General features: G+C 37.3%; 2 protein-coding genes across 2 annotated transcripts; both read left to right on the plus strand.

Annotated features, from left to right (window-relative positions):
* Window positions 1–18,468: 18,468 nt before the first annotated feature.
* Window positions 18,469–23,939, plus strand: LOC130416999 (uncharacterized). The gene is made up of 6 exons (XM_056742345.1): window positions 18,469–18,779; window positions 21,274–21,416; window positions 22,371–23,114; window positions 23,190–23,369; window positions 23,453–23,537; window positions 23,891–23,939. Exons 1-5 carry the CDS (start codon window positions 18,524–18,526, stop codon window positions 23,522–23,524), a joined length of 1,395 nt encoding a protein of 464 aa, XP_056598323.1. The 5' UTR covers window positions 18,469–18,523; the 3' UTR covers window positions 23,525–23,537; window positions 23,891–23,939.
* Window positions 23,940–26,471: 2,532 nt separating this feature from the next.
* Window positions 26,472–38,857, plus strand: LOC130416992 (uncharacterized). The gene is made up of 4 exons (XM_056742340.1): window positions 26,472–26,612; window positions 28,456–28,537; window positions 28,814–36,177; window positions 38,830–38,857. Exons 1-4 carry the CDS (start codon window positions 26,581–26,583, stop codon window positions 38,855–38,857), a joined length of 7,506 nt encoding a protein of 2,501 aa, XP_056598318.1. The 5' UTR covers window positions 26,472–26,580.
* Window positions 38,858–72,089: the final 33,232 nt, after the last annotated feature.

Genomic DNA, 72,089 nt, shown 5'->3' on the forward strand with positions numbered 1-72,089 from the left:
CACAGAATTTATCAGCGTTGGTTTGGTTCCGATCGGGCAAAAATCCAGGGACTAGTTCATTTTTTATTTTTTTCCTAAAATGCAAATTAGCGGGAAAATTTGCATACCGGAAATGAAATCGGGGATATACGTTTTTTAGGTTTTGAGCCAATGATTACAATGATATAAAACACTTGGGTGTGCGACAAACGGTTTAGGAGTAACGAGCGTTAACGTGCGCAAACACGCTTTTCATCGCTGTAGCGCCACCTATGGGCCGATTTGGCTGGGTCACTGTATCTGAGTAGCCTGCACAGATACAACCAAATGACCAAGTGTCGAGTTTCTACGACTTACGGTTTGGGCTGGGCGACCGGTTTTATGGCGGAAAAATAATAATAATTAAAGCTGCAAGCAGCATTTAGCGGGTTCGAGCAGTCTAAGGCCTCTATTGGCCTTGCCATTGTCAACTAGGCTCAGGAATGGCACCGTAACAAATCCACAACGAATGACACTCTTCCACACCAAGAAATATGACAGAAACGGTTGGTAACTTTTAATACAGACCATGCATGCGAACACTCGTATGCAAAAACGGGCGTAAACCGATAATACCTAAGGGACGAGTGCAATAAACCAATTCTCATGTCTCTACGATGATTTATTGCAGAGATAGAGATCTTGCTAAACGGTTGCTAAGCTAACCTGTTCGGTTGCCATGGGTGTGGAATAGCACCTGTCAATTAATAACACATCAAACCACAAGTCAAACGAACCAAGCCCCTTGTCTCTATAATATTCTACTGCAGAGATGTAGGTCTGGCTAGACGGTTGCAAAAAATAATCTGTTTGGTTGCTAAGGGTGTGGCTTGGCAGCTGTCAATTGATAAAGAACGAAGCCATAAGCAAAACAAAGCAACTCCTGTGTCTCTAAAACATTCCATGCACATATATAGGTCTTTTTTGTTAATACAATGCACATTCTTCAAAATAGCTCATTTTGTGTTCTGAAAAATTGATTAAAAAAAATAAGACCAATTTAAATAGATAATTGATTCACATTCATGGTCTGCAACAATATTCCAGAAGACCTTGCCATTTAACTGATGCTTATTTGGTTGAGTCTGGTGACTCTGAAGGCCATTGGAGTACAGTGAGCTCATTGTCATGTTCAAGAAACCAGTTTGAGATCATTTGAGCTTTCTGACATGGTCCATTTTTTACTGCTGGAAGTAGCCATCAAAAGATGGACTTGGTTGGCAACAATCCTCAGGTGGTATGTGTTATCTAATATATCCCATACCATATATCCAACTGTTTCTCCATTTTGATGCTCGGTTTGAACTTCAGCAAGTGTGTTTACCACGTCTAGAAGCCAAAATGGATTGAGTTTATGCTATGTGACTGGCTGATTAGCAATTTGATTAGCAAATGATGTATTTATTAAAGACAAGTTTAAAATAGTAATTTTAAATGTATGATATTTCACCTTTTTGACTGTTGTGAAGGCATGCCTCTTCCGATAAGAATCACATGTTGCATGCTTGTTTTTTTGTCATAATATGTATAATAGTACTTAATGGCAAGTCAGTTGGATTAATTATTAAGGAGTAGCGACCTTCACCGTACTCGTTTCACGCTAATATAATAAAGGACCCTGTTATGGTCACAAAACAAAAAAAACTCAACATGATTTTGATGATTATTGACCTAGAGAGTCCAGAGAAATGTACTGTGGTGGAAATTTTGAAATTGCTTGAAAATCCTTGAACAAGTTTGCAAAAGTAGTTTTTTTACATCATCACCAATAACTCACAAACCATTTGATAGACATCAATGGTTCAAGAGGCAAAGTTGTTATGAATGAGGAGATCTATCGTTTGATATCAATAGTTTGTTTATTAGTCAAATGTCACGTGACACACCGTTGTCTAGGCCACCAAAAGACATGTACATTTAGCCATTTTTAATATTATAGCGCCACCTAGTGTCCAAACGCCACGTTATTTTGTATGTGACCTCGGAGTGATGGTCTACATATATTTCCCGAGGCATATGATGATATGTTTAGCTGTTCTGGATTTAAGGCCATTTAAATGTGATAGGCTCCACCCATTCTTTTATTTTGGCGCCCCTAAGCAACCGTGAAAGGAAATTTCTACTTTTTTTCAATAAGTATTTACAAACACTTCCCACAGAAGTCATCTGCATTGTTGTGGTTCCGATCGGTCGAAAATCCAACGACTAGTTTGCGAAGGTAGGTTTTTGACCTCATCAGCGATTATTCACAAACTGTTCGATTGACAGAAGTTGTTCCAGAGGCAAAGTTGCTCAGAATGAAGAGTACTATCATATGATACCAATAGTTTCTGTATATGTCAAATGTCACGTGATTCACAATTGTTAAAGCACTCCTAAAGCGTTATTTCGCCCCCCGGTGGCCGAATGAGTTCACATTTCTTACAGACCTTAAAGACCATGAGACGAATAAGCCCAGCGAGCGTCGTTTTGTTCGGCCTCCGTTAACCCGGTCTAATAAGTGCTCAAACTTCATTGGCCAATGGCGGCCATGTTTTTTAGGATACGCCAATGTCCTTTTAGATATTCATGTAGAATGAGACAAAGACACACCATACCAAATAATAAGTCATTCGGGCAAACTGTTGCGTAGTTATAGCCATTTTCTAGCTCATTCAAATTATAGCGCCACCTAGTGGCCAAACGCCGCATTTTTTTTACCTTGACCCCGGATTGAGGGTGTACACATTAGTTAAAAGCCCCATGAAGATATCTCAAACAGTTAAGGAGTTATGGCCATTTTAGTTCAATATGTTACTTCCGTTTTGGACATTTTTGCGCCCTCTAGCGATGGGGGATGAAAATTTCAACTTTTTTTTAATAATTATTCATATTCACACTCCACAGAACTCATCAGCGTTGGTTTGGTTCCAATAGGGCAAAAATCCAGGGACTAGTTCATTTTTAATTTTTTTCATAAAATGCTAATTAGCGAAAAAATTTGCATACCGGAAATGAAATCAGAGATATACGTTTTTTAAGTTTTGAGCCAGTGATTACACTGATATAAGACACATGGGTGTGCGAAAAACGGTTTAGGAGTAACAAGCGTTAACGCGTTCGCCATCGCTGTAGCGCCACCTATGGGCCGATTTGGCTGGTTCCGTGTATCTGAGTAGCGACAAGGACTACAACCATCTGACCAAGTCTCAGCCCTGTCGGCCTTACGGTTTGGGCTGCAGTATCAGTTCTAGGGAAGAAGTATAATAATAATAATAAAACCAACAAATACAATAGGTTTCTAGCCCTTCGGGCTCGAACCCTAATAATAAAAATCCTTACAAAAACAATAGGTTTTCAGCACTTCGTGCTCGAAACCCTAAAAATCCTTACAAAAACAATAGGTTTTCAGCACTTCGTGCTCGAAACCCTAATAATAAAAATCCTTACAAAAACAATAGGTTTTCAGCACTTCGTGCTCGAAACCCTAATAATAAGAATTAAAGCTGCAAGCAGCCTTTAAGCGGGTTTCGAGAATTTGCGCCATTCAATGCAGCCACGGATCCACCAACAGGCTAAGGGGTCAAACCCCAACGAACCCACTACGGATCAAAGTCCCACACACACTAAAAAATGATAGAAATGATCAGTATCAGCTCAAGGAAGCGTTGCATGCTTACACACTCATGACTAGCTGTTTTCTCTCAATAAAACAACAAAATAAACGAATTCAAAGTTGGTTGGTGTCAGGTAATGGTGTCATAAAATACTGCCTGCAGGCATAGCCTTTGTCCCCTAGCAGGATTCCATCATAGTCACCTGTATAATAGAAAAATGCAGTTCTGTTAGGCCCAAAATTAGTAATCCAGTTAGTTTGTAAAGTCTATTTGACTTGTCACGTTCAAATAATGTGCATAACTCTCTGAAGATACTTGAGTCGTGCACAGAGCCTGGCCATTTCGCCACCACATTTATAATATGGTACATAGTCACACATTATCTAAGAGATTTGTTTTATAATTGAATACATTACCTTGAATAATTATCAAACTAAATGTTATGAATGTTTACTGGCATGGTCATTTCATAATCTTTATGATTAATTATACCTGCAATAGAGAATTTTGATATTGCTTGAAAATCAAAGAACTAGTTAGCAATAGTCAGTTTTTAACATCATCACCGATAACTCGTGAACCGTTTGATTGACATCAATGGATCAAGAGGCAAAGTTGTTTAGAATGAAGAGGAGGACTATCGTATGATATCATCAGTTTGTGTAAATGTCAACTGTCACGTGATACACAATTGTTTAAGAAATGAAATATTGCCATTTTTACTGTTTTAGCGGTTGAAAAACCAGGAACTAGTTTGCAAAAGTAGGTTTTTGACATCATCAGCAATAACTCACGAACCGTTTGATCGACAGAAGCGTGTCCAGAGCCAAAGTTGTTCAGAATGAGAAGAGCAATCTTATGATACCAATAGTTTATGTATATATCAAATGTCACGTGATACTGAATTGATTATGTACTCCAAAAGCGTTATTTCGCCCCCGGTGGCCAAATGAGTTCACATTTCTTACAGACCTTAAGGACCGTGAGACGAATAAGCCCAGCAAGTGTCGTTTTGATCGGCCTCCGTTTACCCGGTCTAATGAGTGCTCAAAATTCATTGGCCAATGGCAGACATGTTTTTAGAGAAACGCCAAAGTCCTTTTATACAGTCAAGGTTCATGACACAAAGACACACCATACCAAATAATATGTCGATCGGGCAAACGGTTGCGTAGTTATAGCCCTTTTCGAGTTCTTTGCTATTATAGCGCCATCTAGTGGCCAAACACCGAGTTTTTTTTATGGTGACCCCGGACTGAGGGTCTACACATATGGTCTAAGCCCCGTGAAGATATCTCAAACCGTTCTCTAGGTATAGCCATTTTAATGAAATAGGCTACTTCCGGGTTTGATGTTTTGATACCCCCTAGCGACCCTGAATCGAAATTTCAACTTTTTTTCAATGAATATTTACATTCAGACTCAACTGAATACATCGGCGTTGGTTTGGTTCAGATCGGGCAAAAATCCAGGGACTAGTTCATTTTTTCTTTTTTTCATAAAATGCAAATTAGCGAAAAAATTTGCATACCGGAAATGAAATCGGAGATATACGTTTTTTAAGTTTTGAGCCAATGATTACAATGATATAAAACACTTGGGTGTGCGACAAACGGTTTAGGAGTAACGAGCGCTAACAAGCGCAAACACGCTTTTCATCGCTGTAGCGCCACCTATGGGCCGATATGGCTGGGTCACTGTATCTGAGTAGCCTGCACAGATACAACCAACTGACCAAGTGTCAAGTTTCTACGACTTACGGTTTGGGCTGGGCGACCGGTTTTAGGGCGGAAAAATAATAATAATAATTAAAGCTGCAAGCAGCATTTAGCGGGTTCGAGCAGTCTAAGGCCTCTATTGGCCTTGCCATTGTCAACTAGGCTCAGGAATGGCACCGTAACAAATCCACAACGAATGACACTCTTCCACACCAAGAAATATGACAGAAACGGTTGGTAACTTTTAATACAGACCATGCATGCGTACACTCGTATGCAAAAACGGGCGTAAACCGATAATACCTAAGGGACGAGTGCAATAAACCATTTCTCATGTCTCTATGATGATTTGTTGCAGAGATAGAGATCTTGCTAAACGGTTGCTAAGCTAACCTGTTCGGTTGCCATGGGTGTCAATTAATACCTGTCAATTAATAACACATCAAACCACAAGTCAAACGAACCAAGCCCCGTGTCTTTATAATATTCTACTGCAGAGATGTAGGTCTGGCTAGACGATTGCAAAAAATAATCTGTTTGGTTGCTAAGGGTGTGTCTTGGCAGCTGTCAATTGATAAAGAACGAAGCCATTAGCAAAACAAAGCAACTCCTGTGTCTCTAAAACATTCTATTGCACAGATATAGGTCTTTTTTTTAATACAATGCACATTCTTCAAAATAGCTTATTTTTTGTTCTGAAGAATTGATAAAAAAAATATGACCAATTTAAATAGATAATTGATTCACATTCATGGTCTGCAACAATATTCCAGAAGACCTTGCCATTTAAGTGATGCTTATTTGGTTGAGTCTGGTGACTCTGAAGGCCATTGGAGTACAGTGAGCTCATTGTCATGTTCAAGAAACCAGTTTGAGATCATTTGAGCTTTCTGACATGGTCGATTTTTTTTACTGCTGGAAGTAGCCATCAAAACATGGACATGGTTGGCAACAATCCTCAGGTGGTATGTGTTATCTAATATATCCCATACCATATATCCAATTGTTTCTCCATTTTGATGCTCGGTTTGAACTTCAGCAAGTGTGTTTACCACGTCTAGATGCCAAAATGGATTGAGTTTATGCTATGTGACTGGCTGATTAGCAATTTGACTAGCAAATGATGTATTTATTAAAGACAAGTTTAAAATAGTAATTTTAAATGTATGATATTTCACCTTTTTGACTGTTGTGAAGGCATGCCTCTTCCGATAAGAATCACATGTTGCATGCTTGTTTTGTGTCATAATATGTATAATAGTACTTAATGGCAAGTCAGTTGGATTAATTATTAAGGAGTGGTGACCTTCACCACACTTGTTTCACGCTAATATAATAAAGGACCCTGTTATGGTCACAAAACAAAAAAAAACTCAACATGTTTTTGATGATTATTGACCTAGAGAGTCCAGAGAAATGTACTGTGGTGGAAATTTTGTAATTGCTTGAAAATCTTTGAACAAGTTTGCAAAAGTAGGTTTTATACATCATCACCAATAACTCACAAACCATTTGATAGACATCAATGGTTCAAGAGGCAAAGTTGTTATGAATGAGGAGATCTATCGTTTGATATCAATAGTTTGTGTATTAGTCAAATGTCACATGACACAAAGTTGTCCAGGCCACCAAAATACATGTACATTTTGCCTTTTTTAATGTTTTAGCGCCACCTAGTATCCAAACGCCACCTTCCTTTGTATGTGACCTTGGAGTGATGGTCTACACATATCATCTGAGCCCCATGATGATATGTTAAGCCGTTCTGGATTTATGGCCATTTTAATGTGATAGGCTCAGACCATTTTAAGTTTTGGCGTCCCTAAGCAGCGGTGAAAGAAAAATTTCAACTTTTTTTCAATGATTATTTACATTCACACTCCACAGAAGTCATCTGCATTGGTTTGGTTCCGATCGGTTGAAAAACCAGGATCTAGTTCGCGAAAGTAGGTTTTTGACATCATCAGCGATAACTCACGAACCGTTTGATCAATAGAAGTTGTTCCAGAGGCAAAGTTGCTCAGAATGAAGAGTACTATCATATTATAACCATAGTTTGGGTAAATGTCAAATATCACGTGATACACAGTTGTGCATGCACTCCAAAAGCGCTATTACGCCCCCAGGTGGCCGAATAAGTTCATGTTTCTTACACACCGTCAGGACCATGAGACAAATAAGCCCAGTGAGTGGCGTTTTGATCGGCCTCCGTTAACCCGGCGTAATGAGTGCTCAAACTTCATCGACCAATGGCGGCCATGTTTTTTGATATACGCCAATGTCCATTTAGATATTTATGTAGAATGAGACAAAGACACACCATACCAAATAATAAGTCAATCGGGCAAACTGTTGCGTAGTTATAGACATTTTCTAGCTCATTCAAATTATAGCGCCATCTAGTGGCCAAACGCCACTGTCTTTTTATTGTGACCCCGGACTGAGGGTCTACACATGTGTTCCAAGCCCCATGAAGATATCTCAAACAGTTCAGGAGTTATGGCCATTTTAGCTAAATATGTTACTTCCGGTTTGGATGTTTTAGCGCCACCTAGCGACCGTGAATTGAAAATTGAACTTTTTTTTAATAATTATTCATATTCACACTCCACAGAACTCATCAGCGTTGGTTTGGTTCCAATAGGGCAAAAATCCAGGGACTAGTTCATTTTTTTTTTTTTTCATAAAATGCTAATTACCGAAAAATCTATAATGGCGGAAATGAAATCGGAGATATACGTTTTTTAAGTTTTGAGCCAGTGATTACACTGATATAAGACACTTGGGTGTGCGACAAACGGTTTCGGAGTAACAAGCGCAAACGCGTTTGGTATTGCTATAGCGCCACCTATGGGTCGATATGGCTGGCTCCGTGTATCTGAGTAGCGACAAGGACTACTACCATCTGACCAAGTCTCAGCTCTGTCGGCCTTACGGTTTGGGCTGCAGTATCAGTTTTATGGCAGAATAATAATAAGAAGAAGAATAATAAAACCAACAAATACAATAGGTTTCTAGCCCTTCGGGCTCGAACCCTAATAAAGCTGCAAGCAGCATTTAGCGGGTTCGAGCAGTCTAAGGCCTCTATTGGCCTTGCCATTGTCAACTAGGCTCAGGAATGGCACCGTAACAAATCCACAACGAATGACACTCTTCCACACCAAGAAATATGACAGAAACGGTTGGTAACTTTTAATACAGACCATGCATGCGTACACTCGTATGCAAAAACGGGCGTAAACCGATAATACCTAAGGGACGAGTGCAATAAACCATTTCTCATGTCTCTATGATGATTTGTTGCAGAGATAGAGATCTTGCTAAACGGTTGCTAAGCTAACCTGTTCGGTTGCCATGGGTGTCAATTAATACCTGTCAATTAATAACACATCAAACCACAAGTCAAACGAACCAAGCCCCGTGTCTTTATAATATTCTACTGCAGAGATGTAGGTCTGGCTAGACGATTGCAAAAAATAATCTGTTTGGTTGCTAAGGGTGTGGCTTGGCAGCTGTCAATTGATAAAGAACGAAGCCATTAGCAAAACAAAGCAACTCCTGTGTCTCTAAAACATTCTATTGCACAGATATAGGTCTTTTTTTTAATACAATGCACATTCTTCAAAATAGCTTATTTTGTTTTCTGAAGAATTGATAAAAAAAATACGACCAATTTAAATAGATAATTGATTCACATTCATGGTCTGCAACAATATTCCAGAAGACCTTGCCATTTAAGTGATGCTTATTTGGTTGAGTCTGGTGACTCTGAAGGCCATTGGAGTACAGTGAGCTCATTGTCATGTTCAAGAAACCAGTTTGAGATCATTTGAGCTTTCTGACATGGTCGATTTTTTTTACTGCTGGAAGTAGCCATCAAAACATGGACATGGTTGGCAACAATCCTCAGGTGGTATGTGTTATCTAATATATCCCATACCATATATCCAATTGTTTCTCCATTTTGATGCTCGGTTTGATCTTCAGCAAGTGTGTTTACCACGTCTAGAAGCCAAAATGGATTGAGTTTATGCTATGTGACTGGCTGATTAGCAATTTGACTAGCAAATGATGTATTTATTAAAGACAAGTTTAAAATAGTAATTTTAAATGTATGATATTTCACCTTTTTGACTGTTGTGAAGGCATGCCTCTTCCGATAAGAATCACATGTTGCATGCTTGTTTTGTGTCATAATATGTATAATAGTACTTAATGGCAAGTCAGTTGGATTAATTATTAAGGAGTGGTGACCTTCACCACACTTGTTTCACGCTAATATAATAAAGGACCCTGTTATGGTCACAAAACAAAAAAAAACTCAACATGTTTTTGATGATTATTGACCTAGAGAGTCCAGAGAAATGTACTGTGGTGGAAATTTTGTAATTGCTTGAAAATCTTTGAACAAGTTTGCAAAAGTAGGTTTTATACATCATCACCAATAACTCACAAACCATTTGATAGACATCAATGGTTCAAGAGGCAAAGTTGTTATGAATGAGGAGATCTATCGTTTGATATCAATAGTTTGTGTATTAGTCAAATGTCACATGACACAAAGTTGTCCAGGCCACCAAAATACATGTACATTTTGCCTTTTTTAATGTTTTAGCGCCACCTAGTATCCAAACGCCACCTTCCTTTGTATGTGACCTTGGAGTGATGGTCTACACATATCATCTGAGCCCCATGATGATATGTTAAGCCGTTCTGGATTTATGGCCATTTTAATGTGATAGGCTCAGACCATTTTAAGTTTTGGCGTCCCTAAGCAGCGGTGAAAGAAAAATTTCAACTTTTTTTCAATGATTATTTACATTCACACTCCACAGAAGTCATCTGCATTGGTTTGGTTCCGATCGGTTGAAATACCAGGAACTAGTTCGCGAAAGTAGGTTTTTGACATCATCAGCGATAACTCACGAACCGTTTGATCAATAGAAGTTGTTCCAGAGGCAAAGTTGCTCAGAATGAAGAGTACTATCATATTATAACCATAGTTTGGGTAAATGTCAAATATCACGTGATACACAGTTGTGCATGCACTCCAAAAGCGCTATTACGCCCCCCGGTGGCCGAATAAGTTCATGTTTCCTACACACCGTCAGGACCATGAGACAAATAAGCCCAGTGAGTGGCGTTTTGATCGGCATCCGTTAACCCGGCGTAATGAGTGCTCAAACTTCATCGACCAATGGCGGCCATGTTTTTTGATATACGCCAATGTCCATTTAGATATTTATGTAGAATGAGACAAAGACACACCATACCAAATAATAAGTCAATCGGGCAAACTGTTGCGTAGTTATAGCCATTTTCTAGCTCATTCAAATTATAGCGCCATCTAGTGGCCAAACGCCACTGTTTTTTTATTGTGACCCCGGACTGAGGGTCTACACATGTGTTCCAAGCCCCATGAAGATATCTCAAACAGTTCAGGAGTTATGGCCATTTCAGCTAAATATGTTACTTCCGGTTTGGATGTTTTAGCGCCACCTTGCGACCGTGAATTGAAAATTGAACTTTTTTTTAATAATTATTCATATTCACACTCCACAGAACGCATCAGCGTTGGTTTGGTTCCAATAGGGCAAAAATCCAGGGACTAGTTCATTTTTTTTTTTTTTCATAAAATGCTAATTAGCGAAAAATCTATAATGGCGGAAATGAAATCGGAGATATACGTTTTTTAAGTTTTGAGCCAGTGATTACACTGATATAAGACACTTGGGTGTGCGATAAATGGTTTCGGAGTAACAAGCGCAAACGCGTTTGGCATTGCTATAGCGCCACCTATGGGTCGATATGGCTGGCTCCGTGTATCTGAGTAGCGACAAGGACTACTACCATCTGACCAAGTCTCAGCTCTGTCGGCCTTACGGTTTGGGCTGCAGTATCAGTTTTATGGCAGAATAATAATAAGAAGAAGAATAAATATAGCTGCAAGCAGCAATCATCGGGTTCGAGCAGTCCAAGGCGTCTAAGGGGTCGACTAGGCTCGGGAATCGCACCATTACAATCCACGACGGATGTCAGTCTCCCACACCAAGAAAAATGACGGAACAATGACAGCCATGAGACTGGTTGAGTATCAATTTGGGTTTACATGCAATTAAACTGGTGTACGTAATAAACGTTTGTTATGTACATAAATACAGCATCTTACAACCAGCCAGACATGTGCTATATTTATAAATGTATAAATAAGGACCAATGTTTAATGTTTAATACATTTAATTTTTATCACTGTCGTATTGTGAGACAGATTTCATTCCACACACATGCACAGTCTCAATCACACACGACACACAGAAGTATAAAGTACATTCACACTCTTATGAAACAGAGAGAAATTATATCCATAAATACACACACATAACATGTAATACATACGCACGTATGCACACATAATATAATATACAATAAGCCGCTACAGTGAAACAATATGCATTGTGATCTGTTGACTATAAAAAAGCCATTGAAATGAATGATATTTCGTCTTTTTGAGTGTTATGAAGGCATGCATCTTCCGATGACCTTCACATTTTGCATGCTTGTTTAGTGTCATAAAAGTATAATAATCCTTAATGACAAGTCAGTTGGATTATTCATTAAGGAGGAGTGAGCTTTCAGGTGTACTTTTGAGGTTAATATAATAAAAGTACATCTTTAACATCTTTAACATCATCACCAATAACTTGCCAACTGTTTGATTGACATCAATGGATCAAGAGGCAAAGTTGTTCAGAATGAGGAGAACTATCATATGATTATATTAGTTTGTGTAAATGACAAAATGTCACGTGATACACAATTGTTTAAACAATGAAATACGCATCAATTTTGCCATTTTTATCGTTATAGCGCCACCTAGTGTCCAAATGCCACGTTCTTTTGTAGTTGACCTCGGAGTGATGGTCTACACATATGTTCCGAGGCCCATGATGATATGTTAAACCATTCTGGATTAATAGGCATTCTAATTTGATAGGCTCCGCCCATTTTTTTATTTTGGCGCCCCTATTCAACCAGGAAAGAAAATTTCAACTTTTTTTGGATAACTATTTACCTTCACACTCCACACAAGTCATCTACATTGGTTTGGGTCTGATCGGTTGAAAAACCCACGACTAGTTCGCGAAAGTAGTTTTTTGACATCATCAGCGATAACTCACGAAGCGTTTGATCGACAGAAATGGTTCCAGAGGCAAAGTTGCTCAGAATAAGAAAAGCTATCATATGATACCATTAGTTTGGGTATATGTCAAATGTCACGTGATACACAGTTGTTCATGCACTCCAAAAGCGTTATTACGCCCCCCGGTGGCCGAATAAGTTCATGTTTCTTACAGACCTTAAGGACCATGAGACGAATAAGCCCAGCGAGTGTCGTTTTGATCGGTCTCCGTTAACCCGGTGTAATGAGTGCTCAAAATTCATCGACCAATGGCGAACATGTTTTTTGAGATACGCCAATGTCCTTTTAGTTATTCATGTAGCATGAGACAAAGACCCACCATACCAAATATCAAGTCATTCGGGCAAAGGATTGCGTAGTTATAGCCATTTTCTAGCTCATTCAAATTATAGCGCCACCTAGTGGCCAAACGCCGCAGTTTTTTTATTGTGACCCCGGACTGAGGGTCTACACATGTGTTCCAAGCCCCATGAAGATATCTCAAATGGTTTACGAGTTATGGCCGTTTTAGCTAAATATTCCACTTCCGGTTTGGACGTTTTAGCGCCACCTAGCGGCCGTGAGTGGAAAATTCAACTTTTTTTTGATAACTATTTACATTCACACTCCACAGAATTCATCAGCGTTGGTTTGGTTTCGATCGGGCAAAAATCCAGGGACTAGTTCATTTTCTTTATTGATGCATAAAATGCAAATTAGCGAAAAAATTTGCATACCGGAAATGAAATCGGAGATATACGTTTTTTAAGTTTTGACCCAGTGATTACACTGATATAAGACACTTGGGTGTGCGACAAACGGTTTAGGAGTATCGGGGGCAAACGCGCTTTTTATCGTTGTAGCGCCACCTATGGGCCGATTTGGCTGGCTCCGTGTATCTGAGTAGCGACAAGGACTACTACCATCTGACCGAGTCTCAGCTCTGTCGGCTTTACGGTTTGGGCTGCAGCATCAGTTTTAGGGCAGAATAATAATAAGAATAATAATAAAACCAACAAATACAATAGGTTTCTAGCCCTTCGGGCTCGAACCCTAATAAAACCAACAAATACAATAGGTTTCTAGCCCTTCGGGCTCGAACCCTAATAAAAATCCTTACAAAAACAATAGGTTTTCAGCACTTCGTGCTCGAAACCCTAATAAAAATCCTTACAAAAACAATAGGTTTTCAGCACTTCGTGCTCGAAACCCTAATTAAAGCTGCAAGCAGCCTTTAAGCGGGTTTCGAGAATTTGCGCCATTCAATGCAGCCATGCATCCACGAACAGGCTAAGGGGTCAAACCCCAACGAACCCACAACGGATCAAAGTCCCACACACAGAAAAATGATAGAAATTATCAGTTTTAGCTCAAAGAAGCGTTGCATGCTTACACACTCATGACTAGCTGTTTCCTCTCGATAAAACAACAAAATAATCTAATTCAAAGTTGGTTATTGTCAGGTAATGGTGTCATAAAATACCCTTTGTCCCCTAGCAGGATTCCATCATAGTCACCTGTATAATAGAAAAAATGCATTTCTGTTAGGCCCAAAATTAGTAATCCAGTTAGTTTGTAAAGTCTATTTGACTTGCCACATTCAAATAATGTGCATAACTCTCTGAAGATACTTGAGTCGTGCATAGAGCCTGGCCATTTCGCTACCACATTTATAATATGGTACATAGTCACACACCATCTAAGAGATTTGTTTTATAATTGAATACATTCCCTTGAATAATTATCAAACTACATGTTATGAATCTCACCTGCACATTTATACTGACAACCCCATTTTGTGCCAAAAAATCCCCTTCATTGCTGCCTGGGGGTGCCTTGATGGCAATGTGTGTGCAGTCTATGGCACCAATCACATTAGGGAAGCCTGGAGACAATCGTGTCATATTTACTGGCATGGTCATTTCATAATCTCTATGATCAATTATACCTGCAATAGAGAAAAAGCTCTCTTTTCCAATTTGGGCTCTTAAGTGGCTTGGAAAAACCACAAAAACACCCAAAAAACGCTTGAGTGCTAAGTAAACTTTGCGAATGGCACGACAGACGGCACTTTTCACAATGTTCTCTGCATCTCCAACCATGTAAAGGAAGTTATCACTCGCAAAGTAACACAAGGCAATACACACAGTTTGTGCTGTTGTTAAAGCCTGGCTACGACGAGTTAAACTTTTCACATAAGGATCCAACAAATTAACTAGATAAATTATACCCTCACGTGAAAAACCATATCTTTCTAATACTGTCCCGCTGCGCTAAAGGATCTTATATCGCAATATGTGATTAATCCTGAAAGCTCTCCGAATTATCCTTGCACCGTTAGCAATAGGTTGCTCTCCTAAAAATGGACAGGACATGGCTGCGACAAACTTCCCATATTACCTTCGTTTATAAAGTGTGATCTAATCCTGGTAACATGAAGTTAGCCTGCTCCCGAGCAGGTTTAAGCTAACGGACCCGTTGCTATGACAACAAGTCCCGGATAAGCGCAGAAGGACCGAACGATCCAAGATCGTGCGAAATCATCAATGATCAAATCCAGCTAACTGAGTTACAAAGAATGGGCCCCTTATTTGGATGAATGTGAATTGATGACATGAAATAGCTTTTGTTTTGGTTGTGTCTGATTGAGAAACGATGAGCAGGTGATATTGAGAATGTGTATAACTTTAAAGCGAATAAAAAAACTTGTAAGACAGAAAATTTAATTAAATATAAGAATTCTGATAATATAAAACACATTAGAAAATTAGAAAACAATGTATTATTTAATTACGTCTTAGCACCGTGAACACAGATCTGCAGGACATTTTACGTACATGCCACTGTTAGAGCAGTTTTTGTTCTTGAGTCAAGAATTGGTTGTAGAAATGTTTGGATCAGCAATACAGTGAATCAGGATTTTGGTCATGTTTGATTTGTGAACCTATAACATTATGATATTGAGCATGCGTGATTACCTTGAAACTGCTGAACAGTATGGACGTTATATGCTTGTGAACTGAGGACTTAAATAAGTGGAGCAAGTTTATTTAATTATGAATATATAGTATGGATTATGCATGGATAACACAGTTTCTGTAAAACTCCCCAAAAAAAATTATATTTACTTTAATACTTAAATCATAGTTTAAACATCACTTTGTGTGTATTTGGGTGCTTTAGTTTAAAAAAGATGATGATAAGACGATATTGTGTATGATTAATGATTTATATATTTAATAGCGAATGACGTCATGATGTTAGAATGTACAAGAATTGCTAAATGTTTTCTTTGAATTGGTTCATTGAATCAACTGTCTGAAAGAACTGGTTTGTGGAAAGAACTTTATCATTATTACACAGTATACTATGCGATGAATTTAGAACAAAGGATTGTGTTATAGATAATAACATAAATTAAAAAGTTCAACATGTATTTGATAATAATTGATCTAGAGACCAGAAAATTGCATAAATGTGAATATGTTTATATCGCTCTAAAAACATTACTAGTCTGCAGAAGTAGTTGTGTTGTCACTGCTTTGATTGAGAGCAAAGATTTTACGCAAAGTTGTTTAGAATGAGCAGGACTATTAGTTGATATAAATGTTTGGTGTATAGGTTTATGTTAAATTTCATGTGATAGACAATGTTTTAAATATCTAAGTTTTATTGTTTTAGTATTATAGTGCTACCTTGTTTAAATGCTGCAGTAATATTACTGTTATCTTGAAGTTACCTTTGCACATATCTATTCAGCTCAGCAAAAAACAGTTCCCACGATGAAAGTTTATTGCATTTTTCATTGTCACAGAACGTTACAATATCTATGAACAGGGTTTGATAATGTTGCAAATGTTAGTGCTTTTCATCATGAATAAAATATTTTTTTTAGTTTGGGCATCGAACGGTTAGTATGTTCACTAGCGGCTCTCACAAGATTTTTTCTTGAGGTGTGTTTAAAAGATCAATCTGTCAACATCTTTAATAAACGGTATTACATCTTTGTAAATCAGATTTTTAGAAGACGTTTAAACCACTTTAATTCGTTCAAAGCGTTACGTTTTATTTTTGAAAATGAAAAAATAAGTATCAATGTTTGGAAAGTACTTCTGCTTACCGCATCAGGGTATTTGTAGTATTTTTACCTTCTTCTTCCTCATTTTTTCCCATGCTCGTGGGTGATTTTATGGCCACGACCATCATTATCAGCCTCAGTGTGTTAACACATTTTATTACGTCTGCTTGGAGGCTCTGTTTCTATTTATACCTTAATTTGTCTGCAGAATATTTTTGTTTTACCTACATGATCGTCCAGCTATTTTGACGCTCGCCGCAAAGGTCCTAAAGCTCTCAAAGCAGACGTGATTTGATCAGCCCGATGTCAGTTTAAAATAGGCAATGGGCTGCTGATTATGTGTTTCGTGGGGCGGGCCGGTTTTGTGTTAAAAGAAGCAATGCAGTGTTTTTTACATACCCATTGTTTTCTAGAAAAACGTACGATTTATCGATTAATAACAAAAAATATTTATGAGTTGGTACAAAAAATACGTCGGCCCACCGGGAAAATGCACGGTGTTCTTGATGGCTGGTTCGTCTGTGCGCAATATGGGTTTTTAGTTGATACTTTTTTATTAAAACGTCAAAAAATGTTTTGGGATAATTTGACAATTTATTAATGATAGAATCTATATTATTTGCATTATTATAATTATAAATACAGTCCCTTGATTGTATTTATTGGTCTCATGGTGTCAGTTTAATGGATGTGTCATCTGCAAATATCCAAAAATATGTATTTCACAATGTAAACCATAGAAATGATTTCAGGAGCTGTTAAAATTATATGAAATGCAGCTGTCATGATTCCACTATCATGTCATGTTTATTCGTGTTATTTGAGTGGAGTCATGGCATAAACCTGTGGTTTTATGTGAGATTGAATGATTCTTTCTCGTGTCTCGTCATTGTTCCCTGCATCTCGTTCCTCGTCAGCCTCTCCTTAGTGCTAATCCCCAGCACCTGTTTCTCGTTATGATCCTGTGTTTGTTCCCCTTTAAAACACCCTCGTGTTCTTTGTCTCGTGCTCGTGCATTGTTCCTCTTACCTTGGATGTTTGCTGTACCTGTGTACTTGTTCCTGTTCCCCGTAAATAGTAAGTGTCAGTTTAGTGTTTATTTCCAAGTGTTTGTTTTCTTAGTTTAGTTGTAAGTCAGTGTCCTCATTAGTTGTTAAAGATTATTTATTATTCCTGTCCTGTTTTCCCACTCGTGGGTTTTTGTTTTGCCTTTTTTAGTCTTGTTATTTGTTTAATAAATATCATTGTTACCACCTATACCGTCTGTGTCTGCCTGCAATTGGGTTCTCCTTGAGTCATATCCTGACAGCAGCACTGTGTAGGCCTATAGACACATCAGAAATGTCAGTAAATCTAAAAAGAGAAATTAGCTTTGCCATATTGGATTAATTTACAGGCCATAATGTTCACCTGTGTATAGGTATAGTACTTGTTGACAGTTAGGAAACAATGAAAACAAGTGGGAAAGGATTTATATGACTATAAATAAAGTGGAAAATGAAACTTAAATGAATATAAAATTGTTTGATGAAGTAGCCTAGTTGTATTTTCAATGTTGATTTAGAACTACATTAAAAAATTAAACATGGGATGGGCCTGTATTAAACATATTACATAGGTTTGTGTCATACATGTTTAGCTGATGAAATGGTAGGCTACAACATGTTGGTTGTATGTCATGAATATTATACAAAAGTTGTCTGAAGGAAGAACTTGATAATATAGAATGTATGGATCCTTTTCAAATTTGTATGCTGTATATTCGATGACAAGTGTGATATTGACATTTGTTAGGAACCGTAGATTATAGCTAGATGGTCTTAACGCTGCAACACACTAGGTGGCGGTATTTACTGTTAAATTGGTTCACATCTCGTCATAAAATAACAGGAAGAAGACTTCGGGCACTCGCATAATACTAAGCACGTGTATAATGGCGTCCCATTCTGCAACAAAGAAAGCAAAAGTTGATTGTGGTGTAGATGACACCATATGCGGTTATTTACACGGCGTTAGTCCCGTAAAACTTGCTCAGAAGAGTAGAAACAAATACTTTCATGCTACCATTCAAGGTAGTCGGGAAAAGTTCCGCCGCGTGGTAGTGTTTGCACCAGACAAACACGAAGTGTTTATTCGTGCTGAAAAGAACAAGAGCCCTGTTAAGTTAACGAACATCAAAAAATGTGTCAGTAAGTATAACTTTATATCCAGTTGTTTTCTTCAGATATTGACGTAATTGTTTTAGTATGATGAGAGCGTAACAAATGTGTTGAAACGCTTTTTAGAGTATTACGATGTCCACATTTATCACGGCTGAGCTTGTTTTACCCTTTCACACGTAATTTAATTTTTTTTAAATAAAACCGCAACGTGAGTTTTTTTTTTTTTTTTTTAACAAGGCAAAATTTAAACGTATCACTTTAACGTTTCCATGGTGACGCGGGATTGCATCATGTGACCGACAGACCTCAGATCAGTTGACTGATATATTGTTATTTTATTCAAAGTATTCACAAACTTGTAACTATGATATGAAATATGATATTCCGATTTACAGATATGTGTATATAGATGTGTTTTGTTGTTTAAACAGTTTTATAATGATCGTGTTAGTTGAGCTAACAGTTAGCCTATAAACGGGCGCTACCATGTTTGATTGTGTCTCAGTTCAGAGAATAGAATCTGTCGGATTAGCTGTTTAACCTGAGCGATGAAATCATTGATCCGCGCACATACATAGAGCGCTATGGAAAACTTAGGAAGAATAAATGAGTATTTATCGATATTGTGGGACATGCGTATTGGAGACGTTTCATATTTCTCCGTATAGATACATATCGAAATAAAGATATTTTTGACAACACTAGTTTTACTAATGATTTTATTTATTTACTATTTTAGCTAATAAAAAAAAAATCCCATTTTATATGAATATTTTATGTTTTGCTCACATTGCATCTCAATTCTCTCTCGTGTTTAGTTGTCCTGCCATCACGTGACTGGATTATCTTAGTGTAAAATATAGAAGCATCGTGTGGATTCTTAAAATAGAATATAGTATTTTGTATGTTTTTTTTCGAATAATCTGTTATTAATTCTTTTTCCCGGTAATAATTTATGGCATACATTGTATGTTTGCAAATTCAGTTTATTACAGTATTAAATAGATATATGTAAGTTTTAACATGCACTTAATTAATAACAGGCACATTTAGAGCAGAAAGCATAATATATTTAAGTTGTTTCTTAAAAATATTTTGAGATTTAGCATATTAATGATGTATTTATATTAGGGGTGGGCGATCTAGAAAAAAAATTCAAATCACGATTTTTTCCAGATAGATCACGATTCACGATTTTATCGCGGTTCTTCAAGTTGGTTTTAAGACTATTTTGCAAATTAAAGGGGCTTCAATACAGCTAAACTAAGTCCCCATATAAAAATATACTCTTTACCATTTATATTACGAAGAATATTTTAATCAAGTTAATATTTAATGCAAGTGCAAGACCATAAATCAGCTGTTAGCAAAAAACTTTACATTTTGAATTTTGTTTTTCATCTTGTTGCGGCACTCGGAGTAAAGCTGTGGAATGGACGTGGAGGATAAATATTTTTGCCTGGGTATTTCGTAACGTGGATCTACGACTTTGAGCAGTTTTTTAAAGCCCTCATTTTCCACAGTCTTTATGGGAATCATGTCTTTGGCCAGGTAAAATGCGACTGCGTCAGTGACATCTTTCCAGCACTTGTTCATTCTGTCATACGGATACGTGTTTTTTTTCTCAAATGGTTCTTTCGTTATAGTCGTTGTTTAAGCCTTTTAGTTTCCGTATGCTTGGTTGTACCTGATTTACTCGCGTGGGATCCCTTTATAATTTGACTATCGGCATACTCTTTCAGTCCCTTTTATTTTGAGGTGGTTAAAAAGGTTTGTTGTGTTGCCTTACGACGCTCGAATCTTATCATTGCCACATTTGCAAATAACTGTTGTTTGGGCCGTGTCAGTTGGGGTAAACCCAAACCATTTCAATATTACTGATGGATAACTTTTTTTAGGGACCAAGTCCTCCGTTTTCCCTCCATCTTCACTGACCGCGTCACTTAATCTTACTGAATTCACAAGCAACGTATACAAGCTTGTTAACATGGCGCAATCTATCGCAAGTATGTTGACGAATTCTATAGAACAGCACTATATATGACGATTTAACGATTTTCCCGAAAAAGTGGATCGTGCAGTCATTTTAATCGTTCGCGATCTAATATCGTCATATCGCACACCCCTAATTTATATGATAAATGACATTTTATCTAAAGGAAATTAAATGTCAGTGAATACTTATAAAAGTATGAAGTATTGATATGTGTAATATTGCCTCTGTAAGTACTTGGCATCGGATCAATTCCAAAATGTACAGTATTGCCCATGACTAATGTGCAGCTACAGAGGTGTAACAAATAATTTCCTGTAGGTTCAGCTTTACACAACTTTACTTTAACTGTAATGCATTAATGTTCTTGTGCAGTTTACTTATTTATTTTGCAAAATACATTCAAGTCATGAGGTTTGCTTTATTAAATGAATTGTATTGTCAAAGAACTAGTGGTTATGTTGCTGGTGTTTATGCTTATGTAAAAATAATACAATTAATACATATTTGCACGTGTCTGTTTCATAGGTCGTGATGGAGACGACTTTGATGTTCAGTGTGGCAGAAGCACTGATGTCATTATTACTGATGTTGACTTCACTGTAAAAGATCCACCTGAACGTTTAAAGAAAAGTGTTGCAGAGATCAATTTAATGGCGCCAAAACAGCAGGTGAGCATATTGGCTGTGTACAAATTTGCTACGAAGTATTTAAATTATGTGTTTTATATTATTGTAAAATAATATATATTTTAGTGTGTAGCAAAACAATGGCTGTATTTCAATTTCATGGAAGCAAAATGGACTCATGTCTCATTTGGTAATTTCAAAGTGTTGTATATGATGTCTCAAGGACATTTAAAGGAAAAATTTGGTCTCGCAACTTCTACCATATTTTACTAACCTTTGAGACATTTCGTTAAAGATTGAATAAAAAAGGCTGTAGTCATGTAAAGGTGTAAAGTTGAGGTAAATTCGATGACTGCTTGCGGAAATATGTAACAAAAAAATCTATTCATGCCTTTTGAGACTCGATATTGAATCGATTTCATTATAAAAAAACTATTATTTTTTGGATTGATTTGCCCAGCTCTAATTTATAACAGTATGAATAAGATATTTTTGTTAAACAAAGACATTGAGTCACTTTAGAGGACCTTGTTAATGTCAAGGAGTTATTTTGAGCTGTTATTTGAACCTGGTGTGTTGGTGGTATTGTTTAAAGAGACTTGCACACCACTACCAGAATGACAGTCTGTTTAAATTTTAGTACCTAAAAATAAAAAGTTAATCTCATTTTCATAAAAAACATGTTATTTCTATAAGTATTTGCAGTGTTTTAAAGTGTTTTAATGATTCATGTTTGAAAGATGTATGTGGGACTGTATAATATTCTTATTTTACAAAATTAAAGATTTTGTTGTAATGATTTATACAAATAGAGGTTTTTAAAAGAGTTAGTGTTTGAAAAAACATTTATGTAGAATAATTCGCATAAAGAATCATTATAAATGTTTAATTAGTTTTTAAAGCATTAATATTGTTAGACAATGTTTAAATGTACTTATTTTAACTCATTTCTTTAATGTTGTTAGTAATTTTATGTATTTTCTGTTTTGCTTTTAGGTTGGCTGTTTTGAAGGTTTGGTTGTTCATGTGAGTGAAACTACAGAAATGATAGAGTTTCAAGGCAGGCAATGTGAAATGCAATCTTGCCATGTGCAAGATTACACTGGAAATATAAAGGTCCAGTTATGGGAAGACCAAGTGGGATGTTTGATCAATGGAAACACGTACAAAATATCCAATTTAAGCACCAGATCATTTGGTGGAAATTTGTATTTGACAACCACATTAGATACTCAATTCAACCAAATTGCAGCTTTGCCTGGTGTCACTTGTAACAACACAGCATTCAGTGTTGCTGATACAGAGGTGTTATCAGTGATTGGAAGTATTAGTGCTGTGGTCATGAATGTGGCACACAAGTGTGGAAAATGCCAAATGTGGCAAACTAATTTTGATGATAAAGTCAAGTTTCATCGTTGCCAAAGATGTGGCATGTTACAGAAGTCGTTGAATTACCAGCCAACAGCCAATGGCAAGATGACCATTGATGGAGGGGGCACTGAGTACGATGTATCCATTTCAAATTCCTATTTGAAAAGATACTTGGAAAAATGTGGCCTTTTGTCGTTGCTGCTGGATCATCAAGATTTGGAAGAACATTTCTTGGACATTGGACAGTTAAAATTTTTAATTCAGGGCAATGCAATTACTTCAGTGGAAAATGTTTGTTCTGCGTCAGTGGTTGGACAGCCTGAAGTAGGAGCTGGAGATCTGGAAGAACTGGAAGAAGATCTTGAAGCTGTGAGATTTACATCAACTATAAATATTGTTTGATTTTTAAATTAGTTTTGTAACCATCAATTTTTTCCCATTAAGTTTTTTGAACCAGCGGCCGGACGTTGCCCCGAACCAGCGGCCGGACGTTGCCCCGAACCAGCGGCCGGACGTTGCCCCGAACCAGCGGCCGGACGTTGCCCCGAACCAGCGGCCGGACGTTGCCCCGAACCAGCGGCCGGACGTTGCCCCGAACCAGCGGCCGGACGTTGCCCCGAAACTGTGAGACATGACTCAACTGCAAACTAATGTGAGACTTCAAAGTTAATTTTGTGGTAAAGTTTTATATTTTTGTGCTTATGAAGGTTACTGAACCAGCAGGAGCCAGACGCCCCAAAGCTGCGCCCAGACGTCCCAAAGCTTCGAAACTTGAATGAACAGTAAATTAATGTGAGATTTTAAAGTTATTTTTGTTTCCATTAAGTATTTATTTTAATAGGGATGTTCTTTTGTTAGTGTCAATGCAAAACAACATTGGATAAATTTCTAATGGTGTGTATGAATTTACATCACTATACAGAACACAAAAAATATTAGAATATAAATATTTGGTAGTCAATAGGAAAAGCCATATTAATACAGTAAATACAATTGTATTCCATTGCATTACAATGGATTGCACACATGACAAATACACTAAAATACTTTTTTTACTTAAGTATTAATACTTACATTTTTTTTTTTGAGTAGTTTTGCTCATCCATATGCTTTATGTGAAATAAAATATTTGTTTTGTCTTTCAGGTTGTTCTTGTTGTTGCAAAACTTTGGGCTTTACTTTATGCAGATTTCAGATCACTGTATCTTTTTTGTATTTTGTGGTTTTGTTTAATTTTGAATTAAACTTGTAAACACTTGTTCTTTTAGTTTGTTGAATACATGCAGATTATTCAGTCTGTAATTTTATAATATGTAAAAAGTTGTTTAAACTATGTTCAGCACTTTATTAAAAAAACTTAAGAATAAGGATATTATAATAATGTCATTTAATTTTTTAGAGGCATTTATTTTTGGTTTTACAGTCAAAAATGTTAAACATGTTAGGTGTGTGGTTGTATAGCTATATTGAAAGTTTTCTATGCACTTTTTGAAGTTTGTGAAGTTGTTTTTATTAAAAGATGTCGTTTATGTGCAACTGAGTCCTGTACTTGATTGTCCTGTACATCCTTTCAGGATGACTTTTGGGGATTTTTATATTATCATTTCTAAGATTGTTCATTTACAAAAAGTTAACATGCTAATTAAAGTCAATAACTGTTTACTTAACCATTTTTAATAAATGTTCAAATATGCTCCATTGATGTTCTTAAACTTATAGACTTCATTTTTATGTTTCAATAATGTGTTTTCATGTTTATTTAGTGCAGTGGTTCTCAACTCTGGCCCGCGAGATCCACTTTCCTGCAGAGTTTATCCCCAACTCTGATACAAAACACCTGAACAAGCTAATCAGCATCTTTAGAATAGATGTGTTCAACTTAATGCGGCGCTGCGCAAATCTAACATCGTATGACATTTAAGTACCGCAAAAGAGATTCAAGTGCAGAATCCGCGCTACGCATTTGAATCGCTCTCGCGGTACTTTAATGCGATATAAACAATCTGCGCAGACCAACATTAAGTTGAACGCGTCGGTTCCTGAAGTCACTGATTAAACTCTTCAGGTGTTTTATATCGGAGTAAGTGCTTAACTCGGCAGGAAAGTGGATCTGGCGGGCCAGAGTTGAGAACCACTGATTTAGTGCATTCATTACTTATGGCATGAGAATGTTTTTATTATGGTTCCATCATTAATTATGGTCGTTACAACATCTTTGGCTTTCAAAACCATGTATTTTTTGTATTGATCATTAATTTAAAATTAAATTTTATTCCTAAAGTTAAGGCGGTTTTCAGATTACATTCACTTTTGGTTTACATTAATATTGTAATTCTTTCATGTTATAGTTAATGGTGTTTGTAATGGTCAAACTAGCAGGTTAATTTTTACACAGCATTAACAACGTCTTTATATACTCTATAAAAAACTTTTACTTTAATATATAATTTAGCAGCATTTTAATGTTTTATCCACTAGGGGGCACATATTTTGTTGTTACAATAGACTTCTTTCCGTTTTTGACCGGAAGAAAGGAAATCCATTTCGACTCTTTCTACACAGGTAACGCACGTGTGTGTGTGTCTCTTTGTATTGTAATATTGTTGGCTAGTATATTAATTTCAAAACCAAATAAACTGCTTTTCGATTACACATTATGTTGTAATACTGATAGTACATGTTTTGTTAGATATTGAGAAGGAATCGTAATTATTGAGTGCGTCACGCATGTAAGTGTAAATTTGCGTTCACGTTCGATGTTGTTATTATACGGATGTTTAGACGCGAACAATGTCAAAATAATTTAAGCTTTATAAACATTGGCTTATATATAATGTATTCGAATGTATACGTTTACACAGATGATAGTTTATTTGTTGATAGTGAGGGGCCGTCTGCAAACAACATGAAACTGAACAAAACAATGTTTTATCATTAGATTTTTTTAATTGTTAATAAAAAACAAGCATAAATTGTGCAATTGAGTACAGATACACCAGCTTAATGTTTAATAAACAGAATAATCATATCATAATGTATGCCCTACTGCACCGTGTTGGAATGTCATTTGTTAACGGTGCGGGGATCATGTTTCTGCGTCGGTCGTGCGGCGTAGCCTACGTAGAGACGCGTACCCTTCAGCGTAGCCCGACGCTCACCGGTCGAAAAATGTAACAGCGCGTCAAACCCTACGCAGAGTGCAAGCTCTGTGATTGGTCGGCTTGTACCCCGCCCTTCAGATCAAAACCCCCGCGAGTGATCGGCTTTACTTATACGCATTAATGTGTGAATTATCTAAATAAACAACATATTCTGCTGTAGTTAACATATCAAGCTGCAAAAGTGAATTTTTACTGCCGCTATAACCGCTAATGCTTCTCAAACAGCGTACACAACGAGCCGCTTCTTCTTTGGCTCTTGTTTTGGTTACACAAACAACACGCTTGTTGACACTGACGCCTAGTGGCTATTGCTTGTCGACGCGGACAACGACGCACAAGTATAAAGGAAAACAGGCGCGTTGCCTGTGGCGTAGCCCCGACGCACAAACATGATCCGTGAGCACGTTAAATGGGATGATCTGCTTATTACTTATTCTGCTTACGATATACTGGAGCAATACCATGGTAACTAGCAATTATGCTTATAAATTCCGCTCTTGTACTTTATTACAATAAAGCTGATTGTTACAGAATATTAATAGCATATATTAATTAGTTTTGGGTGCGAATAGACAGGAGTGCACGTGGACATGCGTTCTGTATCATATATGTTTTAAACACATGTAATTATGAAACATGTATGTTATTATTCGTGTTAAGTATATATTCTTTTTATGTTGCAGATAAAAGTGAAAGCGAATTTGAGGTAAGATTTAATCAATGTATTTGTATTGTTATAGATATTTCATAGTGAATAGTAAACTCACAGAGAACAAGTGATTATTTGGTCAATCGAGATAATAGATGCACTTTTGTCAATGTTTTTTCATTGAATCAGTATTACTTTTGCACCCAGTGATGTTTGAAAGTATGAAATTACATGACAGCACACTTATGTAGTTAGTTAGGTTCATGGTTCTATGGCAAGTACTTGTTTATTAATGCAGTAAGATATGTAAAGTAATATTTTATAATGCGTAATGGTAAGATTACAGTGGGAGATATTTGCCAATGTAACTTAGAGTAAAGATTGCGACATTTCATATTAAAAGTGTTGTTTGTCAAGGTTCATTTCATTAAATCGGTATTACTTTTACACCATAAGTTGATCTTAAAAAGTAAGAAATTTGATAAAAAACATATGTATGTGGTTCAGTTATTGATTTAGTTGGTCTATTTAAGTTTATGTTTTTTTGGTAAAAACATGATAGGTTGGATTTGTTTTAAAACAAAAGTGAATTGTATTTAAATGTTGTTCATAATGATGATTTTGCATGTTTTATGGTTCATTTAAATTCAGGTAACCAGACGTGTCTGTTTTTTGTGACATCGCTAGACACAGGATTTCAGGTGTGTCCTCCTGAAGTTGTGTTTCTGGGGATGCATAAATACAAAATATGTCTTGAGCCATATTCAGATGGTAATTGTTTTTAATAGGGACTTAAGATATTTTCACCATTTATGGATTTATTTTATTGCTTTCTGACTACAGAATGTCTGCATTTTCGTCCCACCAACCACGTAAAAATCCCCAGCCAAAATAGCTACTCTTTTTTTTAAGTTTGTTTGGCAATTAAATTGTTGTCTAAATCCACATGTCAGAGTTTACAACACGTGTTAATTCCAAAATATATTTTGTACCTCTGTGTGACCATTTTAAATCATTGTATAAAGTTGCTTTTCATGAGATTTAGTTATTAGATTATGATGCATTAAATGTAGTAAATGGAAGCATCAATGTCACAATACGACTTGCATTGCATGTGCACCTGCAGCACTTTTGCAAACTGAGAGAGCTAATGTCACCAATGGATAGAATATGAGATGATAAGAACAGAAACAAGACAAAATAAATATAAAAACATTTGAAATAAGCATTTTTAAATAATGATTTTTGCCATTGTAATTTTTATAAAAAAATGTCAATTGTCATGTTGAATGTAAATTTTGTGTTTGCAATATTATAAATTCAAACGTCTATTGTGAATTTATGTCGGTCCATGCAAATTTATTTTTACAAACCTCTTCATGAGAAACATTATTTTCTGAATAGGGTTTTTGGCACATCAGGAAAACCTTGGTCATGCATCATGTCATGCATCATGTCAAAACATGTGCTTCATATAGATGTGTCTATTGGGTTAATGACAAAAGATGTGCATATGCTAGATGTTTGCGTGATTTCATGTTGATTTAGAATTAAGTGTTAAGTTATGTTTTTGCAAGTATCTTTTAAACACAAGAATATCATAAATCAGGTACATATTTCGACATCATGCATGACTCGCATAGGTTGGGATAATAAGTGCAAAATACACATTTTGTATTTTTGAAAATTTAAGAAATGCAACATCAGAAGATTGCAGGTGAAATGCATATTATGTCCCTGAGCACAGACACATCTGGTCACTTTATGCTGAAAATCTAACGAAACTAAAACAAAAAATTGTAATATTGGGCATTGCATTATGAAACAAAATTGTAATCTAGTATTTCTGATGATATACTATATTTTACTCATGTGTCACTGTATTTGTTTATGTGTGCAGAATGCCGCGTACGAAGCAGAGCTTGCGATCAAAGATGGCCAAGAAAAGGATGGCGGACCGGATGGCTGCTGATCTTGCAGAGGTTGTGCCACCTCTTAAAAAAATGGCACAAATAACTGAACATTGTGTGTATCACAATGGGCCTACTCAAAAACATTCTGAAAAACCTACTCAAAAACCTACTCAAAAACCTACTCAAAAACCTACTCAAAAACCTACTCAAAAACCTTCTGAAAAACCTACTCAAAAACCTTCTCAAAAACCTTCTCAAAAACCTACTGAAAAGACTGTCCAAATGCCTATTAATAACTGTGATCAAAATTCTAACATGAATGCTGTTTTTGATTTGTTTCCTCAGAAGCATTACATCACAGGCTCTTTCCATCAAGGAGATGCTCGTTATGTCCAGAATTATGGGAAGCAATGTGCAGTTAACAGTTTAACTGCAATTCTGATGTGTAAATTGAAAAATGTTTTTCAGTGGAGCACCAGTGATATTAATTCTGTGTTGTTGCATGGTGATCAGTTTTATTCAGACATCAAAGCTGCTGGAAAGATCAGTGACCACATCAACGGCTACATGTATGTCGAGGAGCTGCCAGACTCACACACACTGAATGATTGTAGTTTTGCAATAAACTATGGTACAACTTTAAGTGGTTTCTTTGGTGTTAATAAATATCAGAAAGATATGCGTGATGTTTACATGTCTTTAGATCAAGCACTGGCTCGAGCATTTCAGAATTTTGATGCGTGTTTGGTAAATATCCAGCGAAGCATATGTGCAGCAGTAAAGCAAGGCTCCTGGTATGCAGTGATTGATCCACATTCACGAAATCCTGACGGAACATTAGCATGTGAGGGTAAGAGTGTAGTGGTTTACCACCATAACATGACATCACTGTGCACGCATTTTAAGAAGCTTGGAGCGTCACTGGAGGCAGACGGTACTCCCTTTGAAGTAACTGGGGTAAATGCAAACATGATTGATGTGCCTTCTGTCTCTGTGTACAGTCCAGTAGTCGAGACGAATGCTGAAGCTAAACAAGAGGGAAAAATTGAAATGGAAGTCGATGTTAGCCCCAATCCTGGTTTCATTGATGTCACAAGCACAGACAAGCTATTTGTTAATGAAACATCTTTTCAACACACACCTGAAGTAATTTGTGTGGAGTCAACAAATGAAAATACAAGTGATGTTGAATTTATTTCCCAAACTGTCAATGAAACTTTTCAGTTTAGTCCATTAACAGTGCAGCAACAAAAAAGTATTTGTTTAAAGTTGAACATGGTAAACATTGTCAGAGAACAGAATGATGCAAGTGTGGCTGATGAAATGGCTGAGCCTTGTGTAACTAAAAGTATTGTAGGAGATGGAAATTGTTTTTTCCGTGCAGTAACCTATGCTGTATCTCAGGATGAGACAGAACATAGAAGAATGAGACGAGCTGTTGTCACACACATACTGCAGAATGAATCAAACTACACACAGTATCTCCGAGAAGGACACAGTTCTGTAGCAGACTACATTTCCACATCAAGGATGAAATATCTCGGTGTTTGGGCAACAGAACTTGAGATTCAGGCTACTAGCGATTTAATTGGTGTTGACATATTTACATACAGTGATAATAAATGGCTTAAATATTCATCCTCAAATGTCTCATCGAAGAGACATGTCTGTCAAAGCAATGGAATTTACCTGAAACATGTCAATAGCTGTCATTATGAAGTTGTTTTATGTGTGAAAACCAATAATAGTAGCTGTGCCTCCTTTTGTAAATCTCTATCTGAAGATGATTCATTAAAACGTACACCATACTCACGTAAGCAGTACAGGGAGAAACTCCAATACACCACCAAAAATGACTTTCAAAGGAAGAAAAACATCACTGCTAAGAAAAGATATCAAGAGGATGAAACTTACAAAGATAAACTGATGAAATTCAGCACTGAGAAATACAAGACAAATGAACAGCATCAAGAAAAGATCAAACAATATAGTAAAGATAGATATAAATTTGATGATTTGCATCGTGAGGTTGTGAAAACGTTTAGCACAGAGAAGTATGCTAATGATGAAATACACAAACAAGCTGTGAAAGAATTTAGCCACCGAAAATACCATGAGAATGAAATACACAAACAAGTTGTGAAAGAATTTAGCCACCGAAAATACCATGAGAATGAAATACACAAACAAGCTGTGAAAGAATTTAGCCACCGAAAATACCATGAGAATGAAATACACAAACAAGCTGTGAAAGAATTTAGCCACCGAAAATACCATGAGAATGAAATACACAAACAGGCTAAAAAAGAGTTTAGCCACCGAAAATACCATGAGAATGAAATACACAGAAACAGTGTTATAGATTATAATATACAGAAATATAGAAATGATGATGGCTTTGCCAATAGGATCAAAATAAGAAACACTGAAAGAAGATGTGAGACACAGATGAATAAAAAGGACATTGACTTTGTGATGGAACAGTTTAAAGATAAAATATCTACAGGTCCTGAATATGTTTGTTCAGTTTGTCATCGCTGTTGCTTTAAAATGCAGGTTAAACACTGCAAAATAGATACATACTTTCAAAAGTCAGCACAATGCAGGTATGTTGCAGAAAAATGTGTAACATTTAATTATGTACATGAGTGTGATCAAGACTGTTGTGAAGACTGTGTTTACAGAAACAGCTCAGCTGCATCTTTGTGGATTTGTCACACATGTGATAGAAAAATTTCTCAATGTAAAATGCCTGCTGAAAGTGTAGCAAATAATCTTGCTCTGGATCCTATTCCTCCTGAAATGAGCTGTTTAAATTCTCTTGAGGAACATCTAATAGCAAAGCACATTCCATTCATGAAAATGCTGGCATTACCACGTGGAGGACAGAATGGTGTTCATGGACCAGTGACTTGTGTTCCATCTAATGTTACAGATGTTGTGAATGTTTTACCAAGATCAGAAAATGATGATTTGATGATTCGTGTAAAGCTCAAGAGGAAATTAACATATAAAGGGCATTATGAGTATAAATATGTACATACTGAAAAGATAAAGACAGCGCTGGCATACTTAAAGGATAATAACAAGTGGTATACAGATGTGGACTTTAATGAAACTTGGATTAATCCTCTGAGTAAAACAGAAGAGATTGTTGAGGAAATTGACAATAATGAGCAACTTTCAGAGAATTGTCAGGACATGTGTGTTGAGACAGAGAACAAAACTGAGAATGAAGATGATGAGATGACTGATGAGACACTTCATGATAGACAACAGCATGGATTATATATGGACACATGCCTTCAACCAGTGGATATTGGACAAGAAATTTGTGATCAGCATTTTGATGGCATTATGTCACTTGCACCAGCGGAGGGCAATAATCCAGTGAGAATGTTAATGGATGAAACTAATGAGGCCAAATGTTTTCCAGTTCTATTCCCAAAAGGAACAGGAACATTTCATGAGTCAAGACAGGAAAAACTAACAATTTGTAAATACTTGAAAAATAGAATCCTAAACGCAGACGGACGTTTTGCTCAAAACCTAGATTACATATTTTATGGCCAATATTTGTCTGAGTTGAATCAAGTTATTTCAAATGTATCAATTGCTTTAAGGAAAGGTTATCATACTGATAACAAAACAAAAATTACTCCAGAGAAGCTGACAAACAAAGAATCACTTCAAAAGATTTTGAATTTTGATCAGGGTTACAAATTCTTAAAGCCAATAAGAGGATCACCGAGTTTCTGGAGCTCCTGCCAACGAGACCTTTTCGCAATTTTGCGTCAACAAGGCCTACCATCGTTTTTTGCGTCATTTTCATCAGCTGACTTGCGCTGGCCAGAGCTAATGCAGACTATTGCGAGACAAGAGGGCTGTGAAACTCCTATTGATGAACTGGACTGGTCTGAGAGATGTGGAATGCTTAAACGAAATCCAGTAATTGCTGCTCGTATGTTTGATCATAGATTTCACTGCTTTCTGAAAGATGTGATTATGTCACCAGCTCAACCAATCGGGAAAGTAATTGATTATTTCTATCGTGTAGAATTTCAGCAGCGTGGATCACCTCATACACACTGTCTGTTTTGGGTTGAAAATGCCCCTCAGGTTGACAAAGATGATGATAAAGATGTTGTTGCATTTGTTGATCAGTATGTCACTTGTGAAATGCCATCTGAGGAAGATGAACTGTATGAAATTGTGAGCAGTGTCCAACAACACAGCAAAAGACATTCAAAAACATGTAGAAAGAAAGGAACTGTGTGTAGATTTAACTTTCCACGTCCACCGAGCAAAAATACTTTCATTACAAGAAGCAGTAATACTGATAAGGATAAAAAGGGAGCTGATGATAAAAAACATGAAAATACAAACAACTGTAAAGAAATATCAAGTGAGGTAGCTGAATCTATATTAAAACAAGTAAAAGAATGTTTGTTGAATAGTGATGCTGTCTTTGACTCAGTTGACTCTATGTTTGCGTATCTTGGTATAAATCAAGAAATATTTGAAGCAGCGTACAACAAACTGACGAAGAAAACAAGTGTTCTGTTGAAGAGAAAGCCAAGTGACGTGTGGGTGAATCAGTATAATCCAGATCTGTTACGCTGCTGGAATGCAAATATGGACATACAGTTTGTTGTTGATGCTTACTCTTGTGTTGTTTATATCATTTCCTACATTTCCAAAGCTGAGAGAGAAATGGGATTGCTGCTGGCTAACGCTCAAAAAGAAGCACACAGTCAAGGTAATATGGATGCAAGACAGGCTTTAAGAAAACTTGGAAGTGTGTTTTTACATAATCGAGAGGTTTCAGCTCAAGAGAGTATTTATCGGTTGACAAACATGAGATTAAAAGAAGCATCAAGGAAAGTGGTTTTCATTCCAACTGGTCCTAATACAGTGAAAATGAGTTTACCATTAAACGTAATGCAGAAAAAAGCTGAATGTGCAGAAAACGACAGTGATGAGATATGGATGAAAAGCATCACAGACAGATACAGAGCTCGACCAAAAACAAATCAATTTACTGGAATGTGTTTAGCAACTTTTGCTTCAGAATACAGAGTTTTGAGTAAATCTGAAACCTCATGTTCAGACAGAGTAACACTGGAAAATGACATGGGATTTGTGAGAAAAAGAACTCGCACAGGCTTTGCTGTTGTACGATACGCACGTTTTTCACCCACTAAAAATCCAGAAAATTATTTTCAAAGTATTTTGGAATTATTTTTGCCTCATTTTTCTCAAAGCCAACTGAAACCACCAACTTTTACCTCCCATAAGGATTTTTATGAGACTGGATATGTAAACATTAATGATGAGCTTGAGTCAGTGAAAATGATTGTGGACACAAACATGGCAAAATTTGAAAAAGAAGCAGACACAATACAGAGAGCTCAAGATGATCTAGATAAACATGGACCAATGGAAGATGCTTGGGCTGAAATCTGTCCAGAAGCTGAACTTGAGCGTTTAGAATGTCTTGAGAATAAACAACAAATAGAAACAGAAAAAGATGATGATGTCATACCTGATCTATTACCAAACGAAGGTGTTTCCAAAATAGAAAACAATCCTTCTGCTATGACAAAACAAGATGCTATGGCATTACTACGATCATTGAATGAAAAACAGTCACAAATCTTTTATAAAGTCCGTCAGTGGTGTTTAGCAAAAGTACAAGGTGAGTCCCCAGATCCATTTCACTTGTTCATATCTGGTCCAGGAGGCGTGGGAAAGTCTGTACTGATTAAAGCAATCCAGTATGAAAGCAGTCGCATCCTTTCAAAGCTGTCAGAGAATCCAGATGAGACACACGTGCTGTTAACAGCGCCCACTGGTGTTGCTGCTTATAATATAAACGCTGCTACAATCCACAGCACTTTCTCTATCGGAACAAATGCATCACTGCCATATCAACCGCTTGGAGATGAAAAAATTAATTCATTGAGAGCCAAATTTGGAAAACTGCAAATTTTGATTATAGATGAAATTTCAATGGTTGATCATAAACTCCTTGCATATATTCATGGAAGATTGAGACAAATCAAACAAACAGGTGATTATTCTGCATTTGGAAAAGTCTGTGTCATTGCAGTCGGAGATTTTTATCAGCTGTCACCTGTTAAAGGAAAACCACTTTACACTGAACCAATAAACAGTGTGAATCTTTGGGAAACTAACTTCAGTTTCGTTGAACTTAAAGAGATTATGAGACAAAAGGACAAAAGGTTTGCAGAATTATTAAATCGTTTGAGAGTACATAAAAAAGGTGAACCAATGCTTGAACAAGATGTTGCTATGCTTAAACAATGTGAAACTGGTGATGGAGATGAAAGCACAGCTATCCACATTTACGCTACTAACAGAGAAGTTGATGAACATAATATAAAGATGTTGTGTAAATTGTGTTCTGACACAGTAACTATAAATGCCAAAGACTTTGAGAAAAATGTTAAAACTGGCCGAATGGAAAGAAAAGATGGGTTTCATGTCAGAATTCATAACAGTTCTTTAGAGAAATCTCTTGAGTTAGCTGTTGATGCTCGAGTAATGCTGCTGAAGAACATTAATGTTTCTGATGGGCTTGTGAATGGAGTTTTTGGGACAATTAAAGAATTCTGTTATGATGATGATGAAACATTTCCAGCCAAAATGTATATTGATTTTGATGATGAAAGAATTGGTAAAGAAGCCAGAAGTAAAAACCCATGTTTAAAACCTGGATTGGAGAAATGTACACCAATTGAACCTGCAGAAGAAAAAGTCACAAGCGCTGGGGGCATCAGAATACAGTATTCCCTGAAACTTGCTTATGCATGTACAGTTCACAAAGTACAAGGTCTCACAGTGAATAAAGCTGTTGTGTCAATGAAGAAGATATTTGCTCCAGGACAAGCTTATGTTGCATTGAGTCGTGTGACTTCTCCTGATGGACTGATCATAGAAGATTTTCAGGAGAAAGTTATTTTTGCAAAAGATAACATTGTACAAGCTTTGCAGAGTATGCCACCGTTCATTCTTCCATGTGAAACAACAGTAAGTTCAACATTTCAAATGATATTACACAATGTGCAAGGGCTTATTCCACATATCTCAGACATTCGACATGACAGTAGATATTTTCAAGCAGATATGATTTGTGTGACAGAGACATGGCTAAAACCAAACTATTATGATAATGATATCAGTCTTGCTGGATACTATTTTCATGACAAAGCACGAAGTGATGCATATGACACAAGCCAAGATGTTTTTGCGAAACTAAAAGAGGAAAATCATGGTGGTGTGGGTGTATATCACAGAGAGAATGTAGAAGTTATTGTACTTGATTTACCATGTATTAACATTGAATGTCTAATGTGCAGGGTTGAACATTTAAACACAACTGTTGCAGTCGTGTACAGACCTCCATCATATAATTTACTGTTGTTTAGAGAGAACTTGATTAACTTCATCAATGAAATCAACAGTTTACAAGGAGGCAAAATCATTCTTGGAGATTTCAATGAAAACCTTCTCAAAAAATCAACTATTCATGATGTCATGCAGCAGTTTGGCTTCAGACAAATAGTTTACAGTGCAACAACTGAGAGTGGCACATTGATTGATCATGTTTACATAAAAGATGTTGAGTTGGATAAAATAAAGATTGACATAATGCCCACATACTTTAGCTACCATGACTGCATTGTGCTAAAATGGCTATTTTAATGTGCCAGAGGGACACAAATTTATGAAATCACATAAAGCTAAACAAAAAAGGTGAAGAAATACTTAAAGAAAAGGTTACTATAATTAAACAAAGTGAAACAGTTCATTGTGCTGATACACTTTACATATTTATGCCACTAATGAAGTTAATGAAGATAATATAAAGGTCTGAAAAGAATGAACTTGGATAAAGTTAACAGTGATGCATATTTAATTACATTATAGATGTATTGCACTGAAATTTTTAGAATAAAGAAATCGTCCAACAGTATGGGGGGGAGGGGGATACAGGGGTAGGGCTTAAAATATGGACGGCCCCTGTGGGAGTTTTTGCTGCCTTCACATGCTATCGAATTATTGTGAGTATGAATTTAATTTATTTATTTTCTTATTTAGTTATATATTTTTGTATTATTCTTTTTAAGAAAATATTTTTAGTCAATTTATCTGAAACTACAAAGTATAAGAATATTTTCAAAAGAAATAGCTAATCATCATAACCATCCTTCCCTTCATTGAGATGCCAATATTACTGGACAACTAAACAATGAAACATGCCTAACTGTTAAAGTTTCAGTAGATGAAAAATGACATGCACTCTATCTCAGATGAGATCATTTAGACAGCTTGAGCAGAGCATCCATTAACTGTTCCCCAGTATGCTGCCAGTTCCTTTGATATCATGTGTCTGTTGTTGCTAAGTAACCATGAGTTTCTTTTGCTGTGAAAACAAAGATGTAAACCTGACAATAACTCTGCTAGTAGATTTATTTAAGCTGTGATCATCTGTGTCTTCAGCTTTACTAAGCGTATCATTCTGAAAACTTGACATATTCTTATGGTAATGTGCTGCTGATGCACCTAGAAAAACTCTGCATTTAAAACTTACTTGTTTAAAAGACACAAAATGTGCATAGCGATTTAAAATCTTTTCACTGCACATAACAAACCACAACAGATAGAACAAAAGTCATTCATTATAAAACATCACATATGGGCTATGTGTGATAACTAACTGCATATGTGAATATGTGGATCCGATCAGATTGTTGGATGTATTTACAAAAACTGCACATAAGCAACTATACTGCATACGATCAACCAACCATAAGAAATGTATTTCCCTGTACTCCAATCAAATGATCATATGATCAAACGATCTTTGGATGTAGCCTATATTATCTTCAGTAATTTTACTGCATAGGCTTACAATCCGCTGACCAGAAGTTAAGTATTTTCCTGTACTGCAATTAAATGACCATATTACATACTACTTTTTTGTTAAACATGTGCAGTGAAAAGGCAGCATAAGCAGCACATTTCCAATAGCATGTGAAGGCAGCATTGGGATTATTTTGTTTCTATGATTACTAGTTGTTAGGGTCTGTAAATCTAAATGTAGATTTATATTTTCCTATCTGAATATTTAATTTTTTTAACCTAATATAATAAGGTAATTTATTTAATAACCTTTACCAAATTTATATACTACTCAAACATTGTGCTACTTTTCATTGTATTCTTTTATGTTTTTGTTCATTATTATTTTATTTTTATTTGTGTCTTTTTCATTCATTCATTCATTGAAATATTATATTTATTAATTTGTTTTATTTATTTTATTCTTCAAAATGTATATGTAATGTCTATCTACATATCATGAATGTGTATGTAGTCTTAAAGCAGAACAGTAACATCAACATATAAAGGAAGGAGAAAAACAAAAGGACAAATGTGAACTCAAAAAAATATTTTCAAAATCTGTTGGTTCATTGGCATCCTTATCCCAACACTTCAAATCGTAATAAACAGGTGAAAATATATTTTATCTTTTTGGCCATGACTTTTATTATATTAACATGTCCAATGTATAACATATGTTTGTGTTACAAATATATGTAACATAGATGTATATAGTAGGCTTTACTTAAAACAATTTTCTAATCAGAATCTCATTTTCTACAGATACACCAAATCTTCTATGCTGTTTTGATGACAACGTCATCTTTGTTACAACAACATTCCATTGTTCTCAACTCCATAACCAGCAGACATTTCCAGTTTCTATAAAATCAAGAAAGAAGAGTTCGATTGCACAGAATATTGGACGTATCACTTCATCACAACCATCATCTTGGACTGTTGACTGAAGGTAAGTTTGGTTGATAGATTTACATTCCAGTTACAAAATATTGACTTTACAGTACATCTGTTGGACTCCATTTAGGTTCAGAAGACAAACCTAGGTTTTTTCAAAACTATCCGAATGAATGACTTTCGGCTCATTGCAACTTTTAAATTTTATTCATGACTCTCAGAAGAGGAAACCAGCATAATTTTGTCCTGTTACATTATTACACTAATTTTAGTGTTATATGCCAAATAATCTGAAATGTTAACTGCTCACTGACTTTTTTAAATCTAAATTTTATTCACTTTTATTCACAGTCTCCATTGATTCAAACCAGTTCCAATGCATCTTCAGTTGTGCCGATTTAGCAACAGTCCCAACTCATCTTCAATTCTACCAATTCACATCAAGTATCAAGATCTCTTACCCAGGTTCAACTGTCATTCACCATCACGTTCATTTAGAACAACACTGTTCTCAACTTTACTTACACCACACAAAGCTGTGGTTACACCCTACCGTACCTTTAATCTGCATCAGGTCTGCAGTTGGCCTTCATCCTGGTCCTGCTCTGAGTCGCCATTTTCTTCCTGCTTTCATCATGTATCTGTTTGCTTTGTGGTTGTGTATTATGTGTACTTTTAATTTTTTCAATACAATGAAAATGAATGAATGAATAAAAAGCATTTTTTTTTAATTTCATCCAATGGGGTACCTCCATATGGGTATATGATGTACTTTCACTTAAATATTAACCAGATAAAGCACTTTTGTTCTAATAGCAGTAATGTTACTTTTCACCAAGTGATAATGATATGTTTACCAACAAAACTTTCAGCAAACTGACAACACCACTGTTCAGCATTTTGATCAAGCCTCAAGTACTTAGTATTATTTGTAAATGTGGTATTAAATGTATAGCTTACTAAACGCTCTTCTTTATAGTTGGTGTTGACATATTGGTTGGATAATTCAACTCATTTTGTTAACCCCAATCCTGGATGTATTTTGAGTAAAAACACATTTGTTCCTCATGTAGCTATGTGTGCTCGATGTAACAAAGGTGGATAAGATTTTAGCAAACAAACCATTGCCCTGTTTTAATAAACCCTGTTACATATTTTTCTTATTGTTTAAAATTCCACATTTATGAATGAATATGACAAATGTACCTTTTTTCTTTTCTTATTATATATTTTTGAAATAACATAAGACATGAAGAAATGCATTTTAGTTTTTTCAACTATTATTATTAATTTTTATAATTTATTTTTGTATGTACTAAACCATTATTGATGTTTCAGTGTTTCTGTCTGATTTATTTTATGAATTTCTATATTCTGTCATTAAAAATATTTTCCATAGACCACAATTGGTTTGATTTAATATGTAGTTCTATCTATAAAAACAAACACTTTGCTATGTCAATACATGAACAATTAAAAATCCTTGATATTGTGTCCTTTGATGTACCCAGCAGTTTTGTTAAGATTTAAAATAAATGAAAGCTTTTAATACTATTTAAATTCAATATCATGCAGTTTTTTCTTTTTATTTATTGCTTCACAAAAAAGAAGAAAAAATCATTAAATGTTTTTTTGCAATCACATTTATATATTTATATAAATACATATTTGAATAGATCAGTATTTTTTAAGTAACAATATATTTGGTGGGCTGGATTGTGTGTCCAGAAACACATGTGTCTAGAAGAATAGATTTTAAAGAATATCGGTAACCAAAAATGTTGGCTTCCTAATGACTTGCATCAGTTTTGTTTTCATACAATGAGAACCAACTGGTTTTAAATATAAACATTCTTCAAAATACCTTCTTTTGTGTTCTGAAGAAGAATAAACAATGGATTATAATAAGCAAGTTAGTGCTACTCTGCTGCCATCTAGTGGCTAAAATACAACATTAAAATAATCATCTTTTTTACTGTTATAAAATGTTGCATGGCTGTTTATCTCAACTCAAGTTTGTTTTTCACTATTTGTATTGTAACAAAGCAGCTGATCATGAGGTAAAATGTCTATAAGCAAAACAATACATTTGTGAAAGGAAAGTAAGAACAGCATATTGAAACATTACACACATTCATTCAACTCACTCACTCACACACACACGCACACGCACACGCACACATGTTGGGTTTCCATGTTTTATGGGGTCATATCATAGGTGTAATTGTTTTTATACTGTACAAACTGTACTGTATATTCTAAAAACAGAGGAAACAAACACAAACTATTAATTCCTATATGTAGAATTCAATATATTACGTAGAATGATTACATTTAAAATGAATTTAAAAAAAATTAAATTCTAAAGCTGATGGTATCAGTCCCCAGTCAGGCAAATGCAAAATAATATGCACTGTGGCAAGGAACCCAAAAAACTGCAGTTGAGATACAAAACCTTGGATGAACTCTGACCCGACCAGGGAAACCAGTTTTACGTCTATCAAAACTGCAGCATGCCTATGTATTCCCCTCACCACAGCCTGATGAGGGAATATTTATGAATAAATAAAACACAGACACAGGGCTGCTGCTTCACCATCAGAGTCTCTGTATTTTCTGATTAGCGCGCCCCCGATATTGACAAGACACCCACTCATGCTAAATTCAATGGTATCATCAATACTCTATTTACAAACTTTGGAACCACAACATCTATAAGCTCGACAGTGTTTAAGATCATCTCATGTATATTTGTGCTCAACAAAAAGTCAATTTATTTTTAAAGGTGTATCAAGCTTCAGGTACACATATTGATGTTCATGTTAGAAAGGTTGCTGTTACAGCCACACAAACGAAAAAGTTCAATGTTTTTTGATAATTATGATCCAGAGTGCAGTATCTAGAGCGCAATAACAAACTGTAGTGTATTTTTCAATATCAATGAGACCCACAGTATTTTACATAAAGCTTAATTATGCTGTTGCTTTATTATTATAAAGCCACCGGGTGGTGCATGCACGTCACTTTTTTGGGGGTCCTTAAAGTGTCACCTTTAATAAAAATGTGAAATAATACATTTTATTTAAATAGCACTTGTCACAATGTGGATTGTTACAAAGCAACCTTACAGTAGAATAGAAAACTGAATAAAACTAAGGTTAAATAACCAAGGTGATTTAATAAAATAAAAGCAGTCTAGTGAGCAGCCTACATGGTCTTGTGGCAAAAAACCCAAACTCCAATGTCCAATGATAAATATATGGAGAGAAACATAGAGAAGACTCTCAGTCAAGAGGTACAGTTATCCTCTGATGTATCACAACTGCACTCAGTGACTTTAATAATAATTATTGAATAAATATTTAAGAATATCAGAGTAAGCTTATTAAATGAGATAAAACAAATTGCTTTGTTAAAAAGATAAATAATTTAACTTAGAAATTGTTAGCATAGAAAAATGACAGGAATTACAAGTATCTGCTCATGCAAGCTTAAACACACATGCACGTATACTAAAATCATGTGTTGTTCCTAAATGTCCCTGTATCAAACGAACAAGTTCAAAAAGCCTGTGAAAATGTAATTCATAGATGTGATAGACTATATACAGGCAATATACTTCAAAAACTGTTTTTTAATAGTGATCTTGTCCATAGGTTGGCTATAAGACCACAAATGAGCCAATGAGTGATTCTCTGCTTCCATCTAGTGGTTATGATGGAAACAATGCAGGCCGCCACTGTCACTAAGACGAACTGATGATGATATGTACAAATTGCAGTGCTCCTGTGACAGTATTTGTAAATTTTGAAACATCAAAGAACCAAAGGAGAAGTTTTTACGTTTTGTAAAGGGGCAAGGGTGTTTTCAAATGCAAGTAGTCTAAAGTTCCTGTACTGAGACGTTTATTTTCAAGTTGTCATTGAGCTGTGAGAATTGTCGGATTTTGTTAAGGAAAAATTACGTAGCGCTTTCATATGCAAGTTATTTGAATTACCAGCGACGATCCAGTGCGGAGATATTTATTTTTGAATCGAATATGTATTTTTGTTTACTAAGAGCCTCTTAGTGATGCTGTGCTGTCATCTAGTTGCTATAATGGACACAAGACCATGTATGTATTGACGCCCCCTAGCGACCCTGAATTTAAATTTAAACTTTTTTGCAAGTACTTTTTATGGTCCCACCCCAAAGACTTCATGTGCGTTGGTTTGGCTTTGATTGGGCAAAAACTCAAGGACGAGTTAGCAAAAGTACGTTTTTAACATCATCACCAATAACTCACAAACCATTTGATAGACATCAATGGTTCAAGAGGCAAAATTGTTATGAATGGGGAGATCTATCGTTTGATATCAATAGTTTGTGTATTAGTCAAATGTCACGTGACACAAAGTTGTCTAGGCCAACAAAAGACATGTACATTTTGCCATTTTTACTGTTTTAGCGCCAACTAGTGTCCAAACGCCACCTTCTTTTGTAGGTGACCTTGGAGTGATGGTCTACACATATCATCTGAGCCCCATGATGATATGTTAAGCCGTTCTGGATTTATGGCCATTTTAATGTGATAGGCTCCGCCCATTTTAAGTTTTGGTGTCCCTAAGCAACGGTGAAAGGAAATTTCAACTTTTTTTCAATGATTATTTACATTCACACTCCACAGATGCCATTTGCATTGGTTTGGCTCCGATCAATTGAAAAACCAAGGACTAGTTCGCGAAAGTAGGTTTTTGACATGATCAGCGATAACTCACGAAGCGTTCAATCGACAGAAGTGTGTCCAGAGGCAAAGTTGTTCAGAATGAGAAGAGCTATCATATGATACCAATAGTTTCTGTATATGTCAAATGTCACGTGATACAGAATTGATTAAGCACTCCAAAAGCGTTATTTCGTCCCCCGGTGGCCGAATGAGTTCGTGTTTCTTACAGACCTTCAGGACCATGAGGCAAATAAGCCCAGTGAGTGTCGTTTTTATCGGCCTCAGTTAACCCTGTCTAATGAGTGCTCACATTTAATTGACCGATGGCAGACATGTTTTTGAGATATGCCAAAGTCCTTTTATACAGTCAAGGTTCATGACACAAAGACACACCATACCAAATAATATGTTGATCGGGCAAACGGTTGGATAGTTATAGCCCTTTTCGAGTTTGTTACTATTATAGCGCCACCTAGTGGTCAAACACCGAGTTTTTTTTATTGTGACCCCGGACTGAGGTTCTACACATATGTTCTAAGCCCCGTATAGATATCTCAAACCGTTCTCTAGTTATAGCCATTTTAATGAAATAGGCTACTTCCGGGTTTGACGTTTTGATGCCCCCTAGCGACCCTGAATCGAAATTTCAACTTTTTTTTAATGAATATTTACAATCACACTCCACAGAATTTATCAGCGTTGGTTTGGTTCCGATCGGGCAAAAATCCAGGGACTAGTTCATTTTTTATTTTTTTCATAAAATGCAAATTAGCGGGAAAATTTGCATACCGGAAATGAAATCGGAGATATACGTTTTTTAAGTTTTGAGCCAGTGATTACACTGATATAAGACACTTGGGTGTGCGACAAACGGTTTAGGAGTAACGAGCCCGAACGCGTTCAGCATCGCTGTAGCGCCACCTATGGGCCGATATGGCTGGGTCACTGTATCTGAGTAGCCTGCACAGATACAACCAACTGACCAAGCCTTAAGTTTCTACGACTTACGGTTTGGGCTGGGCGACCGGTTTTAAGGCGGAAAAATAATAATAATAATTAAAGCTGCAAGCAGCATTTAGCGGGTTCGAGCAGTCTAAGGCCTCTATTGGCCTTGCCATTGTCAACTAGGCTCAGGAATGGCACCGTAACAAATCCACAACGAATGACACTCTTCCACACCAAGAAATATGACAGAAACGGTTGGTAACTTTTAATACAGACCATGCATGCGTACACTCGTATGCAAAAACGGGCGTAAACCGATAATACCTAAGGGACGAGTGCAATAAACCATTTCTCATGTCTCTATGATGATTTGTTGCAGAGATAGAGATCTTGCTAAACGGTTGCTAAGCTAACCTGTTCGGTTGCCATGGGTGTCAATTAATACCTGTCAATTAATAACACATCAAACCACAAGTCAAACGAACCAAGCCCCGTGTCTTTATAATATTCTACTGCAGAGATGTAGGTCTGGCTAGACGATTGCAAAAAATAATCTGTTTGGTTGCTAAGGGTGTGTCTTGGCAGCTGTCAATTGATAAAGAACGAAGCCATTAGCAAAACAAAGCAACTCCTGTGTCTCTAAAACATTCTATTGCACAGATATAGGTCTTTTTTTTAATACAATGCACATTCTTCAAAATAGCTTATTTTTTGTTCTGAAGAATTGATAAAAAAAATATGACCAATTTAAATAGATAATTGATTCACATTCATGGTCTGCAACAATATTCCAGAAGACCTTGCCATTTAAGTGATGCTTATTTGGTTGAGTCTGGTGACTCTGAAGGCCATTGGAGTACAGTGAGCTCATTGTCATGTTCAAGAAACCAGTTTGAGATCATTTGAGCTTTCTGACATGGTCGATTTTTTTTACTGCTGGAAGTAGCCATCAAAACATGGACATGGTTGGCAACAATCCTCAGGTGGTATGTGTTATCTAATATATCCCATACCATATATCCAATTGTTTCTCCATTTTGATGCTCGGTTTGAACTTCAGCAAGTGTGTTTACCACGTCTAGATGCCAAAATGGATTGAGTTTATGCTATGTGACTGGCTGATTAGCAATTTGACTAGCAAATGATGTATTTATTAAAGACAAGTTTAAAATAGTAATTTTAAATGTATGATATTTCACCTTTTTGACTGTTGTGAAGGCATGCCTCTTCCGATAAGAATCACATGTTGCATGCTTGTTTTGTGTCATAATATGTATAATAGTACTTAATGGCAAGTCAGTTGGATTAATTATTAAGGAGTGGTGACCTTCACCACACTTGTTTCACGCTAATATAATAAAGGACCCTGTTATGGTCACAAAACAAAAAAAAACTCAACATGTTTTTGATGATTATTGACCTAGAGAGTCCAGAGAAATGTACTGTGGTGGAAATTTTGTAATTGCTTGAAAATCTTTGAACAAGTTTGCAAAAGTAGGTTTTATACATCATCACCAATAACTCACAAACCATTTGATAGACATCAATGGTTCAAGAGGCAAAGTTGTTATGAATGAGGAGATCTATCGTTTGATATCAATAGTTTGTGTATTAGTCAAATGTCACATGACACAAAGTTGTCCAGGCCACCAAAATACATGTACATTTTGCCTTTTTTAATGTTTTAGCGCCACCTAGTATCCAAACGCCACCTTCCTTTGTATGTGACCTTGGAGTGATGGTCTACACATATCATCTGAGCCCCATGATGATATGTTAAGCCGTTCTGGATTTATGGCCATTTTAATGTGATAGGCTCAGACCATTTTAAGTTTTGGCGTCCCTAAGCAGCGGTGAAAGAAAAATTTCAACTTTTTTTCAATGATTATTTACATTCACACTCCACAGAAGTCATCTGCATTGGTTTGGTTCCGATCGGTTGAAAAACCAGGATCTAGTTCGCGAAAGTAGGTTTTTGACATCATCAGCGATAACTCACGAACCGTTTGATCAATAGAAGTTGTTCCAGAGGCAAAGTTGCTCAGAATGAAGAGTACTATCATATTATAACCATAGTTTGGGTAAATGTCAAATATCACGTGATACACAGTTGTGCATGCACTCCAAAAGCGCTATTACGCCCCCAGGTGGCCGAATAAGTTCATGTTTCTTACACACCGTCAGGACCATGAGACAAATAAGCCCAGTGAGTGGCGTTTTGATCGGCCTCCGTTAACCCGGCGTAATGAGTGCTCAAACTTCATCGACCAATGGCGGCCATGTTTTTTGATATACGCCAATGTCCATTTAGATATTTATGTAGAATGAGACAAAGACACACCATACCAAATAATAAGTCAATCGGGCAAACTGTTGCGTAGTTATAGACATTTTCTAGCTCATTCAAATTATAGCGCCATCTAGTGGCCAAACGCCACTGTCTTTTTATTGTGACCCCGGACTGAGGGTCTACACATGTGTTCCAAGCCCCATGAAGATATCTCAAACAGTTCAGGAGTTATGGCCATTTTAGCTAAATATGTTACTTCCGGTTTGGATGTTTTAGCGCCACCTAGCGACCGTGAATTGAAAATTGAACTTTTTTTTAATAATTATTCATATTCACACTCCACAGAACTCATCAGCGTTGGTTTGGTTCCAATAGGGCAAAAATCCAGGGACTAGTTCATTTTTTTTTTTTTTCATAAAATGCTAATTACCGAAAAATCTATAATGGCGGAAATGAAATCGGAGATATACGTTTTTTAAGTTTTGAGCCAGTGATTACACTGATATAAGACACTTGGGTGTGCGACAAACGGTTTCGGAGTAACAAGCGCAAACGCGTTTGGTATTGCTATAGCGCCACCTATGGGTCGATATGGCTGGCTCCGTGTATCTGAGTAGCGACAAGGACTACTACCATCTGACCAAGTCTCAGCTCTGTCGGCCTTACGGTTTGGGCTGCAGTATCAGTTTTATGGCAGAATAATAATAAGAAGAAGAATAATAAAACCAACAAATACAATAGGTTTCTAGCCCTTCGGGCTCGAACCCTAATAAAGCTGCAAGCAGCATTTAGCGGGTTCGAGCAGTCTAAGGCCTCTATTGGCCTTGCCATTGTCAACTAGGCTCAGGAATGGCACCGTAACAAATCCACAACGAATGACACTCTTCCACACCAAGAAATATGACAGAAACGGTTGGTAACTTTTAATACAGACCATGCATGCGTACACTCGTATGCAAAAACGGGCGTAAACCGATAATACCTAAGGGACGAGTGCAATAAACCATTTCTCATGTCTCTATGATGATTTGTTGCAGAGATAGAGATCTTGCTAAACGGTTGCTAAGCTAACCTGTTCGGTTGCCATGGGTGTCAATTAATACCTGTCAATTAATAACACATCAAACCACAAGTCAAACGAACCAAGCCCCGTGTCTTTATAATATTCTACTGCAGAGATGTAGGTCTGGCTAGACGATTGCAAAAAATAATCTGTTTGGTTGCTAAGGGTGTGGCTTGGCAGCTGTCAATTGATAAAGAACGAAGCCATTAGCAAAACAAAGCAACTCCTGTGTCTCTAAAACATTCTATTGCACAGATATAGGTCTTTTTTTTAATACAATGCACATTCTTCAAAATAGCTTATTTTGTTTTCTGAAGAATTGATAAAAAAAATACGACCAATTTAAATAGATAATTGATTCACATTCATGGTCTGCAACAATATTCCAGAAGACCTTGCCATTTAAGTGATGCTTATTTGGTTGAGTCTGGTGACTCTGAAGGCCATTGGAGTACAGTGAGCTCATTGTCATGTTCAAGAAACCAGTTTGAGATCATTTGAGCTTTCTGACATGGTCGATTTTTTTTACTGCTGGAAGTAGCCATCAAAACATGGACATGGTTGGCAACAATCCTCAGGTGGTATGTGTTATCTAATATATCCCATACCATATATCCAATTGTTTCTCCATTTTGATGCTCGGTTTGATCTTCAGCAAGTGTGTTTACCACGTCTAGAAGCCAAAATGGATTGAGTTTATGCTATGTGACTGGCTGATTAGCAATTTGACTAGCAAATGATGTATTTATTAAAGACAAGTTTAAAATAGTAATTTTAAATGTATGATATTTCACCTTTTTGACTGTTGTGAAGGCATGCCTCTTCCGATAAGAATCACATGTTGCATGCTTGTTTTGTGTCATAATATGTATAATAGTACTTAATGGCAAGTCAGTTGGATTAATTATTAAGGAGTGGTGACCTTCACCACACTTGTTTCACGCTAATATAATAAAGGACCCTGTTATGGTCACAAAACAAAAAAAAACTCAACATGTTTTTGATGATTATTGACCTAGAGAGTCCAGAGAAATGTACTGTGGTGGAAATTTTGTAATTGCTTGAAAATCTTTGAACAAGTTTGCAAAAGTAGGTTTTATACATCATCACCAATAACTCACAAACCATTTGATAGACATCAATGGTTCAAGAGGCAAAGTTGTTATGAATGAGGAGATCTATCGTTTGATATCAATAGTTTGTGTATTAGTCAAATGTCACATGACACAAAGTTGTCCAGGCCACCAAAATACATGTACATTTTGCCTTTTTTAATGTTTTAGCGCCACCTAGTATCCAAACGCCACCTTCCTTTGTATGTGACCTTGGAGTGATGGTCTACACATATCATCTGAGCCCCATGATGATATGTTAAGCCGTTCTGGATTTATGGCCATTTTAATGTGATAGGCTCAGACCATTTTAAGTTTTGGCGTCCCTAAGCAGCGGTGAAAGAAAAATTTCAACTTTTTTTCAATGATTATTTACATTCACACTCCACAGAAGTCATCTGCATTGGTTTGGTTCCGATCGGTTGAAATACCAGGAACTAGTTCGCGAAAGTAGGTTTTTGACATCATCAGCGATAACTCACGAACCGTTTGATCAATAGAAGTTGTTCCAGAGGCAAAGTTGCTCAGAATGAAGAGTACTATCATATTATAACCATAGTTTGGGTAAATGTCAAATATCACGTGATACACAGTTGTGCATGCACTCCAAAAGCGCTATTACGCCCCCCGGTGGCCGAATAAGTTCATGTTTCCTACACACCGTCAGGACCATGAGACAAATAAGCCCAGTGAGTGGCGTTTTGATCGGCATCCGTTAACCCGGCGTAATGAGTGCTCAAACTTCATCGACCAATGGCGGCCATGTTTTTTGATATACGCCAATGTCCATTTAGATATTTATGTAGAATGAGACAAAGACACACCATACCAAATAATAAGTCAATCGGGCAAACTGTTGCGTAGTTATAGCCATTTTCTAGCTCATTCAAATTATAGCGCCATCTAGTGGCCAAACGCCACTGTTTTTTTATTGTGACCCCGGACTGAGGGTCTACACATGTGTTCCAAGCCCCATGAAGATATCTCAAACAGTTCAGGAGTTATGGCCATTTCAGCTAAATATGTTACTTCCGGTTTGGATGTTTTAGCGCCACCTTGCGACCGTGAATTGAAAATTGAACTTTTTTTTAATAATTATTCATATTCACACTCCACAGAACGCATCAGCGTTGGTTTGGTTCCAATAGGGCAAAAATCCAGGGACTAGTTCATTTTTTTTTTTTTTCATAAAATGCTAATTAGCGAAAAATCTATAATGGCGGAAATGAAATCGGAGATATACGTTTTTTAAGTTTTGAGCCAGTGATTACACTGATATAAGACACTTGGGTGTGCGATAAATGGTTTCGGAGTAACAAGCGCAAACGCGTTTGGCATTGCTATAGCGCCACCTATGGGTCGATATGGCTGGCTCCGTGTATCTGAGTAGCGACAAGGACTACTACCATCTGACCAAGTCTCAGCTCTGTCGGCCTTACGGTTTGGGCTGCAGTATCAGTTTTATGGCAGAATAATAATAAGAAGAAGAATAATAAAACCAACAAATACAATAGGTTTCTAGCCCTTCGGGCTCGAACCCTAATAATAAGAAATATAGCTGCAAGCAGCAATCATCGGGTTCGAGCAGTCTAAGGGGACTAAGGTCGACTGCCTTCGCTGACTACGGTCAGGAATCGGACCATAACACATCCGCAAGGGATGACACTTACCCATAACCAGAAAAATGAAAGAAATGGTCATCAACGGTTAATAGAGACCACGCATGCTTACACTCATATGCAAAAACAGGTGTAAACCGATAATACCTGAGGGGCGAGTGAAATTAACCAATTCTCATGTCTCTACGATGTTCAGTTCCAGAGATATAGGTCTAGCTTAATGGTTGCTAAGTTAACATGTTTAGTTGCTATGGATGTGGCATGGCACCTGCCATACATTATGATAGACGTGTATAAAAAAAGCTTAAGGCTTATGGCCAGGAGCATCTTAAATAGATACATTGATTCCCATTCATAATAGTCTAGAATGCCGTGCCATTTAAATTGTGTTTATTTTGTACACACATTATACAGTATATCCCATTTTGATGTAAGGTTTGAACTTCAGGAAGTCATGTTTACCATGTCTAAATGCATTGAGTTGCTGCCATGTGACTGGCTTAGTAGCAATTTGGGTTTACATGCAATTAAACTGGTGTACCTAATAAAGGTGTGTTGTATATATATATATATATATCAACACAGCATCATAAAAGCAGCCAGACATGTGCTGTATTTATAGATGTGTAATTATGGAGCAACGTTTAATGTGTAATACATTTTATTTCTAACACTGTCTTCCTGTGAGACACATTTCATTCCACACACATGCACAGTCTCGATCACACATGACACACAGAACTATACAGTACATGCACACTCTTATTATACAGAGAGACATAATATCCATAAATACACACATTGTGATCTGGTGACTCTAAAAAAGCCATTGCAATTAATTATATTTCACTTTTTTGTCTGTTATGAAGGCATGCCTCTTCCGATGACCTTCACATTTTGCATGCTTTTTTTGTGTCATAATATGTATAATAGTACTATATGGCAAGTCAGTTGGATTATTCATTAAGGAGCAGCAAGCTTTCAGGTAGACTTTTGAGGTTAATATAATAAAGGACTCTGTTATGGTCACATTTATGAAAAAGTTCAACATGTCCTTGATCATAAATTATCTAGAGAGTCCAGAGAATTGTACTGTGGTGAAAATTTGGAAATTGCTTGAAAGACCTAAAATTAGTATGCAAAAGTACGTCTTTAACATCATCACCAATAACTTGCGAACTGTTTGATTGACATCAATGGATCAAGAGGCAAAGTTGTTCTGAATGAGGAGAACTATCATATGATTATATTAGTTTGTGTAAATGACAAATGTCACGTGATACACAACTGCTTAAGCAATGAAATACGCAACAATTTTACCATTTTTACTGTTATAGCGCCACCTAGTGTGCAAATGCCACGTTATTTTGTAGGTGAACTTGGAGTGATGGTATACACATATTTCCCGAGCCCCATGATGATATGTTAAGCCGTTCTGGATTTATGGCCATTTAAATGTGATAGGCTCCTCCCATTTTTAAATTTGGCCGCCCCTAAGGGACCGTGAAAGGAAATTTCTGCTTTTTTTCGATAATTATTTACAATCACTCTCCACAGAAGTCATCTGCATTGTTTTGGTTCCGTTAAGTCGAAAAACCAACGACTAGTTCGCGAAAGTAGGTTTTAGACATCATCTGCGATAACTCACAAATCGTTTAATCGACAGAAGTGGTTCAAGAGGCAAAGCTGCTCAGAATAAGGAGAGCTATCATATGATAACATTAGTTTGGGTATATGTCAAATGTCACGTGATACACAATGGTTTAAGCACTCCTAAAGCGTTATTTCGCCCCCCGGTGGCCAAATGAGTTCATATTTCTTACAGACCTTAAGGACTGTGAGACAAATAATCCCAGCGAGTGTCGTTTTGATCGGCCTCAGTTAACTCGGTGTAATTAGCGCTCAAACTTCATTGGCCAATGGCGGCCATGTTTTTTGAGATACGCCAATGTCCTTTGAGATATTCATGTAGCATGAGACAAAGACCCACCCTACCACATATCAAGTCAATCGGGCAAAGGGTTGCGTAGTTATAGCCATTTTCTAGCTCATTCAAATTATAGCGCCACCTAGTGGCCAAATGCCGCAGTTTTTTTATTGTGACCCCGGACTGAGAGTCTACACATATTTTCCAAGCCCCATGAACATATCTCAAACAGTTCACGAGTTAGGGCCATTTTAGTTAAATATGTTACTTCCGGTTTGGACGTTTTAGCGCCACATAGCGGCCGTGAATTGAAAATTCAACTTTTTTTTGATAATTATTTACATTCACACTCATCAGAACTCATCAGCGTTGGTTTGGTTCCGATCGGGCAAAAATCCAGGGACTAGTTCATTTTTAATTTTTTTCATAAAATGCAAATTAGCGAAAAAATTTGCATACCGGAAATGAAATCGGAGATATACGTTTTTTAAGTTTTGAGTCAATGATTACACTGATATAAAACACTTGGGTGTGCGACAAACGGTTTAGGGGTTACGTGCGCAAACGCGCCTTTCATCGCTGTAGCGCCACCTATGGGCCGATTTGGCTGGCTCCCTGTATCTGAGTAGCGACAAGGACTACTACCATCTGACCAAGTCACAGCTCTGTCGGCTTTACGGTTTGGGCTGCACGATCACTTTTAGGGAAGAATAATAATAAGAAGAAGAAGAAGAAGAATAAAACCTACAAATACAATAGGTTTCTAGCCCTACGGGCTCGAACCCTAATAAAAATCCTTACAAAAACAATAGGTTTTCAGCACTTCGTGCTCGAAACCCTAATAATAATAAATATAGCTGCAAGCAGCAATCATCGGGTTCGAGCAGGCTAAGTGGACTAATGTCGACTGCCTTTGGTCACTACGCTCAGGAATCGCACGTCAAATGTCACGTGATACACAGTTGTTCATGCACTCCAAAAGCGTTATTACGCCCCCCGGTGGCCGAATAAGTTCATGTTTCTTACAGACCTTAAGGACCATGAGACGAATACGCCCAGCGAGTGTCGTTTTGATCGGCCTCTGTTAACCCGGTGTAATGAGTGCTCAAAATTCATCGACCAATGGCGGCCATGTTTTTTGAGATACGCCAATGTCCTTTTAGTTATTCATGTAGCATGAGACAAAGACCCACCATACCAAATATCAAGTCATTCGGGCAAAGGATTGCGTAGTTATAGCCATTTTCTAGCTCATTCAAATTATAGCGCCACCTAGTGGCCAAACGCCGCAGTTTTTTTATTGTGACCCCGGACTGAGGGTCTACACATGTGTTCCAAGCCCCATGAAGATATCTCAAATGGTTTACGAGTTATGGCCGTTTTAGCTAAATATGCCACTTCCGGTTTGGACGTTTTAGCGCCACCAAGCGGCCGTGAGTGGAAAATTCAACTTTTTTTTGATAGTTATTTACATTCACACTCCACAGATGTCATCAGCGCTGGTTTGGTTCCGATAGGGCAAAAATCCAGGGACTAGTTCATTTTCTTTTTTGTTGCATAAAATGCAAATTAGCGGAAAAATTTGCATACCGGAAATGAAATCGGAGATATACATTTTTTAAGTTTTGAGCCAATGATTACTCTGATATAAAACACTTGGGTGTGCGACAAACGGTTTAGGAGTATCGGGGGCAAACGCGCTTTTTATCGTTGTAGCGCCACCTATGGGCCGATTTGGCAGGCTCCGTGTATCTGAGTAGCGACAAAGACTACTACCATCTGACCAAGTCTCAGCTCTGTCGGCTTTACGGTTTGGGCTGCAGCATCAGTTTTAGGGCAGAATAATAATAAGAATAATAATAAAACCAACAAATACAATAGGTTTCTAGCCCTTCGGGCTCGAACCCTAATTAAAGCTGCAAGCAGCCTTTAAGCGGGTTTCGAGTATTTATGCCATTCAATGGAGCAGTGCATCCACGAACAGTGTAAGGGGTCAGACCCCAACGAACCCACGACGGATCAAACTCCCACCAACACAGAAAAATTATAGAAATTATCAGTATCAGCTCAAAGAAGCGTTGCATGCTTACACACTCATGACTAGCTGTTTTCTCTCAATAAAACAACAAAATAAACTAATTCAAAGTTGGTTGGTGTCAGGTAATGGTATCATAAAATACTGCCTGCAGGCATAGCCTTTATCCCCTAGCAGGATTCCATCATAGTCACCTATATAATGGAAAAATGCAGTTCTGTTAGGCCCAAAATTAGTAATCCAGTTAGTTTGTAAAGACTATTTGACTTGCCACGTCCAAATAATGTGCATAACTCTCCGATACTTGAGTCGTGAACAGAGCCTGGCCATTTCGCCACCAGATTTATAATGTGGAACATAGTCACACACCATCTAAGAGATGTGTTGTATAATTGAATACATTCCCTTGAATAATTATCAAACTAAATGTTATGAATGTTTACTGGCATGGTCACTTCATAATCTTTATGATCAATTATAATGTACCTGCAATAGAGAATTTAGAAATTGCTTAAAAAAATCAAAGAACTAGTTAGCAAAAGTCAGTTTTAAACACCATCACCGATAACTCGTGAACCGTTTGTGTGACATCAATGGATCAAGAGGCAAAGTTGTTCAGAATGAAGAGGAGGACTATTAAATGATATCATTAGTTTGTGTAAGTGTCAAATGTCATGTGATACACAATTGTTTAAGATATGAGATACACGTCAATTTTGCCATTTTTACTGTTTTAGCGCCACCTAGTGTCCAAACGCTACCTTCTTTTGTACGTGACCTCGGAGTGATGGTCTACACATATCAACTGAGCCCCATGATGATATGTTAAGCCCTTCTGGATTTATGGCCATTTTAATGTGATAGGATCTGCCCATTTTAAGTTTTGGCGTCCCTAAGCAACGGTGAAAAGAAATTTCAACTTTTTTTCAATGATTATTTACATTCACACTCCACAGAAGTCATCTGCATTGGTTTGGTTCCGATTGGTTGAAAAACCAAGGACTAGTTCGCGAAAGTAGGTTTTGACATCATCAGCGATAACTCACAAACCGTTTGATTGACAGACGCGTGTCCAGAGGCAAAGTTGTTCAGAATGAGAAGAGCAATCTTATGATACCAATAGTTTCTGTATATGTCAAATGTCACGTGATACAGAATTGATTAAGCACTCCAAAAGCATTATTTCGCCCCCCGGTGGCCGAATGAGTTCATGTTTCTTACAGACCTTCAGGACCATGAGGCAAATAAGCCCAGCAAGTGTCGTTTTTATCGGCCTCAGTTAACCCTGTCTAATGAGTGCTCACATTTAATTGACCGATGGCAGACATGTTTTTTGAGATACGCCAAAGTCCTTTTATACAGTCAAGGTTCATGACACAAAGACACACCATACCAAATAATATGTCGATCGGGCAAACGGTTGGATAGTTATAGCCCTTTTCGAGTTTGTTACTATTATAGCGCCACCTAGAGGTCAAACACCGAGTTTTTTTTATTGTGACCCCGGACTGAGGTTCTACACATATGTTCAAAGCCCGGTGAAGATATCTCAAACCGTTCTCTAGGTATAGCCATTTTAATGAAATAGGTTACTTCCGGGTTTGACGTTTTGATGCCCCCTAGCGACCCTGAATCGAAATTTCGACTTTTTTTCAATGAATATTTACATTCACACTCTACAGAATTTATCAGCGTTGGTTTGGTTCCGATCGGGCAAAAATCCAGGGACTAGTTCATTTTTTATTTTTTTCATAAAATGCAAATTAGCGGAAAAATTTGCATACCGGAAATGAAATCGGAGATATACGTTTTTTAAGTTTTGAGCCAATGATTACACTGATATAAGACACTTGGGTGTGCGACAAACGGTTTAGGAGTAACGAGCCCAAACGCGTTCAGCATCGCTGTAGCGCCACCTATGGGCCGATATGGCTGGGTCACTGTATCTGAGTAGCCTGCACAGATACAACCAACTGACCAAGCCTCAAGTTTCTACGACTTACGGTTTGGGCTGGGCGACCGGTTCTATGGCGGAAAAATAATAATAATAATAAGAATTAAAGCTGCAAGCAGCATTTAGCGGGTTCGAGCAGTCTAAGGCCTCTATTGGCCTTGCCATTGTCAACTAGGCTCAGGAATGGCACCGTAACAAATCCACAACGAATGACACTCTTCCACACCAAGAAATATGACAGAAACGGTCGGTAACTTTTAATACAGACCATGCATGCTTACACTCGTATGCAAAAACGGGCGTAAACCGATAATACCTAAGGGACGAGTGCAATGAACCAATTCTCATGTCTCTACGATGATTTGTTGCAGAGATATAGATCTTGCTAAACGGTTGCTAAGCTAACCTGTTCGGTTGCCATGGGTGTGGAATAGCACCTGTCAATTAATAACACATCAAACCACAAGTCAAACGAACCAAGCCCCTTGTCTCTATAATATTCTACTGCAGAGATGTAGGTCTGGCTAGACGGTTGCAAAAAATAATCTGTTTGGTTGCTAAGGGTGTGGCTTGGCAGCTGTCAATTGATAAAGAACGAAGCCATTAGCAAAACAAAGCAACTCCTGTGTCTCTAAAACATTCCATGCACATATATAGGTCTTTTTTGTTAATACAATGCACATTCTTCAAAATAGCTCATTTTGTGTTCTGAAAAATTGATTAATAAAAATAAGACCAATTTAAATAGATAATTGATTCACATTCATGGTCTGCAACAATATTCCAGAAGACCTTGCCATTTAACTGATGCTTATTTCGTTGAGTCTGGTGACTCTGAAGGCCATTGGAGTACAGTGAGCTCATTGTCATGTTCAAGAAACCAGTTTGAGATCATTTGAGCTTTCTGACATGGTCCATTTTTTACTGCTGGAAGTAGCCATCAAAACATGGACATGGTTGGCAACAATTCTCAGGTGGTATGTGTTATCTAATATATCCCATACCATATATGCAATTGTTTCTCCATTTTGATGCTCGGTTTAAACTTCAGCAAGTGTGTTTACCACGTCTGGATGCCAAAATGGATTGAGTTTATGCTATGTGACTGGCTGATTAGCAATTTGATTAGCAAATGATGTATTTATTAAAGACAAGTTTAAAATAGTAATTTAAATGTATGATATTTCACCTTTTTGACTGTTGTGAAGGCATGCCTCTTCCGATAAGAATCACATGTTGCGTGCTTGTTTTGTGTCATAATATGTGTAATAGTACTTAATGGCAATTCTGTTGGATTATTTATTAAGGAGTAGCGACCTTCACCGTACTCGGTTAACGCTAATATAATAAAGGACCCTGTTATGGTCACAAAACAAAAAAAACTCAACATGTTTTTGATGATTATTGACCTAGAGAGTCCAGAGAAATGTACTGTAGTGGAAATTTTGAAATTGCTTAAAAATCCTTAAGCAAGTTTGCAAAAGTAGGTTTTTTACATCATGCCAATAACTCACAAACCATTTGATAGACGTCAATGGTTCAAGAGGCAAAGTTGTTATGAATGAGGAGTTCTATCGTTTGATATCAATAGTTTGTGTATTAGTCAAATGTCACGTGACACACAGTGGTCTAGGCCACCAAAAGACATGTACATTTAACCCTTTTTACTGTTATAGCGCCAACTAGTGTCCAAACGCCACGTTATTTTGTATGTGACATCGTAGTGGTGGTCTTCACATATTTTCTGAGCCCCTTGCTGATATGTTAAGCCGTTCTGGATTTATGGCCATTTTAATGTGATAGGCTCAGACCATTTTAAGTTTTGGCGTCCCTAAGCAGCGGTGAAAGAAAAATTTCAACTTTTTTTCAATGATTATTTACATTCACACTCCACAGAAGTCATCTGCATTGGTTTGGTTCCGATCGGTTGAAAAACCAGGAACTAGTTCGCGAAAGTAGGTTTTTGACATCATCAGCGATAACTCACGAACCATTCGATCGACAGAAGTGGTTTAAGAGGCAAAGTTGCTCAGAATGAAGTGAGCTATTGTATGATATAAACAGTTTGGGTATATGTCAAATGTCACGTGATACACAATTGTTTAAGCACTCCTAAAGCGTTATTTCGCCCCCCGGTGGCCGAATGAGTTCACATTTCTTACAGACCTTAAAGACCATGAGACGAATAAGCCCAGTGAGCGTCGTTTTGTTCGGCCTCCGTTAACCCGGTCTAATAAGTGCTCAAACTTCATTGGCCAATGGCGGCCATGTTTTTTCAGATACGCCAATGTCCTTTTAGATATTCATGTAGAATGAGACAAAGACACACCATACCAAATAATAAGTCAATCGGGCAAACTGTTGCGTAGTTATGGCCATTTTCTAGCTCATTCAAATTATAGCGCCACCTAGTGGCCAAACGCAGCATTTTTTTTACCTTGACCCCGGATTGAGGGTCTACACATATGTTCCAAGCCCCATGAAGATATCTCAAACAGTTAAGGAGTTATGGCCATTTTAGTTCAATATGTTACTTCCGTTTTGGACATTTTTGCGCCCTCTAGCGATGGGGGATGAAAATTTCAACTTTTTTTTAATAATTATTCATATTCACACTCCACAGAACTCATCAGCGTTGGTTTGGTTCCAATAGGGCAAAAATCCAGGGACTAGTTCATTTTTATTTTTTTTCATAAAATGCTAATTAGCGAAAAAATTTGCATACCGGAAATGAAATCAGAGATATACGTTTTTTAAGTTTTGAGCCAGTGATTACACTGATATAAGACACTTGGGTGTGCAACAAACGGTTTAGGAGTAACAAGCGTTAACGCGTTCGGCATCGCTGTAGCGCCACCTATGGGCCGATTTGGCTGGTTCCGTGTATCTGAGTAGCGACAAGGACTACTACCATCTGACCAAGTCTCAGCTCTGTCGGTCTTACGGTTTGGGCTGCACGATCAGTTCTAGGGAAGAAGTATAATAATAATAATAAAACCAACAAATACAATAGGTTTCTAGCCCTTCGGGCTCGAACCCTAATTAAAGCTGCAAGCAGCCTTTAAGCGGGTTTCGAGTATTTATGCCAGTCAATGGAGCAGTGCATCCACGAACAGTGTAAGGGGTCAGACCCCAACGAACCCACGACGGATCAAACTCCCACCAACACAGAAAAATTATAGAAATTATCAGTATCAGCTCAAAGAAGCGTTGCATGCTTACACACTCATGACTAGTTGTTTTCTCTCAATCAAACAACAAAATAAACTAATTCAAAGTTGGTTGGTGTCAGGTAATGGTATCATAAAATACTGCCTGCAGGCATAGCCTTTATCCCCTAGCAGGATTCCATCATAGTCACCTATATAATAGAAAAATGCAGTTCTGTTAGGCCCAAAATTAGTAATCCAGTTAGTTTGTAAAGACTATTTGACTTGCCACGTCCAAATAATGTGCATAACTCTCCGATACTTGAGTCGTGAACAGAGCCTGGCCATTTCGCCACCAGATTTATAATGTGGAACATAGTCACACACCATCTAAGAGATGTGTTGTATAATTGAATACATTCCCTTGAATAATTATCAAACTAAATGTTATGAATGTTTACTGGCATGGTCATTTCATAATCTTTATGATCAATTATAATGTACCTGCAATAGAGAATTTAGAAATTGCTTAAAAAAATCAAAGAATTAGTTAGCAAAAGTCAGTTTTAAACACCATCACCGATAACTCGTGAACCGTTTGTGTGACATCAATGGATCAAGAGGCAAAGTTGTTCAGAATGAAGAGGAGGACTATTAAATGATATCATTAGTTTGTGTAAGTGTCAAATGTCATGTGATACACAATTGTTTAAGATATGAGATACACGTCAATTTTGCCATTTTTACTGTTTTAGCGCCACCTAGTGTCCAAACGCTACCTCCTTTTTTTACGTGACCTCGGAGTGATGGTCTACACATATCAACTGAGCCCCATGATGATATGTTAAGCCCTTCTGGATTTATGGCCATTTTAATGTGATAGGATCTGCCCATTTTAAGTTTTGGCGTCCCTAAGCAACGGTGAAAAGAAATTTCAACTTTTTTTCAATGATTATTTACATTCACACTCCACAGAAGTCATCTGCATTGGTTTGGTTCCGATCGGTTGAAAAACCAGGAACTAGTTCGCGAAAGTAGGTTTTTGACATCATCAGCGATAACTCACGAACCGTTTGATCGACAGAAGCATGTCCAGAGGCAAAGTTGTTCAGAATGAGAAGAGCAATCTTATGATACCAATAGTTTCTGTATATGTCAAATGTCACGTGATACAGAATTGTTTATGCACTCCAAAAGCGCTATTTCGCCCCCCGGTGGCCAAATGAGTTCACATTTCTTACAGACCTTAAAGACCGTGAGACGAATAAGCCCAGCGAGTGTCGTTTTGATCGGCCTCCGTTTACCCGGTATAATGAGTGCTCACATTTAATTGACCGATGGCAGACTTGTTTTTTGAGATACGCCAAAGTCCTTTTATACAGTCAAGGTTCATGACACAAAGACACACCATACCAAATAATTCGTCGATCGGGCAAACGGTTGCTTAGTTATAGCCCTTTTCGAGTTCTTTGCTATTATAGCGCCACCTAGTGGCCAAACACCGAGTTTTTTTTATTGTGACCCCAGACTGAGGGTCTACACATATGGTCTAAGCCCCGTGAAGATATCTCAAACCGTTCTCTAGGTATAGCCATTTTAATGAAATAGGCTACTTCCGGGTTTGACGTTTTGATGCCCCCTAGCGACCCTGAATCGAAATTTCAACTTTTTTTCAATGAATATTTACATTCACACTCCACAGAATTTATCAGCGTTGGTTTGGTTCCGATCGGGCAAAAATCCAGGGACTAGTTCATTTTTTTTTTTTTTCTAAAATGCAAATTAGCGGGAAAATTTGCATACCGGAAATGAAATCGGGGATATACGTTTTTTAGGTTTTGAGCCAATGATTACAATGATATAAAACACTTGGGTGTGCGACAAACGGTTTAGGAGTAACGAGCGTTAACGTGCGCAAACACGCTTTTCATCGCTGTAGCGCCACCTATGGGCCGATTTGGCTGGGTCACTGTATTTGAGTAGCCTGCACAGATACAACCAAATGACCAAGTGTCGAGTTTCTACGACTTACGGTTTGGGCTGGGCGACCGGTTTTATGGCGGAAAAATAATAATAATTAAAGCTGCAAGCAGCCTTTAAGCGGGTTTCGAGTATCTATGCCATTCAATGGAGCAGTGCATCCACGAACAGTGTAAGGGGTCAGACCCCAACGAACCCACGACGGATCAAACTCCCACCAACACAGAAAAATTATAGAAATTATCAGTATCAGCTCAAAGAAGCGTTGCATGCTTACACACTCATGACTAGCTGTTTTCTCTCAATAAAACAACAAAATAAACTAATTCAAAGTTGGTTGGTGTCAGGTAATGGTATCATAAAATACTGCCTGCAGGCATAGCCTTTATCCCCTAGCAGGATTCCATCATAGTCACCTGTATAATAGAAACATGCAGTTCTGTTAGGCCCAAAATTAGTAATCCAGTTAGTTTGTAAAGTCTATTTGACTTGTCACGTCCAAATAATGTGCATAACTCTCTGAAGATACTTGAGTCGTGCACAGAGCCTGGCCATTTCGCCACCAGATTTATAATGTGGAACATAGTCACACACCATCTAAGAGATGTGTTGTATAATTGAATACATTCCCTTGAATAATTATCAAACTAAATGTTATGAATGTTTACTGGCATGGTCATTTCATAATCTTTATGATCAATTATAATGTACCTGCAATAGAGAATTTTGAAATTGCTTAAAAAAATCAAAGAACTAGTTAGCAAAAGTCAGTTTTAAACACCATCACCGATAACTCGTGAACCGTTTGTGTGACACCAATGGATCAAGAGGCAAAGTTGTTCAGAATGAAGAGGAGGACTATTAAATGATATCATTAGTTTGTGTAAGTGTCAAATGTCATGTGATACACAATTGTTTAAGATATGAGATACACGTCAATTTTGCCATTTTTACTGTTTTAGCGCCACCTAGTGTCCAAACGCTACCTTCTTTTGTACGTGACCTCGGAGTGATGGTCTACACATATCAACTGAGCCCTATGATGATATGTTAAGCCCTTCTGGATTTATGGCCATTTTAATGTGATAGGATCTGCCCATTTAAGTTTTGGCGTCCCTAAGCAACGGTGAAAAGAAATTTCAACTTTTTTTCAATGATTATTTACATTCACACTCCACAGAAGTCATCTGCATTGGTTTGGTTCCGATTGGTTGAAAAACCAAGGACTAGTTCGCGAAAGTAGGTTTTGACATCATCAGCGATAACTCACAAACCGTTTGATTGACAGACGCGTGTCCAGAGGCAAAGTTGTTCAGAATGAGAAGAGCAATCTTATGATACCAATAGTTTCTGTATATGTCAAATGTCACGTGATACAGAATTGATTAAGCACTCCAAAAGCATTATTTCGCCCTCCGGTGGCCGAATGAGTTCATGTTTCTTACAGACCTTCAGGACCATGAGGCAAATAAGCCCAGCAAGTGTCGTTTTTATCGGCGTCAGTTAACCCTGTCTAATGAGTGCTCACATTTAATTGACCGATGGCAGACATGTTTTTTGAGATACGCCAAAGTCCTTTTATACAGTCAAGGTTCATGACACAAAGACACACCATACCAAATAATATGTCGATCGGGCAAACGGTTGGATAGTTATAGCCCTTTTCGAGTTTGTTACTATTATAGCGCCACCTAGTGGTCAAACACCGAGTTTTTTTTATTGTGACCCCGGACTGAGGTTCTACACATATGTTCTAAGCCCGGTGAAGATATCTCAAACCGTTCTCTAGGTATAGCCATTTTAATGAAATAGGTTACTTCCGGGTTTGACGTTTTGATGCCCCCTAGCGACCCTGAATCGAAATTTCGACTTTTTTTCAATGAATATTTACATTCACACTCTACAGAATTTATCCGCGTTGGTTTGGTTCCGATCGGGCAAAAATCCAGGGACTAGTTCATTTTTTATTTTTTTCATAAAATGCAAATTAGCGGAAAAATTTGCATACCGGAAATGAAATCGGAGATATACGTTTTTTAAGTTTTGAGCCAATGATTACACTGATATAAGACACTTGGGTGTGCGACAAACGGTTTAGGAGTAACGAGCCCAAACGCGTTCAGCATCGCTGTAGCGCCACCTATGGGCCGATATGGCTGGGTCACTGTATCTGAGTAGCCTGCACAGATACAACCAACTGACCAAGCCTCAAGTTTCTACGACTTACGGTTTGGGCTGGGCGACCGGTTTTAAGGCGGAAAAATAATAATAATAATAATAAGAATAAAAATCCTTACAAAAACAATAGGTTTTCAGCACTTCGTGCTCGAAACCCTAATAATAAAAATCCTTACAAAAACAATAGGTTTTCAGCACTTCGTGCTCGAAACCCTAATAAAAATCCTTACAAAAACAATAGGTTTTCAGCACTTCGTGCTCGAAACCCTAATAATAATTAAAGCTGCAAGCAGCATTTAGCGGGTTCGAGCGATTTAAGGCATCTAAGGTACGTCTGCCATCGCCGATCAGTTTCAAGAATCGCACCATAACAGATCAAGGACGGACGACACTCTAGCGCACCAAGTAAAATGTCAGAAACGTTTAATACAGTTGCAGAGATATAGATCTTGCTAAAAGGTTGCTAAGCTAATCCGTTTGGTTGCTATTGGCGTGGAATGGCACCTGCCAATTAATAACACATCAAACTACATGTGACGAAACAACTCCAGTGACTCTGCGATGCTCTATTGCAGAGATGGAGGTCTAGCTTAATGGTTGATGTTGGTTGATATCAAATGGTTAATGCCAATTGATATTACATTAAGTCACAAGTGAAATTAACCGAACCCCTGTGTCTCTACAATATTCAACTGCAGAGATATACGTCTGTGTAACTGATTGTAGAGCTAATCTGTTTAGTTGCTATGGGCATAGCTTGTCACCTGTCATATTATAATACACTTTTCCATGAGTAGAACGAAGCAACTTCTTTGTCTCTATGACATTCGATTGCAGAGATATTGGTCTTTTTTGTTAATTTAATGCATATTTTTCAACATAGCCTCTTTTGTGTTTTGAAGAATTAAAATTGAATTTAAAATTTAGGACAATTTTAAATGGATACATTGATTCATATTCATGAACACATTGTGGTCAGTAGGACATTGACATTGTCTGCAATAATATTTTAGAAGGACGTGCCATTTAAATTATGTTTCTTTGGTAGACACACCTCACATGATATATCCCATTTCTTCTCAATTTTGATGTTTGGTTTGAACTTCAGGAAGTCATGTTTACCATATCTAAATGCCTAAATGCATTGGGTTGCTGCCATGTGACTGGCTGAGTAGCAATTTGGGTTTACATGCAATTAAACTGGTTTTATCTGATAAAGGTGTGTTGTATGTATATATATATATATCAACACAGCATCTTAAAACCAGCCAGACATGTGCTATATTTATAGATGTGTAAATATGGAGCAACTTTTAATCTGTAATACATTATATTTCTAACACTGTCTTCCTGTGAGACATATTTCATTACACACACATGCACGGTCTCGATCACACAAGACACACAGAACTATACAGTGCATTCACACTCTTATGATAAAGGCAAGGCAAGGCAAGGCAATTTTATTTATATAGCTCATTTCATACACAGTGGCAATTCAAAGTGCTTTACATAGAAGAAATTAAAATAATAAAAAGAAATAAGAGTAATTAAAACAGTTTATAAAAGTAAAATACAGTACAGTACAGACAGTCGGACAAACATTGGCACAGTGCTCATTCATTAAATGCATAGCTAAACAGATGCGTTTTGAGTCTGGATTTGAAAGTGACTATTGTAGGAGCACATCTGATCTCCTCTGGAAGCTGGTTCCAGCTGTGGCTGGCATAATAGCTAAAAGCAGATTCGCCATGCTTTGAGTGAACCCTTGGTATTTCTAGCTGATATGATCCTAGTGATCTGAGTGATCTGTTGGGTTTATATTCATTGAGCATATCTGCAATGTATTGAGGTCCTAGGCCATTGAATGATTTATATACCAGTAATAATACTTTAAAATCAATCCTAAATTTAACTGGGAGCCAGTGTAAAGACCTGAGGACTGGTGTGATATGTTCATATTTTCTAGTTCGTCTCAGAATCCTGGCGGCAGCGTTCTGTATGAGCTGCAACTGTCTAATGGTCTTTTTGGGAAGGCCAGTGAGGAGTCCGTTACAGTAATCCACCCTGCTGGTGATGAAAGCATGAACAAGTTTCTCTAAGTCTTGTCTGGAAACAAAGCATCTAATTCTTGCAATATTTTTCAGATGGTAGTATGCTGATTTGGTTATTGCTTTGACATGACTACTGAAACTAAGGTCTGACTCTAGTGTCACACCAAGATTCCTGACTTGATTTTTAATTGTTTGACCCCTAGAGTGAAGGTATGCGTTCACCTTGAGAACTTCATCTTTGTTTCCAAATGCAATAGCTTCAGTTTTGTCTTTGTTTAATTGAAGAAAGTTTTGACACATCCAATTGTTGACTTCATCGATGCATTGGCACAGGGAGTCAATGGGGCTGTAATCGTTAGGCGATAGAGCTAAGTAGATCTGTGTGTCGTCTGCATAGCTGTGGTAAGCAATTTTGTTCTTTCTCATTATTTGGCTCATTGGGAGCATATACAGGTTGAAGAGGGAAATGATACCCAGAAACATACACACATGCACACTACACACCTTTATCCTGCACACATTTATCGTTCCTTAAGCAAAGCTACATGCATTGTGATCTGGTGACTCTATAAGAAAGCCATTGAAATGAATGATATTTCACCTTTTTGACTCTTATGAAGGAAAGCCTATTCCTATGAGCATCACATTTTGCATGATTGTTAAGTATCATAATATGTATAATAGTACTAAATGGCAAGTCAGTTGGATCATTTATTAAGGACTAGCGACCTTCACCGTACTCGATTCACGCTAATATCAAAAAGGACACTGTTATGGTCACAAAACTAAAAACACTCAACATGTTTTTGATGATTATTGACTTAGAGAATCTGAAAAAATGTACTGTGGTGGAAATTTTGAAATTGCTTGAAAATCCTTGAACAAGTTTGCAAAAGTAGTTTTTTACATCATAACCAATAAGTCACAAACAATTTGATAGACATCAATGGTTCAAGAGGCAAAGTTGTTATGAATGAGGAGATCTATCGTTTGATATCAATAGTTTGTGTATTACTCAAATGACATGTGACACAGAGTTGTCTAGGCCACCAAAAGATATGTACATTTGGCCATTTTTACTGTTATAGCGCCACCTAGTGTCCAAACACCACGTTATTTTGTAGGTGACCTCGGAGTGATGATCTACATATATTTCCCGAGGCATATGATGATATGTTAAGCCGTTCTGGATTTATGGCCATTTAAATGTGATAGGCTCCACCCATTCTTTTATTTTGGCGCCCCTAAGCGACCGTGAAAGGAAATTTCTACTTTTTTTCAATAATTATTTACAAACACTTCCCACAGAAGTCATCTGCATTGTTTTGGTTCCGATCAGTCGAAAATCCAACGACTAGTTTGCAAAGGTAGGTTTTTGACCTCATCAGCGATAACTCACGAACCATTCGATCGACAGAAGTGGTTTAAGAGGCAAAGTTGCTCAGAATGAAGTGAGCTATTGTATGATATAAACAGTTTGGGTATATGTCAAATGTCACGTGATACACAATTGTTTAAGCACTCCTAAAGCGTTATTTCGCCCCCCGGTGGCCGAATGAGTTCACATTTCTTACAGACCTTAAAGACCATGAGACGAATAAGCCCAGTGAGCGTCGTTTTGTTCGGCCTCCGTTAACCCGGTCTAATAAGTGCTCAAACTTCATTGGCCAATGGCGGCCATGTTTTTTCAGATACGCCAATGTCCTTTTAGATATTCATGTAGAATGAGACAAAGACACACCATACCAAATAATAAGTCAATCGGGCAAACTGTTGCGTAGTTATGGCCATTTTCTAGCTCATTCAAATTATAGCGCCACCTAGTGGCCAAACGCAGCATTTTTTTTACCTTGACCCCGGATTGAGGGTCTACACATATGTTCCAAGCCCCATGAAGATATCTCAAACAGTTAAGGAGTTATGGCCATTTTAGTTCAATATGTTACTTCCGTTTTGGACATTTTTGCGCCCTCTAGCGATGGGGGATGAAAATTTCAACTTTTTTTTAATAATTATTCATATTCACACTCCACAGAACTCATCAGCGTTGGTTTGGTTCCAATAGGGCAAAAATCCAGGGACTAGTTCATTTTTATTTTTTTTCATAAAATGCTAATTAGCGAAAAAATTTGCATACCGGAAATGAAATCAGAGATATACGTTTTTTAAGTTTTGAGCCAGTGATTACACTGATATAAGACACTTGGGTGTGCAACAAACGGTTTAGGAGTAACAAGCGTTAACGCGTTCGGCATCGCTGTAGCGCCACCTATGGGCCGATTTGGCTGGTTCCGTGTATCTGAGTAGCGACAAGGACTACTACCATCTGACCAAGTCCCAGCTCTGTCGGTCTTACGGTTTGGGCTGCACGATCAGTTCTAGGGAAGAAGTATAATAATAATTAAAGCTGCAAGCAGCCTTTAAGCGGGTTTCGAGTATTTATGCCAGTCAATGGAGCAGTGCATCCACGAACAGTGTAAGGGGTCAGACCCCAACGAACCCACGACGGATCAAACTCCCACCAACACAGAAAAATTATAGAAATTATCAGTATCAGCTCAAAGAAGCGTTGCATGCTTACACACTCATGACTAGCTGTTTTCTCTCAATCAAACAACAAAATAAACTAATTCAAAGTTGGTTGGTGTCAGGTAATGGTATCATAAAATACTGCCTGCAGGCATAGCCTTTATCCCCTAGCAGGATTCCATCATAGTCACCTATATAATAGAAAAATGCAGTTCTGTTAGGCCCAAAATTAGTAATCCAGTTAGTTTGTAAAGTCTATTTGACTTGCCACGTCCAAATAATGTGCATAACTCTCCGATACTTGAGTCGTGAACAGAGCCTGGCCATTTCGCCACCAGATTTATAATGTGGAACATAGTCACACACCATCTAAGAGATGTGTTGTATAATTGAATACATTCCCTTGAATAATTATCAAACTAAATGTTATGAATGTTTACTGGCATGGTCATTTCATAATCTTTATGATCAATTATAATGTACCTGCAATAGAGAATTTAGAAATTGCTTAAAAAAATCAAAGAACTAGTTAGCAAAAGTCAGTTTTAAACACCATCACCGATAACTCGTGAACCGTTTGTGTGACATCAATGGATCAAGAGGCAAAGTTGTTCAGAATGAAGAGGAGGACTATTAAATGATATCATTAGTTTGTGTAAGTGTCAAATGTCATGTGATACACAATTGTTTAAGATATGAGATACACGTCAATTTTGCCATTTTTACTGTTTTAGCGCCACCTAGTGTCCAAACGCTACCTCCTTTTTTTAAGTGACCTCGGAGTGATGGTCTACACATATCAACTGAGCCCCATGATGATATGTTAAGCCCTTCTGGATTTATGGCCATTTTAATGTGATAGGATCTGCCCATTTTAAGTTTTGGCGTCCCTAAGCAACGGTGAAAAGAAATTTCAACTTTTTTTCAATGATTATTTACATTCACACTCCACAGAAGTCATCTGCATTGGTTTGGTTCCGATCGGTTGAAAAACCAGGAACTAGTTCGCGAAAGTAGGTTTTTGACATCATCAGCGATAACTCACGAACCGTTTGATCGACAGAAGCATGTCCAGAGGCAAAGTTGTTCAGAATGAGAAGAGCAATCTTATGATACCAATAGTTTCTGTATATGTCAAATGTCACGTGATACAGAATTGTTTATGCACTCCAAAAGCGCTATTTCGCCCCCCGGTGGCCAAATGAGTTCACATTTCTTACAGACCTTAAAGACCGTGAGACGAATAAGCCCAGCGAGTGTCGTTTTGATCGGCCTCCGTTTACCCGGTATAATGAGTGCTCACATTTAATTGACCGATGGCAGACTTGTTTTTTGAGATACGCCAAAGTCCTTTTATACAGTCAAGGTTCATGACACAAAGACACACCATACCAAATAATTAGTCGATCGGGCAAACGGTTGCTTAGTTATAGCCCTTTTCGAGTTCTTTGCTATTATAGCGCCACCTAGTGGCCAAACACCGAGTTTTTTTTATTGTGACCCCAGACTGAGGGTCTACACATATGGTCTAAGCCCCGTGAAGATATCTCAAACCGTTCTCTAGGTATAGCCATTTTAATGAAATAGGCTACTTCCGGGTTTGACGTTTTGATGCCCCCTAGCGACCCTGAATCGAAATTTCAACTTTTTTTCAATGAATATTTACATTCACACTCCACAGAATTTATCAGCGTTGGTTTGGTTCCGATCGGGCAAAAATCCAGGGACTAGTTCATTTTTTTTTTTTTTCCTAAAATGCAAATTAGCGGGAAAATTTGCATACCGGAAATGAAATCGGGGATATACGTTTTTTAGGTTTTGAGCCAATGATTACAATGATATAAAACACTTGGGTGTGCGACAAACGGTTTAGGAGTAACGAGCGTTAACGTGCGCAAACACGCTTTTCATCGCTGTAGCGCCACCTATGGGCCGATTTGGCTGGGTCACTGTATCTGAGTAGCCTGCACAGATACAACCAAATGACCAAGTGTCGAGTTTCTACGACTTACGGTTTGGGCTGGGCGACCGGTTTTATGGCGGAAAAATAATAATAATAAATATAGCTGCAAGCAGCAATCATCGGGTTCGAGCAGTCCAAGGCGTCTAAGGGGTCGACTAGGCTCGGGAATCGCACCATTACAATCCACGACGGATGTCAGTCTCCCACACCAAGAAAAATGACGGAACAATGACAGCCATGAGACTGGTTGAGTATCAATTTGGGTTTACATGCAATTAAACTGGTGTACGTAATAAACGTTTGTTATGTACATAAATACAGCATCTTACAACCAGCCAGACATGTGCTATATTTATAAATGTATAAATAAGGACCAATGTTTAATGTTTAATACATTTAATTTTTATCACTGTCGTATTGTGAGACAGATTTCATTCCACACACATGCACAGTCTCAATCACACACGACACACAGAAGTATAAAGTACATTCACACTCTTATGAAACAGAGAGAAATTATATCCATAAATACACACACATAACATGTAATACATACGCACGTATGCACACATAATATAATATACAATAAGCCGCTACAGTGAAACAATATGCATTGTGATCTGTTGACTATAAAAAAGCCATTGAAATGAATGATATTTCGTCTTTTTGAGTGTTATGAAGGCATGCATCTTCCGATGACCTTCACATTTTGCATGCTTGTTTAGTGTCATAAAAGTATAATAATCCTTAATGACAAGTCAGTTGGATTATTCATTAAGGAGGAGTGAGCTTTCAGGTGTACTTTTGAGGTTAATATAATAAAAGTACATCTTTAACATCTTTAACATCATCACCAATAACTTGCCAACTGTTTGATTGACATCAATGGATCAAGAGGCAAAGTTGTTCAGAATGAGGAGAACTATCATATGATTATATTAGTTTGTGTAAATGACAAAATGTCACGTGATACACAATTGTTTAAACAATGAAATACGCATCAATTTTGCCATTTTTATCGTTATAGCGCCACCTAGTGTCCAAATGCCACGTTCTTTTGTAGTTGACCTCGGAGTGATGGTCTACACATATGTTCCGAGGCCCATGATGATATGTTAAACCATTCTGGATTAATAGGCATTCTAATTTGATAGGCTCCGCCCATTTTTTTATTTTGGCGCCCCTATTCAACCAGGAAAGAAAATTTCAACTTTTTTTGGATAACTATTTACCTTCACACTCCACACAAGTCATCTACATTGGTTTGGGTCTGATCGGTTGAAAAACCCACGACTAGTTCGCGAAAGTAGTTTTTTGACATCATCAGCGATAACTCACGAAGCGTTTGATCGACAGAAATGGTTCCAGAGGCAAAGTTGCTCAGAATAAGAAAAGCTATCATATGATACCATTAGTTTGGGTATATGTCAAATGTCACGTGATACACAGTTGTTCATGCACTCCAAAAGCGTTATTACGCCCCCCGGTGGCCGAATAAGTTCATGTTTCTTACAGACCTTAAGGACCATGAGACGAATAAGCCCAGCGAGTGTCGTTTTGATCGGTCTCCGTTAACCCGGTGTAATGAGTGCTCAAAATTCATCGACCAATGGCGAACATGTTTTTTGAGATACGCCAATGTCCTTTTAGTTATTCATGTAGCATGAGACAAAGACCCACCATACCAAATATCAAGTCATTCGGGCAAAGGATTGCGTAGTTATAGCCATTTTCTAGCTCATTCAAATTATAGCGCCACCTAGTGGCCAAACGCCGCAGTTTTTTTATTGTGACCCCGGACTGAGGGTCTACACATGTGTTCCAAGCCCCATGAAGATATCTCAAATGGTTTACGAGTTATGGCCGTTTTAGCTAAATATTCCACTTCCGGTTTGGACGTTTTAGCGCCACCTAGCGGCCGTGAGTGGAAAATTCAACTTTTTTTTGATAACTATTTACATTCACACTCCACAGAATTCATCAGCGTTGGTTTGGTTTCGATCGGGCAAAAATCCAGGGACTAGTTCATTTTCTTTATTGATGCATAAAATGCAAATTAGCGAAAAAATTTGCATACCGGAAATGAAATCGGAGATATACGTTTTTTAAGTTTTGACCCAGTGATTACACTGATATAAGACACTTGGGTGTGCGACAAACGGTTTAGGAGTATCGGGGGCAAACGCGCTTTTTATCGTTGTAGCGCCACCTATGGGCCGATTTGGCTGGCTCCGTGTATCTGAGTAGCGACAAGGACTACTACCATCTGACCGAGTCTCAGCTCTGTCGGCTT

This window comes from Triplophysa dalaica, unplaced genomic scaffold (assembly GCF_015846415.1).
Source record: "Triplophysa dalaica isolate WHDGS20190420 unplaced genomic scaffold, ASM1584641v1 Contig6, whole genome shotgun sequence".
Lineage (NCBI taxonomy): Eukaryota > Metazoa > Chordata > Actinopteri > Cypriniformes > Nemacheilidae > Triplophysa > Triplophysa dalaica.

Bases quoted from the DNA above. Each gene is read 5' to 3' on its own strand.
- LOC130416992 (XM_056742340.1), top strand. From the start codon at position 26,581: ATGTTGCAGATAAAAGTGAAAGCGAATTTGAG. The intron at 26,613-28,455 runs GTAAGATTTAAT...TTATGTGTGCAG, and splicing joins AAAGTGAAAGCGAATTTGAG to AATGCCGCGTACGAAGCAGA. The intron at 36,178-38,829 runs GCTAAAATGGCT...CACCACACAAAG, and splicing joins AGCTACCATGACTGCATTGT to CTGTGGTTACACCCTACCGT.
- LOC130416999 (XM_056742345.1), top strand. From the start codon at position 18,524: ATGGCGTCCCATTCTGCAACAAAGAAAGCAAAAGTTGATTGTGGTGTA. The intron at 21,417-22,370 runs GTGAGCATATTG...TTTTGCTTTTAG, and splicing joins TAATGGCGCCAAAACAGCAG to GTTGGCTGTTTTGAAGGTTT. The intron at 23,370-23,452 runs GTGAGACATGAC...GTGCTTATGAAG, and splicing joins CCGGACGTTGCCCCGAAACT to GTTACTGAACCAGCAGGAGC.